A 60,948-nucleotide genomic window follows, 5' to 3' on the forward strand; every position below is an offset into this window, starting at 1 on the left:
ATAGAAAAAGTCTTCATCGTCGGTTGATTTTAGGTTTCTTAACTATCAGTGATTTAGTTTCGGCAAACTTTCGAGTATTGGAATTTGGCGTTCGTACATTCTAGGGTTTCATATCGAAATGCTTGTTTATAGACGATCAAGAGAAGTTCTAACATTTCTCTGAAGATTTTTGGAATTAGTTTCCATCGCGTCTTTAAGTATAAATTAATCGTTTACGATCGCTCTCGTTCTAGATATAAGTAAATACTAATCGTGCTATAACTTTTATCGACTTTAATACTATCCTTAGCCTTTTCCTTAACTTTCTCCTTCATAAATTAATTCCATTCGATAAACTTGTTCAGGTTTTCCTTCACGATACATCAAACCTAATCGTGAATAGGAATTTATTCGGTTTATTCTAAGCTTAAAAACTTGGGTCTCACATCAAGGCAACGAAGTTTGTGTACATTAAATTTGGTTGAAAGCTACATGTGAAATGAAAAAAGAGTCATTCTGGAGTGTATATATGGTGGAAAAAGGTTAAACATTGTCCATGTTATGGTGTAGAACGCTTGACTTCATGTGCTTAAATCATTTGCATTAGGAAAATTGTTCAACGACAAATCTGACATATGTTTTATACAATCTAGAATTTGGGTTGAAATTGTGTGTAGATGTTATCAATTCAAATTTCATTTTTCCGCCTACTGTTTGTGTTAGCATTCTAAGGAATTAAGGCTAGGTTCTTAATTGGTAGATTCAGTTTGCTAAGGGATTAGTATGTGAGTAGCTCTTACCAGCATCTTAAATGTTAATTTCATGTTGTAAGAGTATATTGGTTGAGAATAAGTTGTAAATCAAGTGAATTTTTCATATATGTTTTCTTCTTTGTTTGCCTTTGTGAACTTATTTTATCGCTTTATTTATCGTTTTCCTTTATTTAAATCTAAATAAAACATATTTTACATTTTTAACCGTTCATCTAATATCTAGCTAGTGAGATTAATACGTAGCAACACAATCTTTGTGGAGACAACAAAACCCGATACTATACTACGATTGAGTCTTGAAAGAGATTTGATAGTAGTTAGTGGAGAAAAATCTCTTCATCAATGCTACACTAGCAAACACCTATAGACTTAGTAAAATAAGCATGACAATGGAGATGCTACACTAGATTCACATATAGAAAATTCCCATGACAAGATGCTAATCCAAAATTGATAAATCCCATGGAAAAACACTTGCACAACAATTCTTCTATAAGTATCTAACACTAAATCTTTAAACTTGAATTAAGGCAACAAAAGCATAGAAACTGATCTTAGTGAATGATACGTCAGTTGATTACAACAGTTTGATCAAAATAGGAAAAAAAAAACTAAAAAGAACAAAACCACTATCCATAAAAATCTCTACTAAAACATCATTGTTGTTTAATCACCCAAAAATGTAAATAAGCAGCAAAGAAATATATTCCTAATAGTGAACTAGGGTTATACAAAAAATGGTAAACACACTCAAAAAGATGAAATAATCAGAACACATTGCAGAGGTAACCTCTGACACTCAACAATGACCATTCACAAGATATCTCAAAATGATCATGACCCATAAAAATGAAATCTTTGGTCACTTCACACAATAGAAAGGTTTGAAAACAACCCAGATGAAGAAATTGATATGCCATGAAAAAAAAGCATTGGAGGAGAAAAAGCTTACCAAATGAAGACAACCATGTTCTTGAATTGAACATTCACGGGAAGGTAATCCCAAAGTCCTAAGGAATCGAACACATGGATGCAGGAATGAAAGTGTGTTATTAGAATAATGAGCGGAAAAAGATCCCTTACAATGACCCCCCAGCCCCTATTTATAGAGGTCTGGTGGGCTTTACATACTCCCCTAGTGGGCCTGTTACGTTGGGCCTCGATATCCTAGGCCCAACCCCCTTACAAGTAGCTACATTTTACCTAGAGCAAATAAACTAAGGGAGATCCAGCTCCGCTCTGCCAGCTGTTTCCTGGCCAGCGCCTTACGCTGGGACCTATGCCTCCTGGCGAGCGTTCCTCGGTCATGAGATGCTCGCCCAGTCCAAACCCAGATGAACAAATTGATGACATCTAAGAACCGAAGTCACCAACAGTAGTTGTAGAGAACGGTGGAGGATGATAACGAGAGGGTGAGAGGCCATTGTCTCGCTCGTCGTCGTCTCGCTCGCCGCTGTCACTAGGTCTCGCTCATAATCTCTTCTTCGTGGTCTTTGCCGTAGTCTCTTCTTCAAAAAATCTGGACCACGTTCACGCCAAACACCAAAATATGCTTTTTATATTTTATTTAAAAAACCAATTTATAAACCGGTTCTTTAAATATGGACCAGATAACCGAATCAGATCAGTTTTTAAACCAAATAAATTGCATTTTTTTAAAACGGTTTGGAACGGTTCTGGTTTGGTTCACCAAAACCGGTTTTTTTACACACCCCTATTCAAGGGGTCACAAAAATGATTTGTAATTCTGATATGAAGGAAGCATTGTTTTTAAAACAGAGGTATTGTCTTTGAAAATAATTTAACATATTGTTTAATATATTTTAAACTTGCGTAGGAGAATTTTGCTTAATGTGTGTATTGATAACAAGTATTTTGAGATGAATGAGTCCTTTGCATTAGGGCTCAATCAATTAGGGAATTCTGTTAAAGCATCTCAAGAAGAGGATTTTCTTTCGATGACTGACAAGAAATTTTTTGAGAAAATTAAGACATGTGGAGAGGTTGCTAATATATAAATTATGGATATCTATTAAATTGAATTAATCATGTGATATAAGTTTTAATTTTTTAAAATTTTACTTAATGTTAAATTATATTTTTTGTGAGAATTGTTCTGTTATTGTATATGCCACCATAACCAGTGGCAGCGAATGGGAAGATTGGTGGTACAATACTTGCAAGTGTAACAAAAAGGCCTATTCTCATGATAAGATGTATTTTTGTGAGAATTTCAACTGTCACGTTGTGTCAGTCACTCTTAGGTGAGTTATGTGTGTATTTCGTACAGTTCAATTACAAATTTTCGAATTATTATGATCGTTAAATAATATTTATCAATTTGGCAACACAGGTTTTGCATCAAAGTTAAGGTAGAAGATGAAAATGATAATGTTGCTTTCATTATATTTGATCAAGAGGTTGTCTTGTTGTTGGTAATGCTGAAATACTTGGTACAATGGATATGAAGGATGAGTTAATATCTTTGCCTAAAGAGATTACTGATCTTTTGGACAAGATCTATCTATTTAAAATATAAGTTAGGAATGTTGTTAGTTCAAGATTTGAGCCATCCTATCGTGTGCATCGTATATGTGTTGATCAAGATATTATGGCGAAATTCAAGGCAATCTATTTGGGTTATTGTGTATTTCTAAAATTAATTTTAATAGTAGAAAATGCATGTGAGCTTATACTTGACAGAAATCATTATTCTATTATGTGGTGTAGGATGATGTTGTTGTTGATGTGGGGGTGAAGGAGACACACACTCTTGGTGATAATAATCATGTGAAATGTGGAAATGGAATAGTAAAGGTTTGTTTGTTAATATTTTTTATATTATTTTATTTGTTTAATTTTCTTTCATCATACGATGTATGATATAATTTAGGATAAATTTAGGTTTTGATTTTATATTTTTTTAATCTAACCGAGGAGTTTGCGCGTGTGGCTGATAACAAGGAAGGGTATTGAGGTACCTTAAATGGTAGATGTTGCTTATGATGTTTCTGAATAGATGAGTAATGATAACAATGATGCTAATGATGTTCACAATCCTGATATGGATAATCAAGAGGTTATCCCTACTAAGAGGATTTTCCCAGCAGAGAATATGAGTGTTGAGTCTTGCAATCTAAAGAGGAAGAGAACTGTTGTTGTTAATAAGGAGAAGAAATGAAGGTCTATGTTCGTATCTTGGGTATCAATAGATGTCAGTGTACTTATATGTTATGAGAGTAGTTATATTTAAATAAAATGTTGTGTATTATGTGTCAAGTGCATACTGGTTTGAATCTATGCAACAATGTCTTTGAGTGTTTTTTTTTTGAATGGTCTTTGAGTGTTATGAAATGTGAGTCTTTGCGTGCTATAAGGCTCATACTAGAAGCCTCATTGTCTGGTTTATGATGTAAACTGCAAAACGCATGTGATTATTGAATTATTAACATCACTATAAATAGTGTATGGTATGTTTGTGACCTCGTATTTTTAGAATAGGTTTTTTAATTAAATAATTATTAGATAACTAAAAAATAAATATTTCATATAATTTGGATTATTAGTTCGCATACTTTCATAGTTTGTTGGATATAAATTTCTATATCAATATATAGGTAAGTTATATGTAGTTAAGAATACTTTTTATACGTATAGTATAATAATCTAAAAAAAGCGTTTACAATTATATATTTTTTAAAATAAATGAAATACTTTGTTATAGAATTTTGATAATGTTATTTGTATATATATATATATATAATGTAGATCAATTTCAAGTAGTATTCTATAAAAACAATATTTGTAGTAGATTTTTATCTTCATAATACCAATATATTTATATAAGTAGTTTGTCTCTATATTTCTATCATTTTAATACCATCATATATCATTTGGTAGAAAAATATTCAAATGGATTGTCATTGGTGACATACTGTCAAAGATGGTGCTCACGTTCTTTCAGAAGTATTGGACTGATAGGGAAAAATAAAAAATGAAGCTTCATCATTTTTCTTCCTTGGTGCTCTAAGAAAGTCTAGTTTTCCTGTCTAAAAGGCTGCATGATATCTTTCTTATACATCTGTGTCACGATCAAATTTTAAAATGTGTGATATGGTGTTGACTACTCGGCCATCCCTTTGCATTGAATATGGTTGACAAATAGGGTTTTAAAGATATTGTCAGCACATCATAAATATAGTCACATATAGAAGTAAAGTCTGATTTCATTATGTGACAAGAAGTGAAACAACCATTTTGTCTGTCAAAAGCAGCAGGTTCATGTCAGGTGTTGTTGCATGCAAAGGGTTCAATTTTAAAAAGGATTTTATAAACAACATATTGTGTAGAAATATTAGGTATTTCTGTTATAATTTAAATTTTTAAACGGATGTTTGTTATGTGATGATGATTTATCTAAATGCTGGTAGTCTTATAGTAAATGGACAGGATACAGTTTTTTTTCCTTAATAAATCTATATATATGTAAAGCACACTTGAGTTTTAGCATTAACTACATAAGCAAAACTCAAGTGTTGCAATGTATTAAAAGCACCCAAAAAAAAGTTGTAATAAATTATTAAACAATAATAAAATTAAAATTGAATAAATTTATATTGTCAAAAACTATTCAACTACTTATATTAAATAACAACATTCATAAACTTAAAATTTACTAGAGTTTTGTATTTCACAAATATTAAAAATTAACTTCAATAAAAAAAAATTTAACAAATAATTTTGATAAAATATTTTTAAAATTAAAAAACTATTTATATGTAAATGAGACTTGAGTTTTACATCAAATACATTAAACCATAAAACTCTCATACTTTTGTAATAATGTATTAAAAAATAATTAAAAACTGAAAAAATGGTATTGTTAACAAATATTCAACTACTTACATTAAATAACAACATTCACTAACTTAAAACTGATTTTTTAAAATAAAAATACTGAAACTATCTTAAGTTTTGCATTTGACAAATATTACAAATTAAAATTATTTAATAATAGATAATATGGATAAAATATTTTAAAATTGAAAAATGCCGCTAAAAAGTTTTTAATATTAACTATAACATATATGTGCGTTATTGAAAATAAAGTTTAAATATTTTTTTTTATCTATCATATATTAGTAAAAGTTACTCGAGGAAGCATAATAGAGAAAAATAATAATGGCCAAAGTTGAATAAATGTTTGTTGTGAGAGGCCTGACCTATCCAATTAACGTGATCGTAGAGTCTTAGGGGATTAGTCTCATGACTTGACCATCGGCTGTGAGAAAACATTCACATACCAAATAAGTTGAAAAAAAATTAAATTCTCAAGATAAAATTTTAGGTAACTTTTTTGTCAAAAGACTATTTAAGTTATCACTTATTATAATTCCAAAAGTTAAAATTAATTTATTTTTCTTGGTCTTGAAATGTCACATCAAATGACTTTTCCGATTAAAAGTATAAAAAATAATATTAAAACTTATTTCATGACATTAATAATTGTTTACGTAATTTAAATATTTCAAACTTAATAAATTTTCATATTATTATATAAATGAAAATTTTAATTGTTAACTTTATTTCTATGCTAATAATTAAATTTGAGTAATATTAATTATTTATACAAAAAGAACTATAATGATATTTATTGAAATGTCTTAACACAAATTTTTATATTTATAATAAAAAAAATTTATTTTTATTTAGTTAAACTACAATAATTTTTATATAATGTTATAAAATATTGTAAGTAAACCCGTGCAACGCACGGGTATAATATCTAGTGACAAAGTAAAGTAGAAGTAAATGTATTTGTTACTTTTGAGCATTAACAAAATAATATCGTTTATATTTATTAAATTTTTTATAGTTATGAATAATTAAGATGAAATTAAAAGTAATAAAAAAGGTAATTGCATATTAATGAAAATAAGTTGTGATGATTTATTAATATATTCTATTATGATATGTCATGAATGATAAAAATTAATAGTTTGTAAATATTAATATAATAGTATGTCACAGTGATATTTAAAAGAAATGTATAATTTAGGTATAGTAATAGTAATAGAGTCATAAAAGGAAATAAATATTTTTAATTATTTTATTGACAAAGTTTGTATCAGTAAGACTAAATTTATATTATTTATGTTAGTCTTTTATACTGAAATAAAACATATGTTGGTACATATATTAAGGATTAATACCTTCAAAAAAAAAATATTAAGGATTAATGATTACAGTGATTAAAAAAAGATTATATTAAAGAGGCAAGTATTTAAAATTATTAATTTTTTTATCATGACAGGGATAATTAACACAATCTCTTTTATAATCATAAATAATATATTGTGTGCATATTGTTAGAAAATGGATACTAATAATGATAAATTATGTAACTATTATCTTTATATGAATTAAAGGACAATGCTAAAGGAGAAATTTCATCTTTATTATGGAATCTGAAAATGCCAAATATATTGGTAACTACCACATCTAGTGGAATAAATGTGTGGGACAAAAATATTAAAATCTCAGTGGAGAGGTTCTTAGTTGGAAGATTGTGTTCAAAAGTTCAATAGAACCCCAACACGGAGACAAAATTTGTAACTACATCATCTGATGGCTCATATCCTTCAGTAATGCTCTGGATATGAGGAATACAATTGTGCCTTTACACAAGTTTGAGAAATGCAAAGGAGGGGTACTATATACGGCTTGGTCTCCAACCAACTCTGGATTAGTTACCTGCTGCAAGAATAGAAGGAATATATTGTGGAACGTTGGATCTAGACAAATTCAAGATGAGCTTCCAGATATGCGAGGCAGACAACACTTTAATGTGCAATGGTGTCGTCAAAGACCTACAGTGATCTCGACATCCTCTAAAAGAGGACGTATTGAGCTATGCAATGTTCAGTTTGAGTTGAGTCAAGCTAATGATATTGATCCAGAGGTTAAGCATACTGATGATGATAATGATAGTGATGATGATAATGATAATGGTTATTGTGATGCTGGAGGGCAGCTTAATCCGGGTAATATTGTTGATGATCATGAAGCGGTGCAGTGAATGGAGCCGGTTAGAAAAAAAAACAGTTGTGCATAAAAGGATAAAAGAAGAACCAAACTTCTTAATTCTTATTATTTTAACTTGTAGTTGATACACATTGTTGGATGCTATAGCTTCTTTTATAGGGAAACTAATATGCTAATATAAGCTGACAACTAAAAACAAGGTGAGTGTTAATGGTTGCTAAAAAAACTTTATATGAGGCATTGTATAAAAAAATAATACGGTTAAATTTAAATAATGAATATACTATTAGATGAAATAATAGTATAAATATGAAAACATATAAAAAAAAGTATTGTTATCTAAATCAATATAGCAATTGTACATGTGTGAAATCATTACATTGAAAAGAAATGTTGGTCATGTTGTAGATACTAGATATATATTAATGATTATATAAGTTATCTTTAATGCTGTAATTTCGAATTTATATATAGTATATATTTTATTATACTTGACAATTTATTTTGGTGAATATATGTTAAATTATTATGATAACTTACTTTTGGCAATAAATTATTGTTAAAAAGTGAAAGTATAAGAATGCAAGTTAAAAATATAATATATTTTTGAAGTAATTAATAATTAATACAACATCATATAACAAGTAATTTCTTAAAAAATATCCATTGCTTTCACTTCTTTTGAAATATATAACATTTATATAATTATAGAACATGTATATTCTATGATAGTCATAAGAAATACATGTTTGATCAATAGTGATAATAAATACATGTTTTATCAATAGTGATAAGAAATACATTTTTAATTACTATTTTAGCGATAAAAAATTCAACTATGAAAAAGGTAAGATCTGCTAGGGTTTCTTCTTCTCTGTCTTCTAAGGCTACTTCTAGTTCCTTCTCAGGGCGAGGTGGTGCTTCAGATTTTGGTGTCTGCGGTGGTGACGAAGAGGAGGAAGATGGTGGCGCTGATGGGGAGCGCTTGGATGGCGGCGATGGCTCTAAAAGCCCGTGCTTCTCTCTGTTTATCGACGGTATTTCAGAAGCTGTGGGTTACCATCAGGTGCGAAATCTTTTCTTGAAGCATGGCAAGGTGAAAAGCATATTCATCCAACGACAACAGAAGGTTGGGCGAAGATTTCGGTTCGGGTTTGTCCGATACATTCTAAAGGAGGACACTTTTGCAGCAATGAAGCGTCTTGACAGTTTTAGGATTGGTGGCGCCTTCTTGTTTGTCCCCAGCTAAGATTTCTCGTTCGTGCTTCAAGGGTGTGGATCAGAGCCTGCGGTTCCACGTTTCTCAGGTTCAGGCGAAGTCGTCCAGTTCGCAGGTTCGTCAAACAATGGCGTTGGGATCGTCCTTTCCTTCAAGATCCTGGAGTGAAGTTGTTTTGGGGAAGCCTAAGTGGTGCAAGTCGAGCCCAGTTGCTATTTTGGACGATCCCTTGCTAGTGGTTCGGGGGATGGATTGTGATTTAAGGCCAAGAATTTCAGACGGTGATCTGTTCCCTGAATTGTCTGCTGAGGTTCGGTGTGAGCATGATGAAGTTGTGGGTTGCGGTTCTGGCGATTTGTTTTCTCCAGTTTCGACCTCTCTGGTGCGTGTTGAATGCGAAGAGGCAGAGCAGCGGTTTAGTGGGATGAGAGAGAATGAGGTCGCTACTTTTGTGCCTTATGGGAATTGTGGAAATAATTTATTTTCATTTAAAATGGTGCCTATTTTGGTGGGTGGGGTTAATGGTTTTGCTATTTTTAGGGAACCTCATTATGATCTGACAGTATCTCTCCCATGTATGCAGTTGCGACTTGGTCCTTTTGAGCTTATGTGAGTTTCAAATTGCAGTTTAAATGCTATCTTGCCCATTCAATGTGTTGGTGTTGATCCGCAGTGTTCTGGTTTGCCATCTTTGGAGGGTGTCGTCTCTTGCCTTCCTTCCCCGCCTTCTCTAGAAGGTTGCTCGTCCCCCTTCATTAGTGTCTCTCCGTTTTCTGCTTCAGAAAAGTCAGGCTGCTCTTCAAGCTTTGAGGTAGGGTTTTGCTCAACTTTGGAGGTTCATGAGAGAGTGGATACAGATGTTGTGTCTCAAGTCTCGTTTCATGGGAAAGATGAGGATTTGTGTTTTGGAGACCCTTCGCTTGAGTTTTCCCCGCCCAGGCCTCGTCCTCGCGGTCGGCCTAGGAAGAAGTTGGAGGTGAAGCATGATTCTGGGGGGGTTTCTCGTAGGCTTAGGGGTCGTCGAAAGAACGTGGTTTGTGAGGGTGCCGCCTGCGCTGCGCCGGTTGATCCTCCTTCTCCTTTTGGTCCTTTTTTCACACGTGCTAGAAAGGCTTATTTCTTGGGAAAACTAGCGGGTTTGGAGTTCCCTGGTAGCGAGGAAGAAGCTATTCGGGGCATGGCAGAGTATCTTAGAGATAATGGGCCTGTGGGCTCATAGGTTTCTTGTGTCTGCCTGGTTTCTTTTGGGTTGGTTAGTTCTTTTTGGCAGGATTTTGGGTTGTCTGGATGGGTAGGTTTTTTCTTTGTTCTTTTCTGGTGATTTTGTTTTTTGTTTGGTTTTTGTCGGGGTTTTGCGGGTTTCTTTGCTTTGTGCCCTCCTAGCGGGGGTGTATTTTGCTTTTATTTTTTAATAAATTCTTTTGGTCTCAGAAAAAAATACAATATCATATAAATTTAAATGCTTAAATGCATTTCTTGCCCCTGATGTATCATATATGTGCAAAAGTCACCCTCTATCTATTTTTGTCCATGTTTGTACCCTCAATGATACTGAAAAGTGTAGCTAGTACCCCTCCGTCAGTTTGACGTTAGAAAACTAACGGAGGGGCTGACGTGGCTTTTCTTTTTCATTTTTCTTATTGCCACGTGGATTATAATAACAAAAAACAAAAAAAGATGGCACGTGATAATCACGTGCTAATTCTGAATCAACACTAACCACACCAATGGCGTTGCCAGCACCAATTCAACTCTGGCACTTCATTCCTATCTCCCCAAGATCAATTCCCAATTCACAATCAAGATTTTTCCCCATTTTTAAGAAAAAAAATCAAACTTAGCCCAGTTTCTCTTTCTCTTTCTATAATCTAACCGCAATTTCCCTCTTTCTTTATCTGAATCCATCTGAATCCAACAATTTTTCCCTTTCTAGAACAGTTTTCAATTTCATTCTCCTCATACCCACATATAGAAACCGATTTTCCATCAGAATCAATCCAATTTTCATTTCTGCAATTTTCCCTTTCCAGAACAGTTTTCAATTTTCATTCTTCAGAGGCTGAGATCCCATCACAGCAGAAGAAAGGAAAGTGAGAGTCTTTGAAATCGAAGGTGGTGGAAATTGTAGGAAGGAGTAAGAAACGGTTTTTTATTTTTCCTTTAATTTTCTAAGGTTATGAGAATAGGATTTGAGATGGTGAAGCAGCTGCTGCTACTGCCAGTGGTTTGGTTGATTGGGGTTTGTGTTGTGTTTTCCCCAATCTCGATCTGGGTCTCGCTAGGTTGGGCTTGGAATCGAACAGATTGAATGGAATTAGGTCCTGGGTATAGGACCAATCAGGGAAGCGAGATGAAGAAGCATTTGCATTTTCATGGTGGAGAAATTGTTATGAATCCTGAAATATGGGAGAAGGGTTTGGTGGAGAAGGGTTGAGGGAGTTTGGGATCGAGAGAGAGGTGGTTGGTTTGGGAGAGAAAAGGGGTACATGTTTAGCTTCAAAGAGGGAAGCTGCAGAGCACGCCATTTTTTCTTGTCTATGGATTTTGATAATGAGAATCTGCGTTCGAATGTAATGGGTTGAAGCTGGGAAGAAGATGTGGGTATAGGTTAAGAGGAGCGTAAATGATATAAATAAAATTGTGTTGCTAATTATAACAATTATCTATGTAGCTCAACTGGTTGGTTTTGCCACTTATAGGGTCTGGGTTCGAATCTCCCTCACCTCTTTTTCTAATTTTAAACGTAATTTCCACGTGGCAGGTCAAAAAAATTAAAAAAAAAAGTCACGTCAGTCCCTTCCGTTAATTTTTTAACGTCAAAGTGACGGAGGGGTAGTCATTACACTTTTCAATATCATTGAGGGTACAAACATGGACAAAAATAGATGAGGGGTGTCAATTGCACAAACATGAAACATCAGGGGCAACAAATGCTTTTAAGCCAAATTTAAATTTAAAATCAAAGATATGGAAATTGAAGGTCCATGATTCAAGGATATTGCATATTAGGTTTCAGTTACAAATCACAATTACAATTTATCTTTTTTGGTTTATAGGACATATCAATTACTGTATCAAATCAGATATAAGTATTTAAAAAAAATCTTTTACAATTATAAAAATAACCTAAATGAATCTGCACATTTGTTTACCTCTAGATATCTATAAATATCAATCTTGTGATTAGTTGTTCCATGCGTCTGATTGTGAATGAAGACCGAGTGAAAGCAAGTGAAGTAAATTTTTTGGGCAGTAATTCAACATGGAGGTGTGATGGATCTTGAAGTTTATTTTGAGTGAAAGCAAGTGAAGTGTGCTATTTCTTTTGAGAGTAGACATGGACATGTTGTGTTATGTAAGGATGTCTTTACTTACATAGATAAAAACTTCTCATCCAACAATTTTTCAATATACTTATTAGTTATGTTTATTGTGCATAATATTTTGGAAGTTGATAACTGTTTTGCAACAAAGTATAATAGGGAGGTAGGGTTGGAATGGACACCAAGAGATCCTAAAGGTAATGTACACAAGATTAGGTATCATAAGTGTTATTTACACCCAAGGATCATTGATGGCTGGATGTAGATAAGGAACTTCTATGGATTACAAGGAGTTCACTATTGTATGCTGAAATATTTGGGAGACATAGTATTTGATATTTTCTTGTTTGATGAGAGGTCAACTAAAATTAGTTATGAGAAAATACAAATGCATCCTATACTTGCTCCTTTAATTGTAGGAGGTCCTGAAACAACTCACAAGTTTTGTTTTACTATCAAGTTGAGCTCAATGAACTGCTTTGGATGCCAAATGGTGACTTTCCTTCATGTTTTTTTTTTATTAGATAAGATATTGTTGTTGTTTGATCAATATTAACAAACTCATGTTATTGAATATATGTTGTAGTTTCTTCTTGATGAAATTGCTTGATAGAGTGTTTGATGTTCACACCTTTAGGCAGAGAATGGGTAAGTTTAGGCGAAGTTTGTCATTGTTTCTACAAGCAGGAGAAGCTGAAGTCTGGAGACATTGTTATCTCAAATTTAGAAATGCAGCTATGAGCGTTTCATGTTCCTGGTGCAAGTTCCTTCTGTATAATGTGGATTTTAATTTATATGTTGTTCATGTTTGTTTCTCAATGTGTGAGAGTTGTTGTTTTTTGTTGTTGTTATCTTAGATCCCTTTTAATGAAAGAAGTTAGTTTGCTTGTGTTATTTTTTTACGTTATCTTATTCTCATTTAAAAATATTATAATATAAATAACTTAAATTACTTTATATTTTTTCGAAAAAAAATAAAGTAATGGAAATTATATACACACTTTAATATTTTAGTTTTAAAAAATGATGAAAGGTACTAATATTTTTAATGTATAATACGATGCTAATGTTTCAAATTTAAATATAAATTAGTGTATAAGATGAATTTGATAGTTAGTAACAGTTAAAGTCAACATAAAAACAAAAAATGGAAAATATGTTTTTTTTATGTTGATTATTGTAGATTTTGTTTCAGGAATGAAATACATATATTAGAGATAGTTTGTATATAACTAGACAATTATATATTCTTTTTTATTAATATATAACAAGAAATCAATTATTGGGAGCAAATAGTAAATATATATATATATATATATATATATATATATAATATAGGGATTGAAGAAATAAATAACTAAAGTTTTTGTTTTTAAGAAAATAATAATGTTTAATTAATTTGATATATATGCAGGTGTGCAAATTTTAGAATTAGAATATGATATGATTTTGCATGAATATATATTTTAAATTTTGGATTATAAAAGTAAATGGAATATAAATTAAATATATCTATAAGTTGAAAAATAATCATTACATGAACCCTGAATATTTTAATTAAATAATAAGTTAAAAAACATATTGGTTTAAAACATTATTATTATATATGAAGGTATTGTTTTGCAGGCAGAAATAATTATTGTATTTATATATAGATATATAGATGAAAAAGATTTGAATGAGTTGTTGAATAAAATAATTTAGCATAAATTCCTTTACAAGTGTTAAAATTCAAGCATTTAGGAAATGGTAGTTTGCACCATAAAAAATGATGACTATATAGCATGTTCACATTGACGTTTTCGCATATTAGATATATAGTTGAAGAAGCAAAGTTCCAATGCGTTATACACATTGAGCTCCCTATGTAAGATCTGGATTTTCAGAACAAGCTAATTTCCGACTCACGCGTAGAACCAGTGTAAGCGTGACAGGAGCTTGATATTTGAGAAAGATAAATGAAGAAGAAAGTTCAGGAATTGCTTGAGGAATGTTGCGTAGTCGCTGTAGGAGTTAGTGCGAGTCATCTGCACACCTGCCTTATGGCGAGCGTGTCCAGAATAGGCTAATTCGCCTTTAGAGCAACGTTTTAAGTGAGATTTCGAATCCTTGGAAAATTTAAAGGTTCTCTTTATTTTTCCTTCGACCAGCGTTTCATTTCGGAACTCTGGACTGTACGCACGATAATATTCACTTTCCGGAAGTCCGACGACGCTAGTTTCTTTGCTTCGAAACCCTAGATTCGAGCGATGGATGAAGACTTTTTCTATTCGGGACTTCTAACGAAGTTTCCGTTTGCGTTGCCAGATTTGTTTCGACATTTCCAATCTTTCTTCAGTAGGAAGTTTTGTCGTCTGAGCATCACAGCAAAAAGTAGTTTTTCGGGGCAGATTAACTTACACCGCTTTTGGGATTTTAGATATCGTTTTTCCCAAATCATAGGTATTTGTTTTGAGTTCTGGAATTCTGACGCCAGAATCTCTCTTAGAATTCTTCGGTGAACGTGCTGCAAAAATCGGAATCGCGAAATTTTCATTTTCCCGCGATTTCACCTGCCTATAAATAGCTCGAAAAAAGCAAAAATCTCTCCATTTCACCCATTCAAGGCCGCGAGTTTGAGGGAGCTTGGGGGAGAAGAGATTTTCGCGAAAACTTGACTGATCTTCGTGCAGTTCGTCCCTACTTCGAGGTACCGAGGTAACTAACACGATTCTTACCTCTGATTACTGTTTCTGTTGCGTTTCTGAAGTCGTTTCTGTGCTCACAGTTTTGAGCTTTTTGTAAAATTATCTGATTTCTTTGATTTCTTGGTTGGGGTTTGTTCCCTAGGTTCCCAAGAGCCTAAAACCTCTGTCAGTAATCGCCGATTGCGATTCAGTTGTCCAGGATCTGAAAAACTGATTCAAAACCCTTTTTGTCTCACATTTCGAAACTTTATTGTCGAAAAGCTGTAATCTGACTTCGTGCCTTTAGGATTTGTTGTCACGTATGTCATAAGGATCAATGCTGTCAAATTTGTTTTCCGAACTGATAACTTTGAGGTTTTGAGCCTTTATTTTGGACCAAAATGCCCCTGGATAGTCAAATTTCGACCCGATTGTCCGAAAATTGTTCTGACAGTTTCTGTGCCTTAGTTTTACCCTAAAACTACCTTGTAAACAGTTTTGATCGAAGAAAAAGAGCTGAGGTCGTGGGCTATTCCTTTAGGGGGGGGAGTTTTTCGTTTTCGAAAACTTGTCTTTTCGTACCCGATGGTCGTATTCTGAAGCTTTAATGCTTTGTCTATCGTTTATGTGTTGTATTGCAATCGAACTAATCGATTTTGTGTGGATTCTGCTTTGTTTTCTCCGAGGTTCAGTTGAAGGAACTTTGGAAGGTTCATAGCACTTGAGTGAAGGAGCTTGTGATTTCGAAGCTGGATCAGCTCGAGGTTAGGGCAACTTACTTATTAGCTATGACTGTATGATAGGCGTCGAGAAATTCGACTTATGCTTTGTGTTGATATTGATTATGATGATGAACTGATGTTATGATGCTTTTCCATAACTTGTGATGTTGTGATATTGTTGGATTGTGCGTTTTGACGCGATTTCGGAGTGGGGAACCTCTGAACTGGTTAAAGTTGGTGTTTCGGGTTGGATGAACAACCCTAGGCAAGTCCAAATGTGGGGTTTGAGACTTAGCCCTTTGTTGGTATTTGTTGGAATTCTTAGACTTTCCCCGGGAAATGTATTTTGGGTGGTTGATCTTTGAAACCTTAGAATGATAAAGCTTTGAAAACTAAAGACTTGGGAAACTTAGACTTTGAGAAATAAACTCATAACCTGACTAATTTGAATTGAAATCATTTTTATTAACGTTTAAGTATAGGAAAACTAAAGGGGAAAATATTTACGAAAGACGGGGAAAAGTCGACTTTTGTTGTGGGTTTGGAGAGTTATTGGAATTGGGGAAAGCCACTGAGGTGAGCTATGGTGATGATTGAAAATCACCGAGTACTTTACGTACTCTTGTTATTCGAGTTGTGTTGTATTGACCGACACTAGACCCTTATGTACTCTTGCGGTTGGAGCTGTGTTGTATTGACCGACACTAACTCCGAGTCGTGTTGTATTGACCGACACTGACTCTGGCTTTGTTTGTGGGTTTGTGGTGGGAGTTGTGTTGTATTGACCGACACTAACTCCGAGTTGCGTTGTATTGACCGACACTATCTCTTGGGTTGTTTTGAGTTTGGGTTGAGCTAAATGCTCGTGTGGTGAGGACGATTCAATGTTTGGCTAACCATATTGCATCAATCGGGTGAATAACGAAAATGGTTCACCTGTGCATCTTTTGGTGAATAACGGGAATGGTTCACCAATGTGTTAATGATGAATAACGGGAATGGTTCATCATACGGTGAATAACGAGAATGGTTCACCAAGGATGAATAACGGGAATGGTTCATCCAGGATGAATAACGGGAATGGTTCATCCATAGTGAAGAACGGGAATGCTTCACTTGTGGCGAACGGGAACGCGTCACAATCCGGATCATGTTGATTGCATTTCACGCATACATTCATTCTGACTGGGATTGCGTGCTATCTGATTTATTGAAGCAATGTTAGAGCCATAGCATGCTAGGATTATCTATATGTTTATATGACAACATATGTATCTATACCCCATATCACATGTTAAGTATGTTGAGTGTATATCTACTTATTTCTGTGAGTTGACCCTAGCGCCTTGGCTTTGTTTGTATGTTTGTGATTGGGCGGTCGGCCTGCTGCCAGATGTCGATGGCCGACTGGTTCTCGACGGTCTCTCCCTCGGGGGGATCAGATATGAGCTGGTGGATAGGGATGCCCCCACCGCTTGGGTGATCGATGTGGCTGGTCACCGGGCGACGTATAGGGGAAGGGTCATGGAGGACCGGACGGATGAGCGAGGACGCTTGACGAGAGGAGTGCTACGGCGTATGGAGCTGAGTTTTGACTTGCCGCCCTCAGTTCATTGTGGACCAGGCACTGGTCATGGACCACCTGCACCACCTCCGACTTCACTTTCTGTCGAGGAGGACCCAGCGGAGATCGAGCTTGCTGCTGCTGCTACACCTGTTGTGCCACCTCCGGCTACTGCCATCGCTCCTACCGACGTGGCGTCGTCCTCTAGGCTTGTGCGGCCGAGGAGGGAGTCTGTCGTCCCATCTGCCTCACGTCTCTTGTCTTTCTCTTCACCGCACGGCTACCGTGTGGACCCCTTGATGAGGGTGGTGGAGGAGGATGTTCTTGCTGGAGAGGTAGACGTGGAGACCGGCTCGACTAGGGCGGTGCGCAGGACAATCAGGACGGAGGTTATGGATTTGGACACCGAGATGATTACGGTGGATTCCGACTCTGACTCCGAGAGCAGTGGGGAGAGCTACTCGCCGAGCAGCGATGAGGAGGAGGAGGATTGGTGAGCTGGTTTGGGAGGGTAGGTTAGACTAGCGTCATTTTTTTGTGTAGAGCTCTTATCGTCTTATCTTTTTGGGATCGGGTAGGTTTCCGATGTGTGGCTTTTTGTGTGGTTCTTTTGAGGAGGATCACAGAGAGTCTGTCGGAGTATAGGGGTCTTTTGTTCAGGCCATTTTTGGGTGCCGACATTCTCATTGGATGACTGTATTTTGATACTTTTACTTACAGTGCTGGTTTGTACATATTTGCCTACGGGCGTTCTACTTTGGAGTCACTGCGGGTGCGCGTGACGGGAGGGTGCAGCTGAGGCTGTACTTGTGTATATATTTGTATATCGGTTAGTTTAGTTGTTGGGTGTTGTCTTTACTTCCTTATCGCTTTGATTTAAAGGAAAGAAAACGAAAAAAAAATTACATGTTTTCCGCGTAAAGTTTATTTTTGGTTACTAAAGTGACACCCGGAAATCGGGGTGTTACACCCTACACATTGAGCTATGCACGTGGTCTTTATACATAATTTTTTATGTTAATATCTAATCAAACCGTATAGCAATTGACTGCGTATACGTTCGTAAATAAAGAATCCATGTATTGAGGTGTTTATATATTAATGTGTATTTTTTAGGATCAATTGAGGTGTTTAACACTTCAAATTTTGCTCTCAAACACACAAATCCAATCTAATTTAACAACATGCAGTGTAACTGCACAACCATAGTTAACAACATCCAATGCAACAACCATAGTTTAAAGGATAAATAACAGGTTCTTGTCACAAGTTCATCAAACTTAACAACAAAAACTTGAAATTAAACACGTCGTGAACAACAAATTCAACTGCTAACGATAATTAATGGATATTGTCTTGAGATAAACTACAAAAACTTAAGAACAACCCTTAAGTAGCTCACAATTTACCGGCGGTTGATTTCAACCCTTTAGGTGTCCTCTTGTGGCATCTTAAAGAATAATAACTCGTCCCTAGCACGGAAATGTTACACCTTGGCAAACTCATACCAACCTAAGCCAAACACACATTGTCGTGGCCTACCCTTGTCCCATTTCTACGTCCACTCATCCACAGCCCCATCAGGCAAAATAATATTGAGTGAGGCAAGTTTGTGTTGTAGACTGCCATTCACATAACTTGCAGGAATTAGTTATAAAAAGTAAACAAAATTATCTATAATATCAAAGATATATCTATTTGAAGTACGTAAAAACACTGAGTTACAAATACTACCAAAACTTGTTCCCCGGTACACAACGGTTTAGTGAGCTCGTTTGCCCAAGCGAAAACCCTTCCACGTTGGGAGCATCCTCCTCTTCCACTACGTAAGCCACCTCCGTGTTCTCGTCATAAAAGATCCGGATGTTGAAATGACCCGCCACATTGTATGTATAATGCACGCTAGCAGTTTGGCCAATGTGGTGCATTTGACAAATTTCCTGAAAACCTCCCTCTAAATGGACCTCTTTGGACACTATTCTGACATCCATTGAAAAGGTGTTGTCTGTCAGGTCAGTGACAAGGACATTCTAAAACTGCCTAATCTCAGGATGGGCTCTGACAAACCACCTAGGAAGGATAGTGAACCCCTCAGGAGATATATGCAATGATCATGAACAAAAAAAAACTAATGGTACAGAAAAGATAATGAAATTGTTTGGTATACTGCATCGGTTGTGGAATTCCCCTTTGAGAAGCAATTAATTACAACAGCACTGGTATCACAAAGTTAAACTGGTGAACACTAATGAGTAAAAAAATAGGGAGGTGGTGAATCCTATAAAACAAAGGTGGTTTGTTATTATCGGCAAAACATGCGCATGATTGCAATTTATGGTTGTAGAGTGACAAAAAATAATTTGCAGGAAAGGAAATCATTTCACAGATTTTGTACTAATCAAGGGCAGTTTACAAAATTGAAACTTGATGGCCTTAAGAGAGTGGAAATGAAACTCCATCTAGAATCTGGACATTCACAGTTTCAATAGCAGATGAAACAAAAATAAATGAGAAACTACCTCAAAGACATATACTGATTACTATTGGAGTGTGGTGAGGGTGAATCCTAAAAAACATAAAGCTTCATATAAAGAATATTAAAAAAGATATAGAACAAATTACCTACTCAAACCAAGGTAATCTCTTTCTATAAACTAAGACAATGAAATGATGTAAAGGGAATTGCGGATTCTACTTGCATCCTGTTAAAATTAATTTAGAAAGATGTTATGAGATTTGCAAATAAAATGATTATATTGAAAAAAAATGGATTACAGTGAAGGCCATGAAATGAAACATTTGGTGCAATAAGATTAATTAATATTACTAAACACAACAAAGAATGGAATGCTCACCTGATTAAGGTAATGCATCATGATGAAGCAATCCCCCCCCCTCTGGTAGGCTTGAGAGCTTCGCAGGTTCCATGATGAAAATCAAAAAACAGATGTGAATATCTGAATATGTGAACCGTATAAGAAAAGAAGGTAGTAGTCTCAAGAGTCTTTATATGTAGAGGAAGGATGTTGAAAGAACAAAGGGCTTGGAATAGTAAAAACATAGAGGGGTTCACGTGACAATTATTGTGGGAAAACGCATAGATTCAAACTTGGAGTAGTGTGCTTGACACTGTTAATTGACTATGACAAAACTACTTTGGAAAATAGGTCCCACCTTGGAAATAACAATAGTCAGTCTATGAAATTGAACCTATGGTATTCCAATTACAATGAAATTAACGGCTACTATGATAGATAAGATCAGTTACAGAAGGGAGAATGGAATCAAGAGCAGTTTATTGTAGTTATTGTTGTTGTGTGATATAGAGAATGAGAAAGTATTGATCACAATTATGGTTAAGAGAATATTAGAAATTCAAATTCAAATCTTAAAAAAAATCTGAAAATTTAATGGGGTGATATGTCAAAGCCTAAATAGGTGGAGCAGTTAAAGCAATATTTTCATGTGCTTAATACCACTAAATTTGTGGATTTGGAAAGGAATAAATTAAAGAAAGTATTAAAAGCCTTGTTTGATAGAGAAAACAAATCTTTGGAATATGTTCTCACAAACTAATGATATGCCTATAATGATAAAAAAATGCTTAAATTAAGTATAGTTTAATCGTGTGGCATTTGCAAAAAAAATATAGGACGAACACACTATTCAAGCTCCTGAAAAATAAAATAAAAAGTCAATTTAAGCATCCTCAAGAGAAATTATAACTTCTCGATACTCAATTTTAAAATGGCAAAGATTTTTAGGATATCAACATATTTGTGATATCAACATATTTAAATTTTAAAAGTGAGCATTACTTTTCAAATTGAAAACACATATTCACCACACAATTTCGGTGATAATAAAAAAAAACTAATATGATATGATTCAAAACTTATTGGTTATGACAAATGATGATAAATAGAAATTATCTAAATAAAAAAAATTATTCTTCCAATAGTAATTTATATTTAAATTACTATATCAGTAGCAAAATATATTTTCATGACATATCCTATCATGAGAATTTTTTAAAATTTTTATATGAAGATTTATTCTCAAAAAAACTCATGTTTAGTTGACTGCAAAAATAGAGTGGGTATTTTAGATGGGGTTAATATTAAACATAATAAAAAATTCAGAATACAGGTGGCATGGGAGTGCAAAAGCTAGGTATGGAATATTGATATCATATAGAAGAAGATTACAAGCCAAAGCTAGGTATGGTTTTTGAAAGCTATGAGGATGCTTGGATGTTTTGGCTAAATTATGGCAATAATGCTGGATTTGGAGTGAGGAGGCAATAGTTTCACAGCAAAAAAGATGGCTCAATTTCTTCTTGTCGGTTTGTTTGTTGCAAAGAAGGCGTGCAAAAGGTAGAAAACGAGATTATAAGATAGTCAATCCAAGATCGGGGACAAGAACAAACTATCAAGTGAGGTTGGGACATAAGAATAAGGATGGAAAACTAGTAGTGCATGACTTTCTCGAGGAGAACAACCACATATTATATTTGTAAGAAATGTCTCACATTCTTCCATCTCAAAGAAAAGTTTTAGAAGTTCAAAGCCAACAAAATGAGTTGGTTGATGATGTTGGTCTGCAACAAAAGAAGTCGTTTGAGTTGATGAGTAAACAAGTGGGAGGGTGATCAAACTTGGGATACACTTGCCTTGATCAAAAGAACTAGCTCCAAAAAACACGGCAAAGGAGTTTGTTACATGGGGAAGCTGCACTACTAAAAAAACGCGATTTAGCGAGGGACAAAAATCCTTCGCTATTAGCGACGGAATCAGACGAATTAGCGACAGAATCATGTTTTTGGAATTGAAAATGTTGTTTTAAAATTTAGCGACGGAAAAGTAACCTCGTTGTTGTTCCGTCGCTAATATTATTTTAATATTTTATCTCGAAATTTAGCGACGGATAGTAACCGTCGTTGATTTCCTATCGTCGGTAATTTGGCGACGGGTCATAAATGTCCTAATTCCGTCGCTAAAACTTTTTTTATTTAAAAATGATAAACTTGATCTCCCAGGAAATCGAACCTGAGACATCTCTAACCTAAGAGTTGGGTATAGCCATTTCATCTACTAGACATTTTTTACATTATTTTATGAAATATACCTATATATTTATTAGTAGTCTAAAAGTGTTAAGTTCAGGCCCAAAACAAGACTGAATCCATTCTCACTCATACTCTCTCCCAAAAAACCCTAAGTCTCAGTTTTCTCAGAAATTTCCTCTCACACTCTCATGGCCGCCGCCGTCGCCGCTTTTGCGCCGTCGAACTCGCCATCGCTTTTGCTCCACCGTTGGCGTGAAGGTTTGTTCGCTCATGAGGTCCCACCGTTCGCGTGAAGGTTTGTTCCAGTTATTTTCGCTCAAGTCGCACAAAGCAAATCCACTCCCTCTTCATCCACTTATGCGCCGTTTCAGCCTTCGACGACCTCTCCTACGCCGTCTTTGTTGCCGTCACACAACAACCGCCTCTCAACCATTTCATATGGAACACCCTCATTTTAAGCGTGTTTCTAGATTCTAATATGAGTGGTCTGGTTCTAGTCACAACATTAGGGGTTTAATCGCCAACGCCGGTGCTGGTGCTGACGCAGGTAACTTTTCCTATTTTGGGTTCAGCTTTCATGGGTTTCTATCAAATTCTAATTTTCGATTTTCAGTTCATGTATCTGGTTATTTTCGCTGTTGATTCTCTAGTGTTTTTAAGAATGGTAGGTCTAATGGTGTGACATTCACTACAGGGGCAATAGCAGCTTACATTTGTGTGTCGTCATCAAGACAAGGCTTCAAGTTCATGGCCTTCCTCCTTCGCAAAAAGGTATCATTCAATCAATGCTTAATGGACCATGAACAATATTGAGGCTGATGTTGACTTTCTATTAAGATTGAGGATAAATTTTCTAACATAGATAATTGCCATAATTTGGCAATTTAATGACTTTGAATAATTTTTAAAACTTTGAATAATTTTTAATAATTAGGTGCTTCTCCTTTGAGAGTTAAGTGTTTGTGTCATCAACATAAGGCTGAAATTTATACATTGTCTACTTGAAACTGGGACATGTTAGTTCAATTCAATGCACTTAGACATTAGAGAGCAAAATCTGCATTGTTTCACATTTTGAAATAAAAGTTAAAACGAGCTCATTAGTGATTGATTCTTTCATTTGTTGTTTTATTTTTTTAATTTTTAAACTTGCTTCCAAATTCAATTATTTTCTATTATAGGTTTCAATTTTGTTTTTGATTATGGGTTGCTAGATTAGTTACTATGTTTGCATTCCCAATTTTATGTATTCCCCTTTTCTCTGTTTTCTCACAAAGCTATTGATGATTGGAAAAAGGGAAGAAATGAACTTGACCACCATCCATCATGGATGAAGTGGATTAGTCATGCTCCATGGACTAACCTGTAACCTCTTATGTTTGTATCTACTTTCCAGCTGAAATTTTGTCTTTTCCTTCACCTCCGTTGCTTACAATGGCTGGTTTCCCATCTTTTGTGAGTTGTGAAGTTCCTATTTAGTTGCAAAAGGTTCTTTAAATTTCTTCTTTGGTTTTGGTTTTGAATGCTTTCTGATCACTCTTCTTGGTTGTAGTTATTTTAAAGCATAACTCCAATAGTAGCTCTCTCTTTCTTTCTTGACTCTGATTTTCTTCACAGTTTTCATATGGATTTTGTTTTAGTTAACTTGTTGACATTTTATAAGTTCCTCATCTTCTACTGAAACTTTGACAAAGTTGACTCATGGTGTTTTTGGACTATACTATTACAAGTGTTCAACTAAGCTTGAACTTCTGACAATTGCTGCCATATGTTACTTTAAATCAAGACTTTTCCATTGGTTGCTAAAGGCCAACCATCTTTCATATGACGGTTAATTGCTCTATTTGAGAATTATTTTGCTTGTGACTTATGTAAAATCTTTCCCTGTCCAAAGCTACTTCTCTAAATTTTTGAGCTCACCTTAAGAGATGGTTTTTGCTGTTGTAAAAAAATGCTTACTAATCATTGTTTCTTTCGTGATTCATTGAATTTGATGTTGATTTGCTGCCAGGTTTGGGTTGGAACTTCCGGTTTCATCTCCTCTATAAGCCTCGACATCTCAGGATAGAGGGAGCAATTTGCTTTGTGTTTCCCTTTTGTGGATGTGAAGCTTCTTGAATCAAGAGGTACATCCCTATCGGTCTAAGTTTGAAGCTACTGAAGGGTTTGACACATGTGCTTGTGGGTAAAATCGTTGTTGGGACTTAACTTTATGGGTTCTCACTATGATGAATTATATGCTGAGTTGATGACCTTGTATTTAGATGAATATTTATGTATTTGACACTTATGTTTTTAGTTATGCTTTTGACATTTTACCATGACTATGTATGGCTTCACTACTATGATGATTAATGTGAATGAACATGATCTTAAATATGAATGTGAAACTTCAAACCAATAGTAGATTTTGAATTACTTCATTTAGGATTTGAGGAAAATTATCAAACTGAATTGTTATTGTACAGGAAAAATAAAATCTGCTCAAAAAATAAATTTTGTCACTTTAGCGAGGGAATTAGCGAGGGAATAGAAATAAAAATGTCAGGCGGTTAGCGACCGAAGTGTCCGTCGCAAACAGTGACAGCCTGCTATTTTCCGTCTTAAATAGCGACGGAGAGTTCCGTCGTAAATAGCGACGACTTGTTATGTTCCGTCGCAATTAGCGACGGATTCATGGGATAATCCAGCAAACGATTTAGCGACAGAAATATATAAATTAGCGACGGCATATTTCCGTCGCTATCAGCGACAGATTTAAGAATCTCTCGTTAAATATTTACCGAGGCCACTTACCACGGCAGACAGAGTTCCGTCGCTACATATTTAGCAATGGAATTTTCCTTATTTAGCGACGGATTTTGCCCCTCGCTAAGTAGCTTTTTTTTAGTAGTGCTGGTTATATATTGCAATACTTTTAGAGAAAGTTAGTTGAAAATTCATCTTTCTATCATACTTATCAACTATATGATGAAGATCAAATCACCAATGTGTTTTAGGTATATGCAAGGTTGCTAATTGATTATGGCTATTTTGGTGATGTGGTTTCACTTGATTTTCGGCATATTGCGCCAATAGTTCGAATAGACCACTTGTTGTTTTTTATGGTTTTAATCACCATCGGAAAGTAGTGATCTTTGGGGTTACCTTTTTATATGATGAAACAACAGAGTCTTACAAATGGTTCTTTGAGTCATTTTTAGAGGCACACAAGCAGAAAATGCATAAAATAGTTTTTTATTGATCAAGCTCTGACAATGGCCAAAGCGCTAGCTTTAGTCATGTCTGAGACTTACCATGGTCTATGTACACGACACTTGATCCAAATGGCATCAAGCACTTAGGCAATCTTATGAAGGGTGAATTTCATTTTTTCACCGCTTTAAGAAGTGCATGTATTGATACGAAGATGAAGAACGATTTGAGGAAGGTTGGAGAACTCTTATTGCAAAATATGATGTTCAAGAAAATGATTGGTTGCAAAGAATGTATATTTTGAAGGAAAAATGGGCATGTTGCTATATGAAGAAGGTGTTCACTTTGGGAATGTAAAGCACTCAACTTAGTGAACGTGTGAATGCGGATATAAAAAGTTTTATCTATGTGAACTTGGATATTGTCAAGTTCTTTAAGTATTTTGAGGGTGTTGTGGAAAAAAGAGATATAATGAATTAAAGTCTGAATATAAAGCACGTCAAAAAATATCAAGGCTCAAGAACCCATATTCTTATATTTTGAAACAAATGTCCAAGCTTTATGCTCCCACTATTTTTGATATATTCCAACACGAGTTTGTATTGTTTGAAGCATGTACTGTAAAAATCATGGATGTAGAAACATCATTGATTGATTTTGTTATTGCCGAGGTAAGGGGTTTCGGAGAATGGAAAGTTTCATTTGATTTGGATAAGAAGTCAATTCGTTGCTCTTGTCATAAGTTTGAGTCTTTTGGCATTTTATGTTGTCATTGCTTAAGAGTCTTTATTCATATGGATGTCAAATTAGTGCATAAGCAATATGTATTGAAGAGGTGGACAAAGTTAGTTAGAAGTCTTGCCTAATAGTTCGGTTAGTCATGTAGAAGAAGATGACCATTTGTCTACAACTCAAAGTTATGCAGAGATTTGTCCTCGCCCTATTAGCATAGCCACCGAAGCTTGTAGAAATCAGAAAAAAATTGTGTTCCTTAACAAAGCTGTTGAGTATTTAGAGAGACAAGTACTAGATTTTCATAAGAAACAAGTGAATACTACTGAAGTTGCAAATTTAATGAGGTTGGAAACAACATTGATGGTTCAACACAACCAAATGAGTTCAAGAAAAAAGAAGGTAGAAAGGGTTCTAAACGTATGAAAGGTTGGGTGGAGAACCAACTTAGTAAAAGAAAGAAAAATGGTGTCTCAAGTTCTTCACAAAGTCAACAACTTGCAATGACATTATAAATTTTATCATTAACTTAGTCAATATACTTTTAGCCAACTCTATAAATTTATTGTTTTTCCTTTTTTGCCATGTAGACCAACGTAACTCAAGTGCAACATGAGGTTCCCAATACAAGTGCAACATGGCTCTATGATCCTTACAATCAACAATCTATGGTAAGCTAATAACAATTTAATTTTGTGTGAACCTGACATAAAATTTATTTAGTGGTTAAACAATTTTATCTTTTATGTAGAGAGACAATGACACTTTGGGTACCTTAAGTTATTTACAAAGTCAACAACTTACAATGGTATCATTAATTTTATTATTAACTTAACCCTTATAATTTTAATCAACTTCATGACTTTATTATGTTTTCTTTTTTGAAATATGGACCAATGTAACTCAAGTGCAACATGAGGTTCTCAATACAAGTGCAATGTGGCTCTATGGTCCTTACGATCAACAGGGAGGCCAATTTGGTGTCAATAGTTTTACAAGTTTATTGATGGTAAATTTTCTCAATTATATACATCACTCCATTTATTTTCATATATTAACTTGTGTCTATCAAATTGTAGGGGGAAGTAAATGAGGATATCACAAATTTAACCAACTCAAAAAGAAGAGAAAAGAAAGTTAGACAATTGCTTTTTATATCTTTTTGATGTGTATGTAACACATGTGATTATGCACATGTTTATGTTTGGTGTTATCTATCATTTGGCATGGATAACACAATTTCTTTTATGTTTTTCATCTTTTTGATGTGTATGCACATGTGATTATGCTCCAATTAACTACATGACAATTGTTTTGTGGTGTTATCTATGCTTTGACATGGATAACAATTTCTCTTATGTTTTTTGTCTTTTTGATGTGTATGTAATGCATGTGATTATGCTCCAATTTACTAAAAAAGAAATATACACGACGGATGAAAACCAAAAAATTATATTTTATTGCGAGCCAATCTTTGGTTACATTACATCTTGTATACTGAATAGAGTATAACACATATTCAATAATGTACAAAGCTCGTAAGCTAATGTTGAAACATCTCTAGTTCATTTGTGCTTCTAACTATAGGACAATTGAAGGTATGAAAAACACTAGATAGGGGGTTTGAATAGGGTTTTGCAATAAAAATGGTTTGTTTTTAAGTTCACTAAAGTCTCTCGGTTTCAAAGGTAGAAGAGCAAAGAGTAAAGAGAGAAACACACAAGGATTTTATCCTGGTTCACTTGAACAAATCTTCAAGCTAATCCAGTCCACCCGTTAAGGTGATTTATTCCTTCGTCGAATGAAGGTAATCCACTAATCAAAGGATGTTACAACTGCACTAGCACACCTTGCTCAGTGACTAACAATCCTAAGAACTAGCAAACACTAAGACACACAAGTAAGGTCTTCTCAAGGCTACTGATCAAATCGGTCCCTTAAGGAAATACAATCAAGAGTTTGAAAGATTGTGTTTACAAGAAAGTTGCTTCTAAACAAGCAGAGTGTAAACAAAGTAAGAACAATGAAGAAAAAGATTACTAAGTTTTATCGCTTGAATGAGAATTGTATTGCAATGCAGTGTCTTAGCTTTTTCTTCCTTTCTTCAGCCTTTAAATACTCCAAGCACAAAGTGATATTTTTGTTGTGAAATTCTATCCGTTGGAGGGTACTTCTTGAATTTCACAACGGGTCAGGATAGTACAGTACGATTGTACTAATTGATAGTGACCCTTTGTCCTTTACTGTTAACTTTTGATCTTCAGAGGCGTGCTTTAAATGTAAACTTGTGAAGCTTCTAGTTAGAGTCACGAGGATGCTTGGATCTTCAGAACTTCAAGTCTTCAGCTTCTGGACCGTTCCCTTCAAAACTTCTGGTCTTCAGAATGGAAGCACTTGGTCTTCAGAGCCAGCTATCTTTGGGTCTTCAGAATCTTCAAATCTTTAGAGTCTTTGACCGTTCACTCAGAACTTATGGTCTTTAGAGTCTTCAACACTTAATTCTTCAGAACCCTTATCAGAGCTTAAATCTTCAGAACATCTGAAACATTAAACTACCGTTCCACATAACGTAGTGAGTGCAGAAGCAGTTTGTTGGTCATTACTTTGGTCTTTGACTTCTGATGACTACCAAATTCAATCAGAATCAGAACCTGTTTGTCAAGTACACAAAAGACAAACGTTAGAGTACCAAAGTTATTCATACTCAAAATATATATTTGTTATCATCAAAACCTAGAGATATACACAGAACCAAATCTTGGTCTAACAACAACAACAAAAACATAAATCTCAACAACATTTTAGTTGTAGGACAACAACAATAAATCCAATCTCATCATCATTCTAGCTTTAGCTTTAGGACAACAATAATAAATTCAATTTGAACAACATGTTAGCTTCAGGACATCAACAATAAATCCAATTTGAACAACATGTTAGCTTTAGGACAACAACAATAAATTCAATCTCAACAACATTTTAACTTTAGCTTAAGGACAACAACAATAATCAGTAAAATCAGCAAAACCAGCTCTTTTTTCCTGCACAAAACATAAGACAACAAGTAAATGCCATGTCAAACTAGTAGGATATGAAACAGGAACAAAATAAACACTTAATTTCTTGTATATGTCAATCCCGTATTATATATGTCAATCCCGTATTATAAACAAATTGTATTCACCCATCATGAACCTGTATGTTTGCCATTTCTCATCAAACAGAACGGAAAATTTCTTAGAATGCTTCCAGAAGAAAGAAAAAAATGATAAACTTTAAAGAGAAAATAATCTCATCAATATCTAATTCAAGTGGGGAGGGAAATATTAACCAATCTGGGTGCAAGTATGAATTTCAATTCAATTGACACCATTTGCCAAAACTAATCAATTCTTGTTCTCACTATTGCATTTTAAAATGTATTGTTCTCTGTGTGTAAAAAAAGAGCAAAGTACTACCTCCGGTCCTATTTATAAAAACAAAAATAAATTCACATAGTTTAAAAAATGTAGTTAAATTAGTTAAAATGCATTAAATTTGTCCTAAATTAAAATAAACTTCCAAAATTACCCTTTGTTTTAGTGTTGGAGAGTGGGAATGAGAAAATTATTAATAAGACACATTTTACTAGTTAGAATTAATAAGGACATTATTAGAAAAAAATAATTACTATACCACAAACTTCCATTTGGTTCTTATAAAAAGAACCAATTTTTTTCTTCTATTTGGTTTTTAGAAATAGGATCGGAGGTAGTAAAGGGTAAAGTTGTAGGTGATCTTGGACACATCTAACCTCTTTGTTGTCGGCGGTTGTAAGAATAAAAAGCATTCACGAACAACAACAACATAAGGTGGGGAGATCGAAACTAGATCAGAACAATAATGGAGAGAGGAAAGTATGCGGTAGTGGAGAGCGACGAGTTTGTTTCTGTTCTCGCTGCCATTAACTGACCCCAACGGTGGAGGGTGAGAGATCGGAACTAGGCGACAACGACAGATGATAGTGGGAGATCGGAATTTGGCGATAGCGACGGAGGATCACCTGGAGTGGAAGGCGTGATGGTTATCTCGCGACAACATGGAGGGACGAGAGCAAATACTTTTCTGGGTTATTTTTTCCACTCTTGGATGCATCTTGTGGTTGTCATTTAATGCTTAGTTATTTTTAGGTGTGTTGCTATGGTTCATTTTCTGAGCCACAAGATGCATCTAATAGTCAATATCATTGCTAGAGGGGCTGGACAGAAATATACTGCTGGAGATGATCCGAATCCCTTATCTTATACTATACAACATACCAAACAGACCATAAGAGATGTGATTGATAATATGATTGAAAGAGATAAATAACATACTGCATTGTGTGAATGAATCATAATTTCTTTGGTTTCTTTTATAGACAAATATTAGTTATTAATTATTAGTAAATTAGTTGATTCACTTCACCCTTCAATACCCCTCATTTCCTATACCCCTCATTTCCTTTAGCTCAATAACCACCCATCCCTCATAATTTTCTTTGGTAAAATGAAAAAAGAATGCAGTAATAATGGATTTGGATCATCTCCATCCAGCTTCTCTTCATCCCTTCTCCATCCAAAATCTGAGCCATTGATTTTGAATTTTAAAGGTGATGATTAGTTCATGTTTTCTCTCTCTTTTTAAATTGATCCAAGCCTTTAAATACAATTCATTTTTTTTTCTCTCTTCTTAAATTGATCCAAGCCCTTAAATTTCTAAATCAATGGCTCAGATTTGGATGAAGAGATGATGGAGAGAAGCTGGATAGAGAGGATCCAAATCCAGTAATAATAGTAGAAGAAAACGACACACACACAAAGACACGTAAAAAGAAGCATTTACAGCATTAGTAAAAGAGAAAAAATTAGTATAGCACGCATAGGGCATGACAGCATGAGCATTGAGCACAATGAATAAATTCTTGTTTTGATTTTTGGTCCGAATCTAAAATCCGCGACACCCAAGAAACGAATCGCTATCTCGATCTCACTGCTTTCAACATCACCATCATCATCTATTCATCTTGCTGCGCCGGAGAGAGGGATCCATGATACTGTTGCAGTCCCATTCTAGATTCCTGCTCCAAACCCTCTTGAATCGCGCTCAAAAGTACGTTCCTTCTCTTCTCCCACTCATCTTCTAATTCAATCAATGTTGTTTCCATTTTCCCTATATATAGTTGTAATGTTAGAACCTGTTGGAGTTTTTGGGGTTTTATTTGGAAGTGGTATATGAGCCTATCCTACATCCGTCTATTGGACTACCCACAAATGAGGCACCTGCTAATATCCAGTTCTGCAAACTTTGCCGTAGGATGTCTCAAGTGGTAGGAGGTGGGGGACATATGAGGTGGGTAGGGGGAGGTTCAAGGATCGATTCCTGATGCGATGTACCAAAAAAAGTTCTGCAAACTTCACACTCACTCTGTTGTCCAGTCCTGGGTGTGAGAGTGTGTGTTAAGGTCTTGCATTGATTGTAGGTATGGCCATAATAGTCTTTATAAAGGGTAGAAGAATCCTCACCCCTGAGCGAGCTTTTAGGGTAGAGTTAGGCCTAACCCGAATTCTAAGCGAGCGCGAGAGAGAGAGAAAGAACTCTTATTTGTGCTATGATGAGAAAACAAGGAAGATAACCACCTTACAAGAGTTTACCCTTAGAAAGACTCAGTTAACTACATATTTGCCTGTGTAACTGATTTTTAACTAACCTACTAACTCCCTATTGTGTACTCTTCCTTGTATACAACTTTGTGACCTGATTTTCCTGTTTAGGTTCGTGTGTAAAATGACTAAAAATTCTATTATCAAGGTTAGAAGAGATATAAACAGAGGTCTGTTTAGTATAGATTTTGGTAGAAATAGATATTGAAAGTATTTGTGTTAAAACTTGATTTGTGTTGGAATTATATTTTAAAAAGTGAGTTTAAAATAATTGATTTTGTCTGGACAGAAAAGTAGAGTCACTTCGGAATAGTTATGCTTTAAAAAAATTTATGGGTCCTCCACTTGGAATAAATTCTACTAAAATATCTAAAAGTTTTCACTTTCTCATGAGTAATTTTGCTCAATGCCAAATTTATTGTTTCACATCATAAGTTTACCAAAGGCACATCATTGCTGTGTGCTGGGGATTTCCTTGCCACACATGTGATTCCTCTGCAAGCACACGAGCTTAGGGTCAAGGAGACCCAGATGACTCCATTCCAGAAAATTTCCTGTCATTAAGTATATCTATAGCCTAACTTCCATTTGAACAAACTTAATGTATACTATTGTTATATTTATGCCAAGGGTGTAGTTATTGACTTTGATTTCATCTCATAAAACAACTAGTTGTAATTTATACTTACTGCTAAAGAAAATACTTCAAGCTCCATATTTTCTGGTTAAGTCAATTGTTCCCCTTCATTTTGTTGATCTAGCAAGTTATCGTGAAACCTGAACTTATGCTGCTTCAGTGATATGTCATACAATGTTAATGTTTTTTTTAATATCTATTTCAGTATTGAAAAAGGAGTTGAACTGGATCACCACTGGGTTGAGTTTGATGATGTTCGATATCATATTCAGGTAACGATGATTTTGATGTAGACAATTACCATGGAAAATATTTGGATGACTACCTTCAATCCCTTAGTTAGATATAAGTTGTTTTTTGACAGTTTAGGTTGCGCATTTGACCCAGCAAAAATGATTGTAGGTCTCAATGAAGAATCCGCATATTCTATTGCTATCAGTATCATTGCCTACTCCTTCTTCAGAAACAATTTTTGTCTGTGGGCTTCCTTTTGGAGCCATTGAAGCAATAAAAGCTACATATGGTGGTATTGTGCAAATTCTAGATCCTCCAAAGGATGGCTTTAACCTTACATTGAAAATAAATCTGTCAAAGATTCCTGCAAATCAAGGTACAGCAATGTTCTGTATTGGGAACTCGCCATTCCCCTTTAAATGAGAAGTTTTCCTCTTAAGCTGAATTTGTTGTCTGCTGTATTTTCTATGCATTAAGTAATCAATTAGTAATTCATTTTCATTACTTTAGTAAATTCTCTGCACCTTTTTTGGTTTCAGGAATTTATATTTAGTTATTATAGATATTAGATAGGATTTTCAAGATATACTGATAATTGGAGCACTTGGTTGAGTGCTTCAATTTTCAAATTGGAACTAGGTATGACTCTGAAGTTATTTGGTAATTTAATTACTATGGCATATTGGTCTGCATCATCTACATGTGCTTTGGATTGTCTATGTTCTGAACATTTACGGTCTTGCTTCATCTTAATGTTGTTTGTTGATGCGGAACTCAAAGGAAGCCAATTACGGTTTTTGAAAGCAGCAGTAGATATTAATTAGTAGATTCATGTATCTGTAGGTTCATGTACTCATGCTTATGTTTTTAATCTTCCTTGATGTTCTTGGTTTTTTTTTTGACGGGAGATGTTCTTGCTTAAAATAAAACAATTAGGAGTTTTTCTTGCTTAATCTGCCTTGATGTTGTTGAACTTGTGCAGAGCAAAGACATGCTTTTTTGGTAAAAGTTGCATCAGTAAGGGAGGTTGTCCTTGGGGCACCACTGAGAGTAATTTTAAAGCATCTTGCTTCTAGGACAGTTGCCCCAGACATGGATCCAGTTGTTGCCCTTGTTCATCGTCCGAAGGAATCTTTTTTCCTTTTACCACAGGTATGATAGTAGATGCAACTTTCTGTTACTTAGCCCTAATCACTGCTTGCATATTTTATTCGTATTTTGTTTTCTTTCTACACTAAGCCACAGTTGTTTCATAATCCACAACTATACCCAATACCATATGTAGGGTGACCTTCCTTTTAACTTATACCTTGTTCCCCACCTGGATTTATGTATACAATTTAATGCTGCTTCTTTAGAAAAAGAAGGTATGTGGCAAAAGACGTTTTATATTTAAAAGGATAGAAGAGAGTGGAGAAAAACTAAAAAAGTAAGTGGTACTGGCGAGAGAGCGTGAGCTTACAATTCGTTTGTCTATACTTAATTGAACATGGAAAACATCTTTTTTGTCAGAAGATGTTCCTGGGCCTTTGCTTCCAATTTTCAACTGCTCAAGCTGTGGGTGAACTGGTTCGTTGACATACAATTAGAAAGTCAGTCGTAATTTATCCTTGAAAACTCTGGCATTATTTTCCAATTTCCATTCATTAGAACCAAGTTAGTGAAAAATCATAATTATTTTATGTCCTGCACTCGATATGCTTCTCAAGATCCGTGTAAGTTGTAAGTGACATAGCAAAATTTTCTCAAAGTTTGCTGGACATGACCAACTTTCATTTTTGTTAATGTAGTTAAATCTAAACTCATGATACATATCATCTGAGCATGACAGGATATATGTGTGTGTATAAAATAAGAAATTCAGTAAGACAAACTGTCACAGACAAGAGATTACATGAATTTGGAGCATAATGGGTCCTCTTTAACATAAAAGGAAATCACAGATAATGAATAAAAAAATAATGGAGCAAAGCTGTCTAATCCCTCAACATATCTTATAGAGAAGCACCCTTAAAAGAACATGCATTACATCAAATAGAAAGAAATTCCTAATCTTCATCCCATATCCATTGCTGTGCCAAAGAAACCTCCTTAATCAACTAAGGCAATAGTGTTATCTATGTGGTCTGCAAACCTGTGAAAACTGTTTCTGTTAGTTTTTGTTGGGAAATAAAGGAAAGGAAAAAAGTATGAAATCGATAATTCTTTTAATTTGAAACCTGACCATTCCTTTTTGCTTGTTCTGATTCTATTATGCTTAAAGTGAATGTTTTGTCACTGCATCCTTATAAGATTATCATTTGGGATGTTAATTGATCCTTTATAGTTGTTTTAGAGGGAATTGTTTCTAATGATTAAATGATTAAAACATTTTTTTTGACAGGCTGATAAGGTGACTGTGGTGTATCCTATGAGATTCAACGATTCAATAGACATGGTCCTTGCTACTTCATTCTTGCAGGTATGTTTTCTTAGGTGATTTGTAACTCATTAGGGTTAGTGGGATGAAAGAGAGTTGGGAGAGATACAAGATCTTATTGTTGCATCTTGCAAGCCATTATGGTGCTTTGCTCCTTTTTTGGTTTGATAGTTTCAACTTTCAAGCTTTATTATAATTTAGGAATTTGTCGAAGCCAGGCGTACAGCTGGACTTAGTAATACCCCTCCTTGTTCGTGGTCTCATACCCCTCCATTGGAACTGAAAGAACTGCCTGCTGATGCATTATCTGCAAATGCAGGATTTGTATCATTTGGTTAGTGTCTGGAGAATTGTTAGTGTTCATTTTATTTCCTTTGGCTAGTATCATTGCAATGTAACATTTTCCACTCTGCAGTTATCTTCCCTCGTCATGTTGAAGGCCCGAAATTGGATCGTACAGTATGGAGTCTTTCAACTTTTCATGCCTATGTTAGCTATCATGTTAAGGTGGGTGTTTCTGTAAATCAAAGTTCTTCAGCTGCACACCTGCACCCCTAATATGATATCACTTTCATGTGTTCAGTATTTACTCATGACGATGCTCGTGTAGAGCTTGTTCTAGTGTCTTTAAGAAGATATTTCCATATTTTAATATGAATCATAAATTTGCGCAATTTTCTTGTGATTTTACTTTTGCATTATTTAGCTAGGGTTTAAACTATTATCATTGGCTAAGTACCATTGTGAAGATTCTATTTGTGTTGTAAGTAGTAGATCTTAAAAGATTGGAGCTTAGGGTGAAGTTTTCTGGGGTGTCTAATTACATGATAACACACACACACACAAAGACATCCATGGGCCTTGGATTGATCTATAGGTGGGGAGCGTAAGAGGTGTCTTGATAATAAACTAATAGAAATTACATTAGTCAATTCTATAATCTTAGACAAGAATGAAACTGTTGAGAAGTCCCATATTAACTAGAGGTATGGCCAAACTAGTGTTTAAGGTAGAGCAACCCTCACCTCTAAGCTAGCATTTGGGGCTAGAGTTAGGCCTAACCCAAATTTTAAGATGGTATCAGAGCCTATCCTAGATCTGTTTACTGGAGAGCACTCATATATGGGCCACCCGTATATGTTCATTCCTGCAAATTCCACGCTCCAAATGTCTCTGGGGTGAGGGGGTATGTTGAAAAGTCCCATATTGACTAGAGTTAGACCTAACCCAAATATGGTCAAATAAGTGCTTATAAAAGGTAGAGCAACTCTTATCTCTAAGCTAGCTTTTGGGGTAGAGTTAGGCCTAACCCAAATTTGAAGAGAAACATTTGCTATCAAATTGACTGACTCCAAATGTGAAGAATAAATATTGGCAAAAGAATCAAACTTATTGATTGAATTCGTTATTTTGCTTATATTTTACTTATAATGTGGTTCATCTATATAGTCAATAGAAATTGAAATTGAAAGGACATATAGACTTTGGCATTTCGATTTTGTCATCAGGGCAATGACAGTAACACCTCAAAATATCACTAACGTATGTGAAGAGATTTTTTCCGGTCTGAGCCTTTGATTTGCTGTTAGAATTTTAGGAAAATAACTTATCTTCCCCCTTCCTTGGTTATTCTTTCTATCACTTGCATCACCCATCCAATTAACTATTGAGTATCTAGCAATGTGATTATGTGACTGGTTTGTGTAAGCAAGTCCCGTTCTAGGTGACATTTTGATACACCTAAGGATACGAATAACAGTCTGCTAACGACTATCAGAGAAGGGGAGTTGAGGAATCGACTTACCACAATGATTGGGAAGGATAAACAGGTGTGGTCACTGTAAGATAATTTAACTTTCCCACTAGTCTCTGGTATCTTCTTGGGTTAGGATAGGGCTTCCCATGATTGGGAAAAAGCTTGACATTAGGATCCATGGGGCGTGTTAACTTGTTTGCAATCTAGATCTAGAAGACCAGTCTCCTCCAAAATGGCAAGAGCATACTTCCTCTGTGAGATAGAAATATCTGACTTTGACTGTGCTACCTCAGTCCCAAGAAAATAATTCAAAGGACCTAAATCCTAAGTTTGAAAGTATTGAAATAAGTTTTTTTTAAGTCCTTAATGCCTTCTTGATCATCACATGTGATTACAATATCATCAACATAGGCTACAAGATAGAAATATTCATTAGACGATAAGCATTCAAAGAAGACAGAATGATTGTGTCACCACAAATCATCCCCAGCTGCTGTAAAACTCCACTAGTTGATCAAACCAAGTTCAAGGTGAGTGATTTAGGCCATATATGCACTGTTACAAATTATCACACGAGACCTGACCCCCCCACAACAAACCCAATAGATTGCCCCATCTAGATCTCCTCTTCGACGTCACCATGCAAGAAAGCATTTTTTAAATCTAATCAAAATTAGTGCAATGTTTCATGGTAACCATAACTAAAAAGAAACGAACTGAGGTTATGTCGACTGTGGAGAACACGTACACATCACCTTAGTCAAGGGGAATTGTTATTCAAACCCCTCTCACATCCATTTCAACCACCATTATATTCCTAAAATCCGAAAATGCCCTTAAAAAAATTCGCTCGCAATTTCAAGTTGCGTTACTAACGCACTTTAAAGTGCGTTATGGTCGCACTTTCAAGGTGCGTTTCTATCGCACTTTAAAGTTTGTTTGGGTCCGAAAAACGCACCTTGAAAGTGCGACCATAACGCACTTTGAAGTGTGTTTAGCTGCAGAAAAAACACAATCTGAAAACGATGACAGGTTGACGTTGGGCGACGACGACGGCAGCAGAAAGATGAGAGAGGGGAAGATGGAGGTTGAGTATAATGATGGGTATGAGTATGTGTGGTGGTGATGTTGGTGACGAAAGAAGGAAGAAAGAAGAAAGAGGAAAGAGGAGAGAGGATGTGAGGGTGGGGTGGTGGAATGTTGTTATATTTTTTTCATTAAGGGCATTTTAGTAGTTTCGCACTTTAAATGGGGGGGGGGGGTTTGGATAGATGTGAGGGAGGTTTGAATAACAATTCCCTTAGTCAAGACCATAGACTTGTGTATTCTTTAGCCACAATACGGTCTTTTATGGGACCCACTGTCTATCAAGGTCCACATTAATGTTAAAGACCCACCAATAGACAACAACAAATGTCTTAGGAGGAGGTGGGACGAGCACCCATGTATGGTTAGATTCTAAAGCCTCCATCTCTTTGACCATTGCCTATCACCATCTTGGATAGGATAAAGCTTCCCATACTATCTTTATATTGTAACAAATGAAATAGCAGAGACAAAAGGTATAGTATGTCAAACACAAACGATGATATAAAAGGATAGAACTTTACTGTTACGGAGGAAAATGGGCAAGTCAACGAAAGCAGGTGAAGATGAATTAGGAGAGGTGATCAGACCAAAAGCTGTATCACTTGGCTGAACATCAAGAGTGATGGTCCATCTCTTTGATCATTGCCTATCACCATCTTGGATGGGATAAAGGTTCCCATACTATCTTAGTATTAAAACAATTGAAATAGCTGAGACAAAAGGTATAGTACGTAGGATACAAACGATGATAAGAAAGGATGTTATAAATCGGATGAGGGTTAATGATAGAACTTTACCTTTATGGAGGGAAATGGGAAAGTTAACGAAAGCAGGTGAAGATGAATTAGGAGAGGTGATTAGAGCAAAAGCTGTATCACTTGGCTGAAAATCACGAGCGATGGTCTGGATGGTGGAGCATGGAAGAGCTCATAAGTGATGTGTTAGAAATATAGTATAAAACCATTCAGAATTCTTTAAAAAGTGGAATTTCTAACACATCACTTATGAGCTCTTCCATGCTCCACCATCCAGACCATCGCTCGTGATTTTCAGCCAAGTGATACAGCTTTTGCTCTAATCACCTCTCCTAATTCATCTTCACCTGCTTTCGTTAACTTTCCCATTTCCCTCCATAAAGGTAAAGTTCTATCATTAACCCTCATCCGATTTATAACATCCTTTTGGGATAATTGGTTTCTGACATTGTATTAGAGCCTCTATGACTAAATGGTATAGGGTTTGATCCTTGCCGCCCCCAATTCTTCTAATAAAAAGTGGAATTTCAGCACGTGGTAGGTGGGCCTGTGTATTGTCCATGCTTTAAGCCCAAGTGAGATCTTGCGTGAGTGGGCGTGTTAGAAATATAATGTAAAACCATTCAGAGTTCTTTACCCAACAGCTTAAGCTTTTGGGGTAATTGGTTCCTGACATGCTGCAAGAACGGTGCAAGTGAAGATGTGATTCTAGTGGTGATGAAGTATCAAATAGCTCTTGAGTACGAGGAATAGACACAACAGAGTCAATTGAGGAACATGTAGTACTTGAGGAAAGAGTTCTGAGTCAACTGGAGGGGCAATTGAGGCAACAAAGTATGGTGTATCTTCAAAGAAAGTGACATTTGCAGAGGTGTAGAATTGATGGGTAGCAGGAGAGCAGCTTTAGTAACCTTTTTGGACAGGACAATATCCAAGAAAAGCAAACAAATAACTTATCACGCGTTGGAGAAAGGTTATGAACAAAACAACTACACCGAAAAACATGAGTAGGAACAGAGAAGGGCCCTCCAGGAAAAAAGGAACGGGGAATCTGCTTGCCTAAAATGAAGATGGCATTCTATTTATTAAATATCCAGAAATAAGAAAAACATCCCCCTAAAACTTCAAATGAGCATTGGCATTCAGCAAGAGAGTACGTTCAATGTAAATAATATGTGTATGTTGTCTTTTTACTATACAATTTTGTTGTGTATGAAGACCACTAGATTCAATGGGTGATCATGAATGATTTAAGACAATCAAAAAAATCTTTTGTATTGTCACTAAATGTGAAATGTTTTTCCAGTGAAGTTTTGATTTGTGAACAACAGTTTTGGAAACACACTAAATGACTCGAAACGAAAAAGTGACATATCTGACAGAAGGGACACAACTAAGACCCCAAACATCAGAGTAAACAACATTAGAAGGAGACAATGCTTGATTATTAATACAACTAGGAAAATAGGCTCTAACATGCTTCCGAGTTAACACAACTCACTCTTTAAAGACTCCAACAGTGAAAGATTTAGACAATGATGAATTAGACTAGGAGACTCACAATAGTTTATATGGTGGAAGTGGGTGGTTGAAGATAGTAGAGTCCATTGGTTTAGATCCGGCTCCAATTAGCTATCCCATACGCTGGTCCTATATCAAAACAGATTTAGATGTGAAGGTTATGGAAAACTTAATTCCTTTAGAAACCAGGTTGAAAGGGCAACGAGGAATCATAAGAACAGAATTCAATGATAGAGAGGGAAGAGGTGAAGCTTTGGTCAATGTCAGTAACTTGTAATTTAGATCCATCTGCAAGAGTAACATGGTGTGGAGTTTTAGGGTGGTGACAAGTAAGAGAAAAGAAAGTGATTGCCAATTAAGTGGTCGAAGGAACTAGAAGCAAATTAATAGGCACAAAATGAGATACACATTGTTAGGGTTCTCAATATTGTTGGGCCTGGGGCGAATGAGCCTATTTGATTTTGGGCTTGGGTTGATTTTATCTGTTAGCTTTTGTTATTTGTTTTGGTGTTGAGTTGGACCTATGTTAAGCAGAGTCATTTGCTTAGTAGGATTAGTTTATTATTATTTGGAGTATTCTCCTTAGGTTAGGGTATAATTTGATTCTTGAGTTTGTGAAAGGGTTTTACCCTTGGAAGGGAGTCTCGCTTGTAAGAAGGTTTACCTTGTTTATTTTCCAGCATTTAATTTCAGTTTTAAATATTCAAAAATACCAAAATTTATTCCTATTTCTCTTTCTTTATTTTGTTGCTGCTGTTAGGTTAATTGCAAACATAACACAGATACTTTAGAATTACTAGTGTGGGCAACAGTGACTAAGTAAGAAGTTTCTTGGGCTGCCTTTAACTGAAGATACTCATTGTATTCGTCCACTTTGTCCACGAAGAATGATTTCGAATTATCACCTTCAGATTCAATCTTTGGCTCCAAAGCTGAAGTGTTAGGTTAGATGAAACAACAAGATGATACTTAGAGGGAAGAATGGAATAAACTGCAGTTGTGTTAACAGAAAAGGAATTGCAGAGGTAACAGAGAATAGAAAAAGTGTTGATAAAGGCTATTATCAACCCCAAAAAGCACTACGGCTTCCCTCTCACTAGTGAGCCTAGTTCTCTCTCTATAACAGAAAATAAAGATCAATGATGATGATTCCTCCCTCTACTCTCTCCCCCTTATATCATAACTAACTTAATATTCTCTTCCTCAAATATCTGCCAGCTCAGTCTCTTGTAGAACCTTCCCACGCTTCCTCTTGTAAACTCTCCAAACCTTGGGCTTCTTATTGTTCACATCAAGGCCCACATCCTCGCTATCATCAAGGCCTGCTTCATCACTCAGGTTTCTAACAATTCCACCCCCCTTAGTTACAGCCTTGTCCTCAAGGCTAAAATCTGGAAATTGGCCTCGAATAAAGTGATGTAGGAGCTTTTTAAGATAATTTTAGTATTTTAGTAATTTTACTTATTTGTAATTAAGATCTTTTAGGATCTTAATTATTTTTTGTTAGGAATATTTTCAATTAGGATCTTTTAGGATATTATTTATTTTACTATTAGGATATTTTCTTTTCTTATTTAAGCACTTGTAAGGCATAGCCTATTTGAGTTTTGATTGATAATAAAATTTAAGAGTTTTCTCTTCTTCTCTGGTGGATTCCAGTGTATTTTCTAGGGTTTTAGCGCTTGCTAATTTCCTTTCTGGTGGATTCCAGAAACCTTTTCCTTAGGATTTGCGCTTGCAATCCTAGTACGACTTCCGCTGTATCAAGTGCTACTGATGTAGGAGCTTTTTAAGATAATTTTAGTATTTTAGTAATTTTACTTATTTGTAATTAAGATCTTTTAGGATCTTAATTATTTTTTGTTAGGAACTTATTTATTTTCAATTAGGATCTTTTATTTTCAATTAGGATCTTTTAGGATATTATTTATTTTACTATTAGGATATTTTCTTTTCTTATTTAAGCACTTGTAAGGCATAGCCTATTTCAGTTTTGATTGATAATAAAATTTAAGAGTTTTCTCTTCTTCTCTGATGGATTCCAGTGTATTTTCTAGGGTTTTAGCGCTTGCTAATTCTTGATACAGCGGAAGTCGTACTAGGATTGCAAGCGCAAATCCTAAGGAAAAGGTTTCTGGAATCCACCAGAAAGGAAATTAGCAAGCGCTAAAACCCTAGAAAATACACTGGAATCCACCAGAGAAGAAGAGAAAACTCTTAAATTTTATTATCAATCAAAACTGAAATAGGCTATGCCTTACAAGTGCTTAAATAAGAAAAGAAAATATCCTAATAGTAAAATAAATAATATCCTAAAAGATCCTAATTGAAAATAAAAGATCCTAATTGAAAATAAATAAGTTCCTAACAAAAAAATAATTAAGATCCTAAAAGATCTTAATTACAAATAAGTAAAATTACTAAAATACTAAAATTATCTTAAAAAGCTCCTACATCATAAAGGCATCATCTTCCCAAGTAACATCATCAGCAGACTTGTTCTTCCACTGGATTAGACTTTGGGGCACTGAGATCCCTCCTTGAATGATAGTCCTGGTACCAATAACCTGCTCTGGGTAAACTTCATCCGCAGGGTTGAGCTCCAGCTCCTTGGGGAGTTCCCCTTGCACTGAATAATTCCCAATGGCTTTCTTCAGCAAAGATACATGAAATACAGGATGTATCCTTGACTGAGCAGGTAGCTGAAGCTTGTAAGCAACCTCCCCTACTTGTTCGATGATCTTGAAAGGCCCATAAAAACGTGCAGCTAACTTAGGATTAATCCTCCTTGCCACTGAATGTTGCCTATGGGGTCGTAGCTTGAGAAAAACCCATTCTCCAACCGCAAAGTGAACCTCCCTTCTTTTCTTGTCTGCATACTTTTTCATCTGCTGTTGTGCCCTCAACAAATGAGCCTTCAACTGATTCAGGGCCTCATCCCGGTCACACAGCTCCATAGCCACAGCAGCAACCTTAGTCTCATTGCTCAGAAAACGAAGAATACTTGGTGGCTGCCTACCATAAACCACCTCAAAAGGGGTCTTCCCAATGGACACATGATAAGTAGTATTGTACCAGAATTCAGCCCATGGTATCCAATGAGACCATGTCTTAGGCTGTTCAGAAGCAAAACAGCGCAAATAACTCTCTAAGCATCGGTTAGTGACTTCAGTTTGTCCATCCGTTTCTGGATGGTAGGCTGAACTCATCCTCAATTGAGTACCCTGCAGCTTGAACAGTTCCATCCAAAAGTGACTTACAAATAGAGGGTGCCTATCACTAATGAGAGACAAAGGAACCCCATGCAGTCTGACAACCTCTCGCACAAATAACTCAGCCACTGATTTGGCAGTGTAAGGATGCTTCAGCAATAGAAAATGACTGTACTTGGATAGTCTGTCCACTACTACAAGCACTGCCTCAAACCCCTTAGACTTAGGTAATCCAGTGATAAAGTCTAATGACAGATCCTCCCAAATTGCATTTGGGATTGGCAAAGGTTGAAGGAGTCCTCCAGGAGAAGTGGCTGCATACTTCTGCCTTTGGCAGATGTCACAAGCTCTAACAAAATCTCTTACCCTTTTTTGCATTCCTGGCCAATATAGATTAGCCGCCAGCCTCTTGTAGGTTCTAAGAAACCCAGAATGCCCTCCCGTAGGTGTTTCATGAAATTCCTGCAGCAGTAAAGGTATGGACGGTGAATTAGAAGATAGCACCAATCGTCCTTGGTAAAATAAGATGCCTTGTTGGATGGTGAATCCTGGCTTAGCTTCAGGATCCTTCGTGACTGCCTCCACTGTTTTCTGCAGATTAGCATCTTGTCTAACTTCCTGTAGCAGCTTCTCCCCATCCAACCAAGAGGGGTAAGATAACATAGCAGCCAATTCCACATCACCATGGCATCGTGACAAAGCATCAGCAGCCTTGTTCTCCATACCTGGTTTATATTTTACTTCAAATTGATAACCCAAAAGTTTGGCCAACCAACACTGTTGATCAGGAGAAGTCACCCTTTGCTGCAGGAAATGTTTCAAGCTCTTATGATCAGTATAGACCACAAAAGGTTTTCCTAAGAGGTAATGTCTCCAGTGTTGAATTGCAAGCACCAAAGCCATCAATTCTTTTTCATACACAGATTTGGACAGATTCCCATCAGATAAAGCTTTGCTGAAATAGGCTATTGGCTGCCTCTTCTGCATCAGAACAGCACCAATACCTCTCCCTGCAGCATCACATTCTACCTCAAAAGCCACAACAAAATTAGGTAACACTAGCACAGGAGGAGTTGTCATAATCTGCTTGAGTAGATTAAATGCATCCAAGGCTTCTTTTCCCCATACAAAGTTGTTTTTCTTGGTCAATTCCGTAAGAGGTTTAGCAATCTTCCCATAATCCTTCACAAACTTTCTATAATACCCTGTAAGCCCCAAGAAATCACGAACTCCTTTAACAGTCTTAGGCTCGGGCCACTCCAAAACACATTGGATTTTGCCAGGGTCTACTGCCACACCTTCCCCAGATATGATATGGCCAAGATAATCAATCTGACGACAGCCAAACTTGCATTTTGCCTTGTTAGCCACAAAGCAATGTTGTTCCAGAACTGATAACACTATCTTCAAATGCCCCCAAATGCTCAGTTTCAGTTTTGCTGTAAATTAGAATATCGTCAAAGAATACCAACACAAAACTTCTGAGAAAAGGCCTGAAAATGTCATTCATCGTGGCTTGGAAAGTGGCAGGTGCGTTCATTAATCCAAAAGGCATCACAAGATACTCATAATGTCCATTATGAGTTCGAAAAGCGGTTTTCTGGATATCATCTTCATGAACACGAATTTGATGGTAACCAGCCTTCAAGTCCAGTTTAGAAAAAACTGTAGCTCCATACAACTCATCCAACAATTCATCTACAATGGGAATGGGGTACTTATCTGGGATTGTAGCTTTATTCAGCGCCCTATAGTCCACACACATCCTCCATGAGCCATCTTTCTTTTTAACTAAGATGACAGGGCTTGAGAAAGCACTCATGCTAGGCCTGATTATCCCTGCGGCTAACAACTCTGTCACTTGCCTTTCAATCTCTTCTTTTTGATGGTGAGGGTATCTATATGGCCTCACATTTACAGGACCATGTTCTGGAAGTAACTGGATCTGATGCACCTGGCTTCTTACAGGAGGTAGAGAGATTGTTTCTTGAAATACTTGTGAAAACTGGCTGAGTAAATTAGTCAATTCCTCATGTCCTGTAGTTGCTTGGGCAGACTTCTCAATTCCATGATGAATCCACCTCCAGTCTTCATCTCCTCTTCTATGCTTGTCCTCGAGGAAAGAGTGTAGGCAACTTTGCATCACTTGGTTACTACCCTGGCCCTGCAGATTGATCAATCTCCCTTCATACAAAAATTGCATCGAAAGGTCTTTCCAATCTGACAACACCTTCCCCAGAGTTTTCAACCAAGATACTCCCAACACAACATCTAACCCTCCTAAGTCCAACACCAGAGCATCCACCACAAAGAGTTGAGGTCCCAAATCAATTCTGACCCCTTCACAAATTCCTTGAGAAAATACCTTATGACCATCACCCAACTTGATTTTCTTCGCTGCACGTGCCACCGGCAGTCCTAGAGCTATCGTGACCTCTGGCGAAATGAAGTTGTGGCTAGCCCCACTGTCGATTAGAACCACCACATCGATGCTGTCAATTTTCCCAGAAATCTTCATCGTGTGGCAATCTCCCATCGTTCCCAGCACTCCCATCATAGTTAACTTGCACTCGGCCTCAATTTCCTCTTCATCCCCCTCAATTTCAGTGGCCTCGAGAGCTATGATTTCTCCCTCTTCGTTCAATCCCTCATCGTCACCCAAAATCAGAACCCGCATCGAGCGTTCGGGACACTTGTGAAGAGTGGGATGATACTTTCCTCCACACTTGAAGCACAACCCCTTTGCTCTCCGATCTGCGATTACATCGCTCTGGATGCCTCGAACCCCTTTCCAGCGATCAGGCGACGAGGTTTGGGTGGTGTTTTCTCCCTTTCTACCTGTAGAGCTCAACGCTGGCGTCGAAATTGAGTTCGACCCAGTAGAACCCGAGAAACCCATTTTCTGGGTCGGGTTGCTCCAACTCGTGGTAGATCGGGTAAAAGGTTTGGGCTGCAACCCGCTGGACTCGACTCGGCCCATGCGATTCTTCCCATAGCTTCGAGTTCCGTCGTCGTCTTCCTCCTTCAATTCATCTTCAACATCCTTAGCCATCCTCATCAGCTGCATTCGATTCTGGGGATTCAAGGTTCTTACCTGTCGTCGGATTTTTTGCTTCAATCCACTCATGAAGTAACCTAGATACTGCTCCTCGGGTAAACGACCCACTTGGGATGAAAGCAGCTCAAATGCTTCCACAAAAGCCTCCACCGATCCGGTTTGACGGAGCGTAGATAACTCCTCAAACGGATTCTCCAGTCGCCTTCCTCCATACCTCGCAATCAAAGCCTTCTTCAATTTCTCCCAAGAAAGGTCATCCTCTGTTTCCAGCAACAAATTGAACCAGTGGATTGTGGAACCTTCCATGCTCAATCGAGACAGCTTCACTCGCATCTCATCAGGAGTGTTTTGCACGTCAAAATAGATTTCTGCGCGCGTAATCCACGCCACGGGGTCCTCACCTTCAAACACCGGAAGTTTTACCTTCTTACCAGCAAGACGAGACTCGCTCTGCGATGATTCAACAACAGAGGTCTCACCTTCCTGAGTCGCTCCCTTCTGGCTTATCTGCTTGCTGAGTTCGGTTAAAACCAAGCTCTGTTGTTGCAGCTGTATAGCAAGTTCTTGCAACGTGGTGGTCACGTTCCCCATCTGTGCCTCCAATGCATCAATTCGATCTCCCATTCTGAGTCTCGTTAGCATCTACGTTCACTGGTTACCGCGACGTATTGATCCGGTAGGTCGGACCAATTGTTAGGTTAGATGAAACAACAAGATGATACTTAGAGGGAAGAATGGAATAAACTGCAGTTGTGTTAACAGAAAAGGAATTGCAGAGGTAACAGAATAGAAAAAGTGTTGATAAAGGCTATTATCAACCCCAAAAAGCACTACGGCTTCCCTCTCACTAGTGAGCCTAGTTCTCTCTCTATAACAGAAAATAAAGATCAATGATGATGATTCCTCCCTCTACTCTCTCCCCCTTATATCATAACTAACTTAATATTCTCTTCCTCAAATATCTGCCAGCTCAGTCTCTTGTAGAACCTTCCCACGCTTCCTCTTGTAAACTCTCCAAACCTTGGGCTTCTTATTGTTCACATCAAGGCCCACATCCTCGCTATCATCAAGGCCTGCTTCATCACTCAGGTTTCTAACATGAAGATTGAGCAATTCAGCAACATTTGTTGTGTGGTTAGGAAAGCCATGCTAGGAATAATATTTGATTCTTTACTCTATAAAATGTTTTGATGTAAAGGGTTTACTCAATCTTTAAAATATTCTTCTCTTGTCTTTCTGAATTGATCTATGAAATCATTTTACAGATAGTTTAATATCATTTTTATTTAAAAAGAAAAAAGATAGGCCTTGATAGAAAGTGGTAGAGACTAGAGAGAGGATATGGTTTTATGGAGTTTGCTAACATAGACTTGGAAACTTCAAAACTTTTGTCCTAAGAACAGGTAGGCGGAGGAATAATGTGAATCAGGGATTAAATAGTGGACAGGAATTGGAATTTTCTGCTAATCTCTTTGTATATTTGGCAGTCAATGATAACATTTTTTTTTACAATAAGCCTGCATAAAATATGTTTGAGCCCAATCTTACCCTACATTATACATATTTGTAACAGTGCTCTGAAGGATTTATGCATACACGGATGCGGAGACGTGTGGAGACCTTGATACAGGTAATCTTGCATTTTATAAACTTGTTCAAGTTAACTTCTGTGGCAGCTCATACTAATAAAAAATTTCAGTACCCCTAGTGTGACATTTGCTGTTGAATATTTTTTAAGAATATCCACTCTTGTATCCTTAGTAAAGCATGTCCACAGTCGATATTCTTTTCTAAGAAGTTTTTTTTATTTTTGTTAGTAGGGAATATTCTCCTTTTCCTTCTATATTTTGTCCTTATATTGGCTTTTGGTTGATGCAAAGGAATGCACCTAGTTTGATAATGATTTAATTGGCAGCCTAGAGCCCGACTAACATCACGCACAATTTATATTTTATCCGTTGAAGAATTTGTATTGTAGAGAAGTGAACTTATTGTGGTGCATTGGCCGATGACAAACAATGTCTTTGTTCCTGATTATTTGCTTTTTTGTCTGACATAAGTGGTCATTTCCCTTAAATGATTTGTCAAGGTTCATAGTATAACTTGTGAGTTGTAGTAAAGCTTAAACTTGTTTTGTAGGCTCTGGATCGCGCTAAACCAGAACCAGAGGATTCAAAGAAAACTTCAAACAACAGATCCTTCAAGCGGCTGGTTTGTTATGTTTATGCTTAATGAGACATGTGATAGATTTTAACTGTTATTTCTGTTTTATCACAACTTAAGTCTGAAAATTTTACACTGGATCTGTAGAGCCTCAAGGATTCAAGAGTAAACTCATTTTCATAAAGGTGAAGCAAGCTTGATGGGAAAGATTTTCTGTTTCTTTGGACTATGCAATCGCCAATCAAGGAACTGCTAGAGCATGTTAGCAGAGTGTTCCAGGTGCTTGTTGCATGAAGAAGTGATTCTTCTTTTGAACTCTACATGCTCAGTATCCAAGGAATTGCTGTCCTATTCTTGCAGAATGCACCAGGTGCCTATAATTTATTCATGAAAAAAAAATGATACATATAGAAGATAAACGTCCAACAAGTACTAGATACAATTGTTTATATCTGAGTATGTGTACTCTGTATGTATGTGGGGTTACATGTCAAAATTTATTCCCTTGAGGCATTTATCTAATTTCTCTTTTTACTGTAAATTTATGGATCATATGTTAATGCAAATTGTGATATGTGAATGAGGTGCCACGGATAAGCTGTTTTTAGCGTTTGTGTTTGAACCATATGTAAGACCATGTGGAGTGGTTTAATGGATTGCAGTTCAAATTCATATTTACTTGTAAAATGACCCATGGGTCTTTCAATCACAGACTTGTTCTCTCGTCTGTGCTCTCAGAACAGCAATTCAGTTGTGACTTCTGACTATACCTGAAATTATATGCAGCAAGTTAGTAGAGCTGCAGCAATTTAGTTGAATGCACGGGAGAAAACGACGGTGGACACAAACAACTTCTATTAGCTTTTATGTATGTTCATTGTAATTTTGGCTTCACCGTGGTTTTCCACCAAACATGGACTTATCTTGCTCTTAATGCCTGCTTCTTATTTTGTGTGGATAAGTGATATTTACCTTTTGATCGGTTACGGCATGCCCAGCTAAGCAGCTAGGCAATGCTCAGCCTACAAAAACTGGCTTAGACAAGATCTAATAAATATGCGATTGTTTTATCCGTTGCGAAATCAACAATGTCTGTAACAATGCAATTTCAAAGCAACCATAAGACGCATTAAATTGAACCTTCGGAAGTTACTTGGCGCAACTGTGATTTCAAAGCAAACTTGGGCAAAGTAATTTCCATTTTCCGATGCAATGATTTGTGGCACTAATCACTGTTTTTGTCAGCTACACCCTCAACAGACTTGACTTGGCTGTCTCCTATGAAGTGATTTCTCAAACCCCCTACAAATGAATCACTAGTACAGGACCAAATGTGGTCAATAGATACATGTATGACTGATTTTCAAACAACAACGGAAAACACATACTTTTTCCATGTTGAGACAATCTTTTGCATTGACATTTGCAAAGCAAGTGCTCCAAGGACCGACCTTGCTATTCATGCTTGTTGATGTTCATGAGTAAACGCGTCTTTCACTTTATGGGGAATGGAACCTCTCATGTTGAATTTTTCTCATGTTTTCTCATGTTAAAATTGTATCTATCATACATATTTTAAGATTGTCACCTATAATTAGCTAATAGGTACATATAATGAGAGATAGACACAATTTTCAATGTGAGAAACTTGAGAAAAAATTGACATGAGAGGGTTTATTAGTTTTTTTATTATAGATTATACGTACATATAATGAGAGATAAACACATTAGTGATTGAATGTGTTTGAAAATCACTCACACATGTAACACTTCTTTTACATCGTTTTCTACTCCACATTTGTTAAGCGTCTCAACCACAACGGAATCCGTATCTTCATGATAGCATTCATTCTATCTTATAACAACATATCTAAATATCTACAAAACTCCTAATTACTAGGTGATAAAGACGACAGATTTCTCTTTTTTCTTTTTTTCAAAGGCATTGGAACTAAAATAGTCCACCCTTACTCATTAGGATTCTGATTCACTTGATGGACACTTATTATAAGAGCCATTATAACCCAAGTTAACAAGGAAAACTCCATATTGCAATCTGAAAGTTGTTTCGGTCGGCCCAAAAGAATAATTGCAAACCACTATCCTGGTCAACCCACATGACTACACGATCAAGTGACCGTCAAGTTGGTCGGCCAAGACAATCAAATGTAGGATTACCACACTTCTAACCAACTTGATTAAACAAAATGCTAAGTTGTTCGATTGTGGTCAAGTTCACTTGGAAAGGGAAAATACACATCAACCATTGAACTCTCCGATCGTTATAAATACAAGTTTGATTACACTGTAAACATTACTTATTTTGTTCTCTTGTTGCTCTTCTCAGACTTTGAGTTTTTTTCTCTGATCTTGAGCTGACTTGAGTGTCAGAGTGCATTTTTTAGACACCTCCCCGCTGTAAATTATCATGGCTCCATTGTGCTCTCATCCACATTCACCATTGTGCACCACCACACTCATACTCTATTTGTTGGAAATTTCTTTAAATCAATTCTCGTTACCAAGGTGAATAAATGTCACAAACAACTTCCTCAAGGAAGCTCAATTCTAGAAGGTGATAGCCAAGTTCTTGATTCTGTAAGAACTCTTCTTCAAAGTAGCATTTGATAGCCAAGTTAGAACGGGCTAAAACGAGATATATGAGTTATATTCTATATTTATTATAATTTAAGATAGAACAAACTAACATAAGTCTTCTTAAACGATCCACTACCGTAGAAAATGGTGGAACTAAGGAGAATGAATCAAAAGACTTATTGAAAAAGTTATAAAGAACGGAATATAATTAACTTACATTTAAAACAATTTATTATATAATGATAGAAAAGTATTAAAAAGGTATACATAAAATATATTTAAAAATGAATGAGTTAAAAATATTATGTGTTTACCAATATTAAAAATTAATAATTATGGATTTCTTTCTTAAATTAAAATATTAATACTACTTTTAAAAATTTTATATGATAGCCTTAATATAATGTTTATAAAATTATTGTCAAATAATAACTTTTATATGATAAGTTTTGTAACACAATTTTAAAAAATAAATTCAATAGAGTTTATATATATATATATATATATATATAGTTCTTATATGAAAAAATGTATTGTTTAGTTAATGTTTTTTAAAAGCAAAATAATTATATTCTGTCAAAATAAGAAGCCCTTCTCAAAGGAAAAAGAGGGAGGCACACCCAACCTAAAAGAAGGGCACAAACCCCTTTAAAGGGAATAAAACAAAAGGCCACCAAAAAACAACCACACCCATATGATCCGACAGAAAACCTATAAAAGCTCTCCAACAAGGCAGAGAACAAAAGACTCAGATCAACACCACAAGGATGTTAAGAAGAGAACATCATCCTACATTCTTCTTCCAACCCGCGAATAACTTCTAAGTCACTATACGACCCAAAATTTTAGAATTTAAGTAATTAATTAATTCCCGACTCACGCATAAGATTCTGTGTAAGTGTGAGAGGAACTTGAACAAGTGTTTGATGTTTTGACTAGTGAAATGATGATGAATGTTCTGAATATGTTTGATATTAGGACTATAGTCAGTTTGGATACTAACACAAGTCGTTTCACACCCGGCTTAGGTCCGGAGTGTTTGAAAAAGGCTATTTCCGCTCTTAGAGCACTGTTTAAGCGAATTTTAAATTCGTTAGAAAAATAAGAACTTCGTCGTATTTTTCCCATGACCAGTGTTCCGATACGGAACTCTGGACTGTACGCATGATAGGTTTTACTTCCCGGAAGTTCGTCGAAGCTAGACTTTATCTTCTCGTGGACTTTAATTAAGACCCTGAATAAAGAGTTTTTCTATTCAGAACTTCTAACGAAGTTTCCATCCGCGAAGCCTCATTTCTTTCGACGTTTGTGATTTTTTTCCAGAAGGAAGTTTCTTCATCTGACGTCGACTGCAAAAAGTAGTTTTTCGGCGTATTTCGATCCATACTGTGTTTGAATCCTTTTCTTCATTTAAATGAGCCTCAAAATAAGTTTCGGCATTCTGTCGCTGAATACTTACTTAAAATCAACAGATGAAAGTACCAAAACGACCGGACCCTAGAAATCTTTCTTTACCTCATTTTCTCTCTCCTATAAAAGGAGAAAATCACAAAAACCTCTTCATTGTGCTAGTCTGGTTGTGGGTGAGCAAGAGAGAGAAACATAGGCACCGATCGTCCGCTTCTTGCCCGATCGTCCTGATTTCTGAAGCTACGTGTAGATACAGAGGTAAGGATGTTTAATCTTACTTCTATTTCTCCTTTCTGTTGGATTATTCCATGTCTTTCTGTGCTCAAAGTTTGGAGTAAAATGTTAAAATGTATGATAGCTTCAATTTTTCTTTTCAAATACCTTTTATGTTATCCCAACATGCTATATTCATGATCTGTGCGCTCGGATTTTCACCGAGTCACCGTAGATCTGAAATCTAAGCCAAAACCCCATTTCTACTCAACTGTTGCTTTTTGAAGCTTAAAGCCTTAATCTTGCTTAGTGCCTTTGATGTTTTATTCAAAATCTGTTTCGAAAAATATCGACTTTGAGTTTTCGGGCAATTTTATTGGACAAAAAAAGCCCATATTCTAGTTTTAGCTCCCGTGATTGTTTCGAGTGTTTCCTTACCCTATATATTGCCTAAAAATACCTAGGAATTAAATTAGATCGAAGAAAATGTTCGGAAAGCCTTATTTTCGGTGGTGGTCGAAACTTGCTGGAGTGGTACTGTGTCCAAAAATAAATTCTGTGTTTGTATGGCATGAGCTATAACGTGGCTCTTTCAGTTGTCGAAATTTTGGCTATGGTTTCGTGTCATTCTGAGTTATGTAGTTGAGTTATACGCGTTTTAGCGAACAAAGGTCTTGCCTTCCATTCGTGCCTAAATGTTAAACTTTGAAGCTTCAAAAGTTTTTTCCGGTTTTGATTAGTGTTATTAGTTTATATTGTTTCATAGTGACTAAGCAACGATACTTTGCTTAAGGTTTGAAGACGAGTTGAGCTGAGGAAAGAGGCTTTGGAGCAAGCTGTGAGATTTCACGACGGATATGACTTTGACATATATGACTTCGACCATAAGTGGCAATGAGGTGGGTATGGTCCCACAGGATTGTCTCATCTTTCGAGATGTTCAAAAGTGGCAGATCAGTGGTTTTCGTTCCACATGACTGTCCCGTCTTGAGAGACGCCAAAGTGGCTGATCAGTGGTTTTCGTTCCACGTGACTGTCCCATCTTGAGAGACGCCAAAGTGGCAGATCAGTGGTTTTTCGTTCCACGTGACTGTCCCGTCTTGAGATACGCCAAAGTGGCAGATTCATGGTTTTCGTTCCAGATGAGTGTCCCGTCTTGCGAGACGCTTTTGATCGACCCATCTTGGTAGTAACATATAGTCGCACTACATGGCACAACTTTTGGAGTTTGTTGATATTTGACTTAATTCTATATTGTTGAGGTTGTTGTTATCTGATTTAAATCCATATTGTTGAATTTGACTGATATATGGTTTTCTTACATGTTGGATATATGTTTTCATCTATTTTGAATTAAGTTGTTAACTCATCTACCATGTCAGGTATTTAAATTTGAATAACATGCTTTTCTCTTTTATGTGAGGTAATTGTATGAAGTTAGCCCTTTCTGTTTTGCTACTTGTTATTTGGGCACTTAACGCTATTAGGCGATGGAGGATCTTCGATGGAGCTTGACATTTGTACGAGTCAGAGAGGAGAACTTGACGAATAGTGGAAGACACGAATAGTAGAGTCTTGGGTTAGAGAGCTTACCTTTATTGGTTAAAGCTTACATAATGTTTTTAGGAATTTATATTTGAGGTTTCGGGTAGGTTCCGATGCATTGCTTTCCTGCGGTTCCCCGATGTGGAGATCGTAGGGAGTATGTCGGATTTATTGTGTCATTGCATAATAGATTCTTTGTTGAATCTGATTCTATTTGCTAGGTTTTGTAGGTTGTGTTCTTTCGTTCCTACCTTCGGCTACTTGCCTTGTTTCAAGGCTATATGTAATTTGATTTACAGTTGAGAGTAGGCATGACATGTTTTGGAAATACTTTGAAGAGAAAAATTATACTCGTGTTTATGAATCATTTTGGAAAACATTGCATATTTATTTTAGCAGGTTACTACGGTGACCTCTGAAAGTCGGGATGTTACAGTCACTTTCAAGATATTCAAGACCCACGACTCTCCCAAGCAGCCACGCCTTCTTAGCTCTAGTAAAATACCCATCGACAGAATCCATAAGTGGGGACGAAGGATCTAACATCTCTAAAGATACAAAAATATTAGCCAAACCATTCCCCCCTCCGGCAAAGACAAAATCTCAACGCCTAACTCCTTCTTTTCCTACCTCTTTTGGTCACTTTCTTGGGCTGCCCTCTCCTCAAAGGTTGACCCCCCCTCCAGAAACACCTAAAGGAACCAACTCCGAACCACTTCCTCCTTCAAGACTCAATGTATGAGCCAAAGAAGGTGCTATGGAACGATCAGCTACTACTGATAGAACCCCGCACTAGCATTTGCACCCACAGGACGAGGAGCGACGATTCCCTCCCCAGGTATTCCACCCAGATCGTTCTTCGAAGACGATATGAAGCATCTCAAAGGAGTACCCTGGCCAACAGAAACCCTTGAAACTGGGAAACATTCCCCACTGCAAAACCAAGATCCCGAAAAGCAATTTCAAGGAAAAGAGCCTCGTCTGGAATCCTAGCACCCGAGTAGTGGACTTGAGCACAACCATAAACTGCCCACTCCTATTCTAAATACAAAACTGGACATTGATCTACCGACTTCCTCCCTACAACATCTCGCCATGACCTATGGAGGGAAGCAGAACCAGCCAACACACAACCTCTGCACTAGGAGAACCCGACCAACTTTAGAGAAGAACCCTTAACGTAAGAACCCTGAAAAAAAGAGCGCTTGGCCACGTCCTTCAGAAACCTAATCGTCGCTATTGATAAAACCGCCTTACCTAGTCTCAATCCATCAAGCACTCTGATAGCAGAAGAAGCATAATTCTTAGAAAGAAAACGAACAAACCCAAACCGGAAACGCCTCTCAATCTTATGATTGCGTTGACTACAAACATTAAGAAGTCTGCCAAAAGGAGGAAACAACTCGTGAATCTGGTGATAGCCAATAGTCTCCGCAATTTCATCAAAGAATAGAGTTGAGCATGTCCTAAACTTTGATGCGGACCACCCTATGCTGAATCGATTACTAAAACGATGGAGTTATATATATAATTAAACTTATAGGCGTTTTGTCATCAAGTTGTTACCAAATACAATACACAAAATTATAGTGTTTGGTTCAGTTATGTTTTGTCTCATTCTTGATATGTTTTGTTCAATTATCAAACAAACACTACCTAAGTATGCTAGAAGTTGATTTCGCAATTCCACCACAGATTAAAGTTTAGACAACATCAAATGAATAGTTAGTTGTGATCATCTTAAGGGGACGCATAGGACAAACTCATGTTATACTGTGTCCTATTCTAAATAGTAAATAATAGTTTACAAAATGCAATATATTGTCCCGAAACAATAGTTACTAGAATGATTGGTTTGGCTAAGGAGTGTTTCATTGTACGAGATGAGCTCAACAAAGAGTGACTTGATGAAGGGGGAAAAAACTCAATTGAGCAATTTAACAACTCAACTCGAACTAACTTGATCTAGCTTTATTAGGTTGAATACTCCCTGAATGCTTGGTTAGTCTGAACCATTCCCGTAAGGTTGCTAATTCATATTTCCCGAGAAATGCGATGCAAGAAGTGGTGGTGGTGACGGCAACGGAGAGTACCATGCGGCAGCGAAGATAATCGAGGGTGATGATGGAGTTGTCGTGCGACAATAGTAATTTTGATTGACAACAATTTTTTTAAATATAAAACCAAATGAGATTAATAAACCAAAAACTAGTTTTGATTTTTAAAAATATCAAACCATCAAACTAAAAACCACCTGAGATTACCATATTAATTTTATTTTCATGATCTAAAATGATTAAGAATATTTAGCAGACATTTTGCCATATCTGGTATATTTCAGCATTAGAAACAAACTAGCAGATATTTAAGAACATGAGCATTGATTTTTTAAAATGAAGAATGAACAAAAAACAAGGTCAATTTTTTTTTCATCTTTCTGAAAGTGCAAGTGATAGCTGCAATACAATAAATGAAACAACAACTGACTCGTGATAATGTGCTAGTTTAAATTAAAGGAATTCATGATGTAGCATCCCAATTTTCAAATCCGCAAGTCAGTTTTCCTCCCCCCTTACATTTTCAAAATTGAAGGTCCATCATATATGATAATGACAGATTTGAAAGAGTGGCCTCCAGAACTTGCCAGGTATTGGCTTCCACGCCAAAAAGATGAGAGCTCATCTGGATACTTGTTAGAAAGTATGAAAACAGAAAAATAACATATCTTGCAACACTTGAAGTAACATCAACAAAAAATATCTCAGGATATGTTATTTTCACGTTTCCATACTTTCTAACTAGTATCAAAATGAGCTCTTAAATGTGTTATAGTTCTTCATATTACTACAACTCCGAATGTAATTAATTAGATAAGCCCTATACAATGCACTTGGTAATGTGAGCCCAACTACAATACCAAGGTAATGAAGAAAGGGGACCCAGTGGTCAGTGTAACCTTACTTTTAAGTAATTCCACACCAATAGCTCTCGAGACTTTTAAAAAGAATGCCTCTTCTTTGTGAATTTTCACCTCTCACCCACCTACCTAGCTTTGAATGGCAAACTAGGTTATGTGCTACTCAGATTCACTTTCCAAACTTTCCATTCCTTTCAAGCCTCTCCGTTTTTGCTGCATATCCAAGACAACCCCAAGAACATTTCATGATCAGTCTTCCATAATGCACAAACATGATTAGATCATCCACAGTTTCACTATGTAGAAAAAAGTAATTAATCAAACATTCCTTTAGTTTTATAAAATCAAGATATAAAGAAAAAGAGGGTGGGAGGGACCAAATTTTATCTAGGCCTAATGGCCCATCATCCCATCCTCAACCAGCGAGGACTATATCTATTTGGAAATTCTTCTAAAATTGATTTTAAAAACCAAAGTCAATTATGAGGAGTACTTCTGCGTGCCAAAATTGATTTTAAGGAAAGAGAAACTGATGAAAACATATCAAGAGAGAAAGATAGCCAAAAAAGGGAAAGAGAGGGGGTTACCTTCTTCACAGACTTCTTTTCTCTAACCTCATACCTGCTCCTTGTCAGGTCTGATAGCCACATTCCAGGAAAACAGTACTGAAACCAATTATGATAAAATTATCATAAGAAACCAAGTTAGATAAGCCTACAATAGAAAGTAAGAGGGAAATAAGGCAGTTATATATGATTTTTTAATCTTGTTTTCTTTTTTGGTGAATTATTGGGAATGTTTCCAGTAATACCTGTAGAGTTCTGTCAACATTCTTTGCTCTCTTCTTTGGTCTCTGAGGGATTTTTGTCCCTTTCATGGCAAGAAAGTCATCTTCTTTCTCCTTTCTTGAGAGAGATATGCATATCCTTGGCCACTCAATTACTTGAACAGTGACCTTGTCTCCATTGGCAGTGAGTGAGGGAGCAGGAGCAGGGGGAACCCTACCTTCCTGTTGAGATTGTACTGAGGCAGCAGAATCCCCATGACCATTCACTCTCTCAGAGGCTTGTGTTGTTGCTGAAGATCCACTTGGTTTCTGACACTTTGCTGATCCAGAACAAGGTATCCTTCTGGTACTTCTTTCTACAGCAGAAGAAGGACACAGTTTTGATGCTGCAGATCTAGCATCCTTCTGGCCATTTCTTGAAGGTGATTCACTTCCAGCTGCAGACCCATCTTCCAAGTACCTGGTCATATCCAACTAATGATGTTTGAAAAAAATAATAACAAAGCAAAGTAAAGAATGCTTCTAATCTGGGTCTTGTACTTTTATAGCAAAAGCAAATCAAGTTCTAGTGAATTTTACAAGACCAAGAAAAGATCCTGGGTTAGATAATGAAAGGACACAATTTAATTCCCTCAACTGCTTTTAACATACTACTATGCTAGCAATATAACTTAATATTAAAATGTGAAGGATAAATGAATTTTGATGTCTAGCTTAAATTTGAAAAGGAAGAAATTAAGTTCTTAAGAAAAAAGTAAAGTCCAAACAAATAGGTGGAACAATATTTAAGAAATGAAGCCTTTAAAAGATTGGGACAGCACTAGTAGCAAAGTGTAGGGTAAAAAGAAATCAAGCAGAAAAGGGGGCCATAAAGAATTGATGAAGAAAATTTCCATAAGTAAGAATGCTATATCTAATCCAACCAGTTTGTATTCAATTGCAGAACAAGGTAAAGGGGATACACAGCAGAACCTAAAGGACAACAAGGAGATCCAGAGAAAGTTGCAAAGAATTTTGGCTTCTTTTGGAATGACAAAATGGGCAAATAGTTCATTTTAACACTTACAAGTTACAACTAGGTAGAGGATTTTAGACATGCTTGGTGAAAAATCAAATATGATTGAATCAACTTGACAAGCCTAAAAAAATCAATGGAACTAAGATAAGCACTATTGTGTCTGTGTGAGCCTATTTAAAAATGAGAAATTACAATGGAAATTTTGATACCTGGGGCTATCCTTTCTACCTCTGCCAATGGAGGCAGCAGCAGAAGAAACAAGCGGCGGTGGCGGCATGGATGCAGAGGAAAATTTGGCACCCTGAGGGGCAGGAACAGTGTTGTTGATCCTCCTATGCTTGGTGTGAACAGAAGAGTGTGAATCTTCTGTGGCTGCTCTGGAAGCCCTTGATCTCTTTCTGTGTCCCCATTTCAGCACCACATCACCACCACCGCCGCCGCCATCACCGCCACTTGGACTTGTGCTGTTGCTGGTGGTGCTGATGCTGGGACTGTGACTTGTCTCAGTTTTCTGAGGAGAACCAAAACGGGACATCTTGGTGTTGTTAATTGGAGTCTATTATCTTAGATTCTGCAAAGAGGAGCATAAGAATCTGAAAAATCTTTGCTTTCAAAACCACCACCACATCAACACTTTTTCATTCCCAACTTGCTTGCATGTGCCAACCATGATGCTCCATTTTATGCCCATTTTTCATTCCTTAAACTCAAACCCCTGATTAAAAAAAACCAATTAAAAAAGATCCATCTATATATTAATATTAGTAGCATCATCCCCCACCACTGATTATTTGATTAGGTTAATTTCACACTGCCCCCACAGATTCAAGATCTCTCTGTATACATAACATAATAACATGATACAAAGATGAAAATTGATTAAACAAAAGGCGGAAAAATGTAAAGCAACAAATATATTAGAACCAAGATTAGTTAGTGCATCCACAAAATGAAGCATGGCCTAATCAATACAGAGAACTAAATTTGAGAACATGAAAAGAAAATGGAATTGTACCCCAAAAAAATTGCTATGATTTAACAGCAGAAGGTGGACCTCATGATTATGATTATGCTCCTAGCTCCAAACAATTGGTATGATTGAAAATGGAATTGTAACTCTTTACAAAAGGGGTACAGTGCAGTCACTGCATTTTTAGAGTTACGCTGAGAATTGAGAAGCCGCAGTGAGCATGTGAGAATGAGCATTGAGTTGAGTCGTTTCGTTTTATTTTAAATTTATAGATGTGTTCGTTCGTATGAGAGATTAATTAGATGGGGGTTATGTTTGTGTCAAAGCCCGGTTGTAAATTTTGGTTGGGCCAATTATTTAGATTAAACTTGAAAATGTGATCATATACTAGTTTAGTTTAGTTATTTTTCCCATGTACCAAAAAAAAAAATACTAGTTTAGTTCAGGCAGTCCATATAAAAAACTAATAATTGATGAAGGAAAAAACTAATAATTGAAGAAACAATACGACGGATAGCTTGGCTTGTGAAATAGGAAGAACTGGGTCTTTGGTTCGCGTTTGGAAGAGACCTCCCTCTTTTGTTTATGCCTCTTTGTTTTTGATTATGTTAGCTAGTCTTTCTCTTTGCGGTTAGTCTTCCTCTTGTAACCAAGAAAACTAATAATTTAAGTATAAGTTG

The 60,948-nt window shown here is 36.2% G+C and overlaps 3 protein-coding genes, 2 long non-coding RNA genes and 1 pseudogene across 6 annotated transcripts; 4 read left to right on the plus strand and 2 right to left on the minus strand.

Moving 5' to 3' along the window:
- The first annotated feature begins 8,634 nt into the window (after positions 1–8,634).
- LOC130712524 (eukaryotic translation initiation factor 3 subunit G-like) lies at positions 8,635–9,045 on the plus strand. The gene has a single exon (XM_057562358.1). It carries the CDS (start codon positions 8,635–8,637, stop codon positions 9,043–9,045), a length of 411 nt encoding a protein of 136 aa, XP_057418341.1.
- A 9,504-nt stretch (positions 9,046–18,549) lies between these two features.
- On the minus strand, positions 18,550–20,253 carry LOC130714087 (uncharacterized). Its single transcript, XR_009011157.1, has 3 exons — positions 20,146–20,253; positions 19,913–19,992; positions 18,550–19,360 (listed from the first exon to the last, which is right to left on the minus strand). It is a non-coding gene; the product is annotated as an uncharacterized LOC130714087 (long non-coding RNA).
- Positions 20,254–20,519: 266 nt separating this feature from the next.
- LOC130712525 (protein FAR1-RELATED SEQUENCE 5-like) lies at positions 20,520–25,602 on the plus strand (annotated as a pseudogene).
- Positions 22,470–24,685, plus strand: LOC130716287 (uncharacterized). Its single transcript, XR_009011915.1, has 3 exons — positions 22,470–22,905; positions 23,053–23,129; positions 24,370–24,685. It is a non-coding gene; the product is annotated as an uncharacterized LOC130716287 (long non-coding RNA).
- Positions 25,603–31,177: 5,575 nt separating the features above from the next.
- Positions 31,178–49,519, plus strand: LOC130711212 (actin-related protein 2/3 complex subunit 2A). Its single transcript, XM_057560732.1, has 10 exons — positions 31,178–31,415; positions 32,809–32,875; positions 33,006–33,213; positions 33,820–33,989; positions 35,221–35,298; positions 35,458–35,590; positions 35,672–35,763; positions 48,221–48,277; positions 48,787–48,858; positions 48,958–49,519. The coding sequence occupies exons 1-10, from the start codon at positions 31,354–31,356 to the stop codon at positions 48,991–48,993; spliced, it is 975 nt and encodes a 324-aa protein (XP_057416715.1). The 5' UTR covers positions 31,178–31,353; the 3' UTR covers positions 48,994–49,519.
- A 7,547-nt stretch (positions 49,520–57,066) lies between these two features.
- On the minus strand, positions 57,067–60,511 carry LOC130715096 (uncharacterized). 2 transcript variants are annotated; one of them, XM_057565136.1, is made up of 5 exons: positions 60,314–60,511; positions 59,508–60,013; positions 58,305–58,740; positions 58,081–58,158; positions 57,067–57,706 (listed from the first exon to the last, which is right to left on the minus strand). In XM_057565136.1, exons 2-5 carry the CDS (start codon positions 59,831–59,833, stop codon positions 57,653–57,655), a joined length of 894 nt encoding a protein of 297 aa, XP_057421119.1. In that variant the 5' UTR covers positions 59,834–60,013; positions 60,314–60,511; the 3' UTR covers positions 57,067–57,652. The 2 variants fall into 2 exon arrangements, with proteins under 2 accessions (XP_057421119.1, XP_057421121.1); XM_057565138.1 differs by having other exon boundaries at positions 60,353–60,508.
- Positions 60,512–60,948: the final 437 nt, after the last annotated feature.

The sequence above is a fragment of the Lotus japonicus genome, chromosome 4, assembly GCF_012489685.1.
Source record: "Lotus japonicus ecotype B-129 chromosome 4, LjGifu_v1.2".
Taxonomy (NCBI): Eukaryota; Viridiplantae; Streptophyta; class Magnoliopsida; order Fabales; family Fabaceae; genus Lotus; species Lotus japonicus.

Bases quoted from the DNA above. Each gene is read 5' to 3' on its own strand.
- LOC130712524 (XM_057562358.1), top strand. From the start codon at position 8,635: ATGAAAAAGGTAAGATCTGCTAGGGTTTCTTCTTCTCTGTCTTCTAAG.
- LOC130711212 (XM_057560732.1), top strand. From the start codon at position 31,354: ATGATACTGTTGCAGTCCCATTCTAGATTCCTGCTCCAAACCCTCTTG. The intron at 32,876-33,005 runs GTAACGATGATT...AAATGATTGTAG, and splicing joins ATGTTCGATATCATATTCAG to GTCTCAATGAAGAATCCGCA. The intron at 48,278-48,786 runs GTAATCTTGCAT...CTTGTTTTGTAG, and splicing joins GTGTGGAGACCTTGATACAG to GCTCTGGATCGCGCTAAACC.
- LOC130715096 (XM_057565136.1), bottom strand. From the start codon at position 59,833: ATGTCCCGTTTTGGTTCTCCTCAGAAAACTGAGACAAGTCACAGTCCC. The intron at 58,159-58,304 runs GTATTACTGGAA...AATTGGTTTCAG, and splicing joins ATGTTGACAGAACTCTACAG to TACTGTTTTCCTGGAATGTG. The intron at 57,707-58,080 runs GTAACCCCCTCT...TTGGATATGCAG, and splicing joins AAAAGAAGTCTGTGAAGAAG to CAAAAACGGAGAGGCTTGAA.